General features: G+C 43.6%; 2 protein-coding genes and 1 long non-coding RNA gene across 7 annotated transcripts; 2 read left to right on the top strand and 1 right to left on the bottom strand.

The window, feature by feature from the left end:
* Window positions 1–1,937: 1,937 nt before the first annotated feature.
* Window positions 1,938–30,137, top strand: LOC111851398 (ras-related protein Rab-31-like). Of its 4 annotated transcripts, XM_023826297.2 has the most exons (11): window positions 1,973–2,378; window positions 2,953–3,032; window positions 7,817–7,898; window positions 9,164–9,235; window positions 9,741–9,847; window positions 10,308–10,417; window positions 22,983–23,135; window positions 23,301–23,404; window positions 23,892–23,972; window positions 27,258–27,434; window positions 27,527–30,137. In XM_023826297.2, the coding sequence occupies exons 1-11, from the start codon at window positions 2,343–2,345 to the stop codon at window positions 27,692–27,694; spliced, it is 1,170 nt and encodes a 389-aa protein (XP_023682065.1). In that variant the 5' UTR covers window positions 1,973–2,342; the 3' UTR covers window positions 27,695–30,137. The 4 variants fall into 4 exon arrangements, with proteins under 4 accessions (XP_023682068.1, XP_023682065.1, XP_023682066.1 ...); XM_023826298.2 differs by lacking the exon at window positions 9,164–9,235; XM_023826300.2 differs by lacking the exons at window positions 22,983–23,135; window positions 23,301–23,404; window positions 23,892–23,972; window positions 27,258–27,434; window positions 27,527–30,137 and adding an exon at window positions 10,534–13,557 and having other exon boundaries at window positions 1,938–2,378.
* Window positions 30,138–31,039: 902 nt separating this feature from the next.
* LOC111851397 (protein APCDD1) lies at window positions 31,040–41,260 on the bottom strand. 2 transcript variants are annotated; one of them, XM_023826294.2, is made up of 5 exons: window positions 40,718–41,260; window positions 35,481–35,664; window positions 34,306–34,840; window positions 32,105–32,501; window positions 31,040–31,924 (listed from the first exon to the last, which is right to left on the bottom strand). In XM_023826294.2, the coding sequence occupies exons 1-5, from the start codon at window positions 40,842–40,844 to the stop codon at window positions 31,479–31,481; spliced, it is 1,689 nt and encodes a 562-aa protein (XP_023682062.1). In that variant the 5' UTR covers window positions 40,845–41,260; the 3' UTR covers window positions 31,040–31,478. The 2 variants fall into 2 exon arrangements, with proteins under 2 accessions (XP_023682062.1, XP_023682063.1); XM_023826295.2 differs by having other exon boundaries at window positions 32,105–32,426; window positions 40,718–41,257.
* On the top strand, window positions 37,402–41,604 carry LOC111851399 (uncharacterized). Its single transcript, XR_002840008.2, has 2 exons — window positions 37,402–38,267; window positions 41,190–41,604. It is a non-coding gene; the product is annotated as an uncharacterized lncRNA (long non-coding RNA).
* Window positions 41,605–51,727: the final 10,123 nt, after the last annotated feature.

The raw sequence follows: 51,727 nt of genomic DNA, 5'->3' as shown, positions 1-51,727 counted from the left end.
ATTTGTGGAAGGGAGCTGGAGTATCCAGGGAAATCCAGCATAACTCATGAGGACAAGTAGTAGTAGTAGTAGTAGTAGAGCTTTATTGTCACCTCAACCATATACATTAAAGCACACAGTGAGACGAAATAACGTTCTCCAGGATCAAAGGTTTAACACAACAGGATAACAGCAGACTCAGACAGAGACAACGACCTTTAGGAGGGGGGGCACATCAGGGAGGCTGTGACAATACAATATACATTATACAACTATATGCTATGAGAAACAGTGCTAATGTTCTTCTAATATAGTTAGTGTAGATGTGTACTGCTGTGCAATTTTCTTGTGCAAATATGAGCAATTCTGCAAGTATGCAATGAGAATAAAACATGTGTTCGGTATAAGAGAAGTTAAGGAGACAGTCCAGTGTGGAAGGGGGCAGCATGGTGTTCAGGAGCCGGACTGCTTGGGGGAAGAAGCTGTCGCACATTCTAGCAGACCTGCTCCAGATGCTGCAGAATCTTCTTTCAGATCGAAGGGGGGTGAACAGTCCATGGGAGGGATAGTGAGGGTCGGCCGCGATGCTGGTGGCCTTACGGATGCAGTGGGAGGTGTAAATGTCCTGCAGGCTGGGTAGAGAGCTACCAATGATGCACTCAGCTGTCTGCACAATCCTCTGAAGGGCTCTGTGGTCTGAAGTGTGGCAGTTTCCATACCAGACTGTAGTACAGCTGGTCAGAAAACTCTTGATGGTGCCTCTGTAGAAGGTGGTGAGGACGGGTTTAGGGATGTGCACTTTCATTGGGGAAAAAAGATGTGCGTGATGCTTCGATTCCTCTGTAAGCAGGACATGGGTCACTAGACCACTGATGGTATGTCACCTGCTCACAAATTTGTCTAACAAAAGCCTCCTTATCTGCCCTCAGAGCCCTCACAACCGTCCTTCTCAGTTCCCGGTACAATCACAACATAAATATGGTGACCGACAGCGACTTCACCCGTTTCCTCCAAAGTACCCATAACGTGACCAGCAGGCACAGTGGGTTGATTCAGCTGCGAAATACCAAGCCCGCCATCTTCTTGTAGTTGCAACCACAACTGTTTCAACTAGCTGTGGAAAAAATCTGGAGGGACGGGATCCTGGGAGTTTGAGTTGAAAACAGTGAGCATACCATTTTTCACGGCACTGACAAGGACACTGGCACACTGGATCAAAGTGTATATGGCTTCATATTCATAAGTCAGTTATGATCACAACCAAACTGTAATGGACATAGCTGCATATAATTACCAAACATAATATGTCTGACAGATTAAACAAAATAGCTCACTACTCTAAAAATCTAATTTATTATATTTCGACCATGTTAACCAGACTAAGATGTAATCGATTCCATTTTTTAGTTATTTGAAAGAAAATAGCTGTTCCTACTGACAGATATAAATTCATTTTCTAACAGCACGCATTTCGATTTGTTTTATAACTGTATGTTTGTTCTTGTTGAGTTATTTGCCTTTCAATGCAAAAAGATTCTGTATTATTTCGCTTTCGCTACACACTATACACGTAGTATTACCGATGTCTCCACTATTAAAACTTGTGCATTTTTACAACAAAAAAAAAACAGGAGAATTATTTAAAAAGTAATATATTGTATGGTGTTGTATATTATGCAGATCCTGTGCTGTCTCGGACTACTTTTTTTGCACAGCCAGACGCCGAAGTGAAAAAAGCGCATGATCTGCTGATTTGTGTCCTTTTCTAGATTTGTCCATACTTTCAACAAGCAAGAGCTTAATTAGATATACAAATAAGCGTGATCAGTTGAGTGTGGTTTCTTTAGTATTAGTTAGTTTGGGGGCGAAGCAACACTGATTAAGCTGAATCAGATGAAGTTATACCCGAAAATCTCGTACGTCAAGCTTCCAGCCCTTCACGGGGTCCAAAGTCGGCTCTTATGACGAGAATTACGTCACCATCGTCGCGAGCGCTGACGAGCTGCCGCGTCCTCTGAAGTGAAAACCAGCCCTTAAAAGTTTTTAATGAAAGAAAAATTACCCCAAAGCTTGGCTCGTCATGTAATCCGTATGGCCGCATTGTCTGAACCCCTTAGCGTTAAATAATGCAGAGGTCCGAGCGGGACCGAGGGGGTGCGGCGTGCGCGTCACGTGAGCGCCGACTGCCCTCCGGAGCGCTGCGGCCGCTTCCCGTTATCCTGGGGGGGGGACAATGAGGCGGCGGTATGGTTAGGGCTCATTTTCTGCACAGAAAACGTTTATGTAAGCAAAAGAGCATGGCCAAGAATTAACGACGGGGAGACACCGTGGCAGATGATGCTTAAATTATCTTAAGACAAACCATGGCCATAAGGGAACTGAAAGTGTGTCTTCTTGGGGTAAGTGAAAAGTTGAAACAGAGGATTCTTTATCAGCTTTTCTGTCGGCGCTTCGGCATCGCCCCTGGAGACAGAATATGAGAAAAACGGCGACTCTTTTATATTCCCACTTCGATGTTGTGTGATTCATTACTTTTAAAAAATATTCGTCTCCAGAAACCATCCGTTCAATCCAGGTTCTGCGGTATGTTGTTTTAGAAACCTGCGTTCTTACAGCTGGGTTTCTGTGCATTCCGGCAGCCGTGTTTATTTCATTCGAATCTTGGATTGTTAAATGTCACTGATGGCATATATTTTAATTTATTTGCTACTTTTCGCCTCTACTTTCGGGGTTGTTGTGCCGTTTGAATACTTTCTGGCATCATCGGCGATGACGTCACCGCCGGGCCCGAACGGTATTTTGTTCTTTTCAGTGTATCTGAATTAAACTAAAGAAGTCTTATTTTGCAAAGTATGAAACATGCTAATCGAATATAGATGCGATATGATTTGGGGTTACATTTCGGATTTAAGTTTGTAAGTTATTACTAAAGATGGGATCTGTTGTAGAATAATATATTGTTATCTTTTTCAGGATACAGGAGTTGGTAAATCGAGTATTGTGTGTCGTTTCGTACAAGATCATTTTGACCACAATATAAGTCCAACAATAGGGTAAGGAAAATGTTTTCTTCTGTTTTTTTTTTCTTTAACGGGAGCAAAGCAGGAGTCTTGTGATTTTTTTTTTTTTACTCTTGATGTTTAATTTATGACTCAGTATTTAGCTGCTTTGTGTTTTGGCCTTCTCAGAGTTATCGTGTTGTGTAAATAAATTGACTGCGCATTTCTGAAATACCGTCGCAAAACACCAAAGGAATCCGTTATATACTTATTATAATGGCCTGTATAGGCGGCAGACAGCATTCTTTCTGCTCATCAGCTGTACATTTTATTTAAGCCACACCTTAGTTAATATCTACCTAATTATGTTACAAAAGAGAGTGCTTATGTTGTTATGGGCAATCTAGAGGGTAGCACTACAAAACAGACGATGGACAAAGATCTCCTTATGATAAATATAGAGTAGGGTGTCACTTAGGTACTATGAGAAAAAAAAATCATAAATTCTTTACTTTAAATTTGTTCCATGTGGTCAAAAGTTAATGTGTGCCAAATTATTTCATAATTGTGTAATGTTTACAGGTCGCCCATCAACATTTTAATTTATATCACAAAATGGATGATGTTATATGCAATATATTTACCAATTATACAATTTGTTTATGCTCAAGAACATAGATAGAACATGTAATATAATGGTTTATGTGCAATAAATTGTACAGTGTACTGCACTAACACTTATAGTTAAATGTGATTCTTTTAGTCAACCTATAAACTCGGTTTTAATACACAGTTCTGTGGTGTCACAGTCGCTAAAGTCCATCTGCTCTGCAATCAGGCAAATAGTTATAATATTAATTAGCAAACATAGCAATGGCATGGCACAGTGGGAAAATGCAAGAAAAGCTGTAAACGTAAACAATAAACAGACTGTCAATGCATGCAGATTACAGGTCAGTAGGTCATGAAAATGAAAATTAATGTAGCATGTAAAAATCTGAAATATTGAAAATCTAATATTTTAAATTTAGAAATTACAGTTAAGACTGATGAAAACTAGGACACATTAAGTTCCTCTCTCCATTCTCCAGCTTATTTAACTTGATTTTTGTGTCTTAGCCCATAGCCCTGTAGTGAAACAGGCTACTTCCTTGTTGCAATAATGCAATATAAACACATGAAAACAATGCATTTAATTTATTGCAATGCATATAATTTATTGCAGTGTATATATTACATTCTTTTGATTGAAGTTGAATGAACAGCAGATTGATTATCTCTGACATTACTGTGCTCAACACTACACTGCAAACTGAATAACTGGTGAAAAATAGCAATTAAACACCAGCATAAAACAAGTTGGCTGACTGTTTGATTTGTTTCTGCTTTCATAGAATAGCTAAAATATCACTGTCAGAAATATAAATAAGTAAGAGATTGGTGTGGTTACTGAGATTAGCGAGATAGGTACCTGTGAAAGCATGGTCATCATGAGGCGTAATTAAGCTTACAATGCTAACATTCAGAGGCCTTGGCCTACCTGTAAATGTTAATATTTTTAAGTGAATTTTTTTCTGGGTCCATTTTATCACCAACGGAATAGATGTAGGTGGTGAGAGATGTGTATTTCAGACGTTTATTTTTAAACGACACCCTGATGTAGGGCTGGGGTTTGATAAAAAAATTAACTAATTAATTGCACAGTTTTGTGTCATTAATCACACCTAATATTAAAACTTAAAATTTTTATACGTCGATATTTTCTAGTTTTTTTTTTTTTTAAATAATGTGAAGACAGACTCGAATTATACGACACTCGATTTTGCTTCTGGGGTAGTTGTCACGCCTGAGGGGCCAGCAGGGGGCGCCTCTGCAGGCACTTCAGGCGTGACAGTAGTGATCAGTTTTATATTTTTATCTGCAATAAAAAAGTTCCTCATCAGTTCCAGGGCAAAAGTTACTGAGATGAGGAAAAAAAATGACAAAACTGACAAAGATATACATCTTATCACACACATTTCTTGTTTATTGTGGGTTACATGCAATGAAGTTGAAAGATTTAAAACATTTTTTGTTACTGATTTTTGGTTGCCAATTTGCGGAAAATGCTAAATATATATCAAATCAAAGCACCAAATGACATAATTTTAGTGCAGTAAAACCTTGGATTGCGAGTAACTTGGTTTGCGAGTGTTTTGCAAGACGAGCAAATTTTTTTAAAACAAATTTTCACTTGATAAACGAGCGAGGTTTTTCAATACGAGTATTACGTATACGCTTTGTCTGCCTAGTGTCATGTAATCACAACTGAGCCGATGGTTCTTCTCTCTCTCGCTGTGGGATTGTGGGTAATCATTTCCCATGCTCAGTCTCAGTCGGCGTGCGTCACTCGAATAGTCAAAATTTAGTAGAAAAGCACCACTAGAATAAGAGCGTAGCAGTGCGAGTGATGAATCTGTTTAACGACAATGCAACGTCCACATTTCCGCAAAATCGAAAAGGAGGCAAAAGCAGCTGTCATAGGATGGGTTCCTTGTTAAAGTCGCACAAACAGAAAAAGATTCCAGTGAGCCAACAGATAGCAGTGATTCCGTTAGTTATAGTGAAAGTCATCCTAAAAATAACCCTCCTCTTCTCTCTCTCGTTTTCCTCACACCATCCACGATTCTTTTCAAAGGTAAAGTGCAGGTTAATTTGTTTTATGTATTTTTACTTTATATTTTGTATTAATCATTTTATATGAATATTTCTAATGGGAAAATTCGCTTTGATATACGAGTGCTTTGGATTACGAGCACGTTCCTGAATGAATTATGCTCGCAATCCGAGGTTTTATTGTATACCTAAAAGGTTAAGGGAATTTCAGTTGCCCTATACAAAACAAAACAAAAAAAAAACCACTGTAATTCACCACAACTTTTAAAAAAAAATTCAAATTTGTCAGAATGACCCATATCTTATCTGTTTTAGGGCTGCAACTAACGACTATTTTGATAGTCGACTAGTCATCGACTATTAAAACGATTAGTCGACTAATCGGATTATAAATTGCATAATTATAAAATGGCTCCTATTTAGCCACCAGCTTTTACATTTAGCATGAGGTTATTGTTTGACATCAATGCCGCAAAACAACACATGTAAAATGGGAAAGAGCTGTCGTGCGATTGATTGTGCAAATAGATTTAACACGAAATGGGAGGTTTCTTTTTAGAGATTGCCAAAAACTAAATAAGTAAGTATAGGATGTGGTTTGTCACACATGGCTGATACCCGATCCGTCAAATAGGTCTGGATCGGCACCGATCCGAATTTCTGATACAATATTTGTTATAATCAGGGCTGCATATAACTGGTACGCAAGTACGCATTCACCTTTTATAAGCGATACGTGCGGCAATCTTTTGCTGTGACAGTGCAAATACGTATTTTATGTGCATTTGTGCTGATATGACAAGAAATTATCATGCATTTTCACTTGTATATGCTAATTCGTACTTCATTTGCGGTATAGGGGTTAAAATGCACGGTAATTTCTTGTCATATCAGCTATTTATATAGCCTATGTTTACAAATAAAAACTCATTTTAAAGCAGGCTGAAAAATCCAAAGATCCTGACACAAAATACGGGAAATTTAGAGCAGCTTCCCATTGCCATTCCTCTGTTAACAGCAAGAAAACGGACTTAACTGCTGTTATTTATTTTTAAGGGAGCATAAGCTCTCGCAGCACTTGCGACATCGGAGCCACTGTCCTGAATCTTGAGCTTCAGAGTTTTCTTTATTTAAGCAATGGGTTTTCTACACTGTTTTCTGACCTTTATTAGCTAAATTTTTAGCGAATGAGACACTTCATGACACACCACCGACTTCCAAACAAAAATACGTTCTATTCTGATCTTTTTTCAAAAATGTAAAATATACTACTATATAATAAAGTAAAATGTAATGTTGTTATTATAATTATTTATTATTATTAATTATTATTATTTATTATTAGATACGCCAGACAACAAGAAGTCCGTGCTATTCACCCTTTTGTAGATCTCGTCTTTGTTTTCGGACATTAAAAGCCTTTGAGACTTTAGAGCGTTTAATATGCGACGATGCCTGATTTGTGGCCACCATTCTTCTACCTGTTGCTGAATGCTATTGCGCAAGAGCGAATCTCACCTGTGTGGTGTATTGGTGCAGTCTATTGGAAAGCGGTAATATTGTACAAGTATAAAGGAAGGAAAACGTCTCACTCCGTTTAAAAATACGTCTGGCGACAATTATCGACAATCAAATTCGTCGGCGACTATTTTTATTGTCGATTTTTGTCGACAATGTCGAATAATCGTTGCACCCCTAATCTGTTTAACTTATAAATCAATAATCTGTACATTTGTACTTCCTTCAACCAAATATTGCAAATTATGATATTTTTATCCTATGTATGTCCACAAGTTTTTTAAAAGAAATAAACCAGGTAAAATGAACTTCCCTGCAAGATGATTAACTGAATGTTTTGATTTTACCTCTGAATTCCGGGATTCAGACCAGGAAGGAATATTGTAGGCCTCTCTTAAAATCTATGCTTGTACTGCCCTTCCATTGGAATAACAAAATACTGCATGTGTTAATGCAGTCAAAGAAATAACATGTTATAACTGTAATGCAATATGTTAACATGATTAATTCCCCGGCCCTAAATATAATGTGGTGTAATATAAGGACATATTTTGTATGTAGCACAAAGAAGTCTGACATTAGCATTTCAAGCTAATGGTATGATGGATGTCATTTGGCAGTCTTTAGCTGCATTGGTGGTAAACACTTATCTGAATGGTTTTCAGCGCATCTTTTTTGACCAAGACTGTTCCTTGTGGAAATGAGCTTCACAAGTTTTTGATTTGGGACACTGCAGGGCAGGAGAGGGTAAGTGTCAGATGTCAGGGGTATAATCACATAGTTCCAGTGCATGAGGTTGGTGTCGTTCACGGATCCTTACTGGCCTGAACTACTTTCATCACTGGCTATCCTTGTTGTCCTTTGTGAATGCAGCTTATACTGCCTAACTGCCAATAACTGTGCTGCTTATCTTTCCTGTGTCACTCAGCTGGAGAGTCACATCATGGGCTGGCCTTACAGTAAGGAAGGGCTGCTTCGGCATCCCGCCAAAATGTCCAGCAGGTCACAGATCACTTTGTTTTTATTTAACATTGGAAAAAGCCTTTAGCCCAGGATACGATTTGTCCTCACCAAACACACGGCTCAGCTTGGCGTTAAAACCAAGAGACCTGGTCCACTACGGGCCAGATATGCGAGACCAAGTTTGCAACTCTCCTGTGACAGTGGCGTTGTAAAAGCCACTCCTGACTTCCTCGCTGGAAGGCTCTTACCTGCTGAACCCTAACCCTACAGTGAGTTCTATGCGATATGCCAGTCTTGCTCATCTTAAGGAAATGCCTGTTATTACGTCATGTTCAGCTTTTGCTCTTCTGTGCCCGTTGTTGCATGGCTGTTCTTCTGTTTTCCATTTGCAACATTTTCTGTCTGTATTTCTGAGTCTGCACAGTGACTCATTTGCCATGCACTAATAGTGAATATAGGCTTCATAGCAGAAAAGCATCAATATATACATTAAACATGTAGGTGTCTTAGCCTTTAAAATACCGTGACTTCCAACAATATAGATTTTGTCATTCTTTATAATGAGTCATATGCTTTTATATTTTGATAAATTTGTGTGGGTATAACACATAGTTAGTGCATGTATTTATATCAGTGAGTGATTTGTGATTTTTTTTTAGCAAAAATCTTGCCTTCTCTAGTTACATAACAGCTGCAATAAAAAGGGCATGACAAAATTGGTGAATCCTGAAATATATTTTGACGGATGAACATTGACATTTAGGTATCACTGCACTGTACTGTCAGTTTGCTTTAAACAGCATTCAGATTGAATGGATGAAAAAGCCTGAAACTAATCTGAAGCTGCAGAGTGTTTTACAGAATATGAAGCTTGGAGAGTGACAGAAGATGAAAAGCTGCACTCTATTGTAAAGTGAAGGTCAATTATCAGACTAAGGCTTTGCAGGTTTGGGGCTGCGTAGTTCTGTTTGATATGGGGACCATCACTCACTGTTGGCTGGTAGAGATAATGGGGAGGAAATGCTTCTCATTTTTGTGTCTCTTTTTAGTTCCACTCCCTGGCCCCTATGTACTACCGAGGGTCAGCGGCCGCTGTCATTGTCTATGACATCACGAAACTGGTAAACTCTACAGACCGACCTCAAACAATGACACCAGATGATTGGCACACAAATCAGTAGCAGAAGGATCTTTTCCGTTGTTGAAATTACTGAAGGTCTTTGTGTGTGTTAACCACCTGATACACCAGCACTCATGCACACATCTGGGGGCAGAACAGTCAGTCTGCAGCAGGTCTTGCATGGAGGAAAGAAGCCCTCTGGATGCCGGGTTAGCACAGGATAGAGATTCCACAAATTAATACTCGCATGTGCCGTGTTGTGAGGTGATCTATGAATCTGATGCAGGTGTTCATTTGAGCAGGAAGAAGAAAAAATATCCCAAGAGATGTGATGTGAGCATCTCAGTAACATGCAGCTGATAACTGTCTGATTGATCAGCAGAGACAAACGCATTTCAATACAAAGTCAGGCAGAAAAAAAAGGAAGCTGAATACTAAAGAAGTAACTGCAGGTGTAGTGGTCTGACACTGACTTAAAGTTACTGTCCCACACGTCCATTTGACAGGACTCCTTTCAGACATTGAAAAAGTGGGTGAAGGAGTTGAAGGAGCATGGTCCTGAGGACATCATTGTGGCTATAGCGGGGAACAAGAATGACCTGAGCGATATCAGGTACGGTGCCCATATCTCTGAAGGGCTTGCTCCATCCTCTGCATCAGTGTTATGTCTACTGTAGTACTTAGACGGCAGGAGCTGCAACCTCTGATCATTGCTGCAGGTTTGCTACTAATTTGTTGTAAGATGTCGGTCATTTCTGTGGTTCCAGGAGACTGTAATAGAGCTGTGTTTGTATGAAATCCAATAAATGGCTTTTTTTTTTTTTTTTTTTTTTGGGGGGTGGGGGGGGACCTAGCCATTCAGTAATCACACCTACCATCTGAAAACTGCTTAATGTTTATGATCTATCAGTGATCAGATTGTTTTGGACCTTATAATCAGACATTTGTCAATAATGGAGACGTTACTTCTTTAGTTGTTTACCTGAAGGGAAAAAAACTGGTTGTCATAGTCATTACATCGGTATAAATTTGCCAAGTATAAATTCAGTCCTAATATATGATTCTTTTCACAGAGAGGTTCCCATGAAAGAAGCCAAGGAATTTGCAGAGTCTATTGCTGCCATTTTCATTGAAACCAGCGCTAGAAATGCCGTCAATGTCGAGGAACTCTTTCAGAAAATCAGTGAGTATTTGTCAGCTACTTCTGGCCTGTCCGGCATTAAAATATTTACAGAATGTGAACAAACACAGTTCACATGTAAATCTTAAGTTGTAATAAACTGTAACTAAAAATTTCAGGCCGGCAGATCCCACCTCTGGACCCTCAAGATGTAGAAAGCAATGAATCCTTTAAGCTGACGCGGCAGCCGGCGACAGTGCACAGACGCTGCTGCTAGTGAGACCCCCCCAGGAGAAGTGAGACCCCCCAGCTCTTTTAAAGCCTCTTAGGCACAGCTCCCTGTTGTGAGATTCCTAAAGGGGGGGGGACCCAGCATTAGATCAGACTCAATATCAGCAAACATTCCATGAAACATCCGTCCTATTTATAACACATTTACCTTAAATTAACAGAAACTTCATTAGGATTCCTAATTAGACTCGATCTCCCTGTAGCCTGTATGAACAATGATGTGTGTTTCACGTTTTGAATGAATCTATAAGAAACCTCTTATTCTAGGGCTATGACTTTTTCAATTTCAATGTAAAAATAACCTTGATAACATGCATTTATAAGTTGGCAGTGGAATTATAAGTTGTAGTTTATGAAGCCAGTTGTGTCCAGGACCAGACCTGTATTTTATGTTATTTTTAAAATGATTAGGCACCCGAGTCATATCGTAAAGGAATGTTTTCATCTTTGTGCAGTCACAGAATATGGTTTTTTTTTTTTAACCTTTAATTCATTTAAAGATACTTCACAGTATCACGATACACGAAGATACACGAGAGCTGATGATGTGCTTTGCAGTGATAATGAAAGCTTACATATTTTCCAGTGTATCTTGTTGGCTAGTTCACTCCAGGGTTGCATTGACCTTAGTGGTTAGCAATACTAATATTAAAGGCTTTACTTTCAGTCTGTCTTTATATATGCATTCTGATAAATTAAAATGACAGTCCTTCTCATTCTGTGACTGTACACTCAAATGCACTAATATACCTTTGGGTCATTCTCACAAACTTAACGTTAATGTCAGGAAAAAAAAATCAAATTAAATACAGTGTTTTTTGAGTAGAACAATTGACATCACATTAACTTTTTAGGTATATTAAAACAGTCATTATTGCTCTAGTTTAATGATTATTTTAACATTTTGCTTAAATAAGTAGCCAAAATATTACTGTAACAGTTTTACGATCAAATGAAAAAACTGTTCCAAATCTTTACCCACAATAAACAGTTTGTATGATAAAATGTACATTATTTCCTCTATTAGTTTTGTCATTTCTCAGCTCGTAAATCTTGCCATGGTTTTGATGAAATACTTTTATTACAGAAATAAGTGCTATTATAATAAGACTGATTAACTGTCCCAGAGTTTACATAAGTCTTGTATAATTTGAATCTGTCTTCAACATAATTTGAAAAATTATGTAAGTTACAATAATTCGTTTGTGAGAATAGCCCCCTTCCTTCCAGTCTTGGTCAGATTTGATATCACGCTAATTTTCTGTTTTGTCCACTTAAATACAGCTCATAAAAACAGTTAATTCTTCTCTGTGGCTGTCGGTGTTAGTGCCTCTGCTGGTAGTATTTACAGGAACAGTGTTTACAGCAAAGTCACGCATTTTAATGGGCACACTTTAAACTATATGTTAAACTTTTTAACCCAGGTGAGGTAAATCCTTATAATGACTTAGTCATTATAAGGTGAGTTAAATAATATCAAGCAAGGTCAGTAAGGACTAGAAGAGATACAGATTTTAATCTCAGTGCCATCCATTTTCTATTTCCACTTGACCTAGACAGAGTTGCGGTACATTTCTAAAATACTTCTGAGGCTACATTAGTCAGATTGTAAAAGGACTGGCATCCAGTTAAACTCATTCATAACAGTTTGATTAACACAATTTGAAGAAAACAGCTGATAGATGAGTACTATCATTCAATCCGATTTTCTTAACAACAGAAAAGAAAATCTTTTGTACATGTAAAAGAATTGATCATTTATTAGGTAAAATGGAGTTTAAGGTGCATCAGTGGATATAATTGAAACAGAAAGCCTATGCTTTTTACCCTAAATGTGACTGACCATGGCAGGGCTGTGCGGGCTTGAAAGACACAGCACACTTCAGCCCAAGAGGGGCCTTTTCCAAGAAATCAGGGCCACTTTTCCAGTTTTGTTTGCCTGATGACCTGAAGTCTAAAATGTGGAGATTCCTCCTGCTATGATGTAATGTTTTTTTTATGGCATTGTCAATAATGAGATTGTAAAAATGCATAGCGTAACTTGCATTGGAGTTCCCTTCTTGAGTATTTGAAGAGGGTAATCTTCAGTTTGTATGTTATTGTTGTTTCTATATATATATATATCTTCATTATTATTGGCCTATACTTTGTATTTACACTGTTGTCTGTGTCCCTATGCTGGAGTTATTGCCTAAAGCATCACACATTTCTGATGCATTGTGCTTCTAAGGGGCCTTTCATTTTGAACACACCAGAATGTATACCAGGTAACTCCACTACTGGGCTCCCCTGACAATGCAGAGGGACAGGGAGGATCCTGTGGGCTGGCTGGCAGTATCTCGCAAGGCCTCATGATGACCTCAGCAGTCCCTCCCTCCTCCCTTTGAGGTTTTTTTTTTCTTTTATGTTTTATGCTGCATTATTTGGACAGGCGCTGTAATTACATGTTCAGCATTTTTGAAGTGCTTGTAAAAATAATATTAGAAAGACATTCATATTGACTTATGAAATACTAAATGCAAAGTAACATTGCTGCAGTGCTACATAGATATTAGGGTAACATTTGGTGATGGACTGGCTGCATCTAACCACTCTTTCTGAATTTTCCTGTAGTTACATGTTACCACTGTAAGCACTGCACATGTAACATGTAATATGTCCCTGGGCAGTGTAGATATTTGTAACCCTAGTAGTAATGTTGTGTGATGTCACTTCCACACAGCCCTGTTCAAATGCAGTCTGGAAAAATGATTGGACGCCAACGTAAAGTTGCATAGATTAATCGCGTGGCTATAAATATATTGTATCTTCATGAGACACAGTCATTTTAATTGTAACCCTTTTTTATAATCCAGGCTGACCAGATTAGCATATTTTAACCTTCATGTCAATAAACAATTAATATTATTAAAGCTTGTCATATGTGTGATTTTAGTATCTTGTTCAGTTAGTCTTCAAATGGAGTTTTATTAATTCACTAAGCATTACCACTCTGTTTCTGTATTTTAAAGAGTTATATTGTAGTTATATTGATGGTTGTAATTACCCTTTGTGTTTGGCCTGTGATTGACTGGCATCTTCTCAAGGTGTGCCCGGTGCTTTCTGGGATAGGGCTCAGGTGCTGTGACCCTGCCTTGGGTAAGTGGCAGTGAAAACGGGACACGTGTGTAGATAAGCAAACTGCTATAGGCCTACAGCGGTATAACGCGTCACCCCCCGGCTGGTTGAAAGTGGTAATGGTCACTGTCATTGGTAACACGCTTCTTTCCTGTCACAATATGCTACTTCAGTTACATGTGATTTCTAATGATTTCGTAAGTACATTTACCATGAAATTTTATGTATTTTCCAGGGAATCGAATAATACAAAATTATGCAATATATTTTGTTACAATGAGCAAAGACATAAAATAGTGGACAGGTAAGAAGGCCTAATACTACTTAGTGCTATTTCTGATTTTTAGCTTTAGCATATTCTCCGTTTACTATATGGTCTATCCATATAACTAGCATGGAGCGCCATGTAAATTCTAATTACTAAGAGATCTTTCTTTATTTGCTTGGACTCATCTTTGAAAACAGCCTTTTGCTCAAAATAGCACAGAAGACATGAATAGAAAGATATTCTGCGGGGCTCGGCTAACATTGGGCGGGAGTCTCCATTTCTCACAAACAAGGCACTTAGGCTGAACACCACATGAGGTTTTTGCATGACTGGCACTGGTATTCGTGACAGTGAGACCAGAACCAGAGCCTATTCTTACATTTTGCTTATTTTTACAAACTTAATTTAGACATTTAAACATTATGCCAACTATTTCCAGTAAACATTTAGCCATTTGTCCTCCCTGTCTACAGCGCTTAAAACAAATATGCTTTTGGATTCATAAACCAAAGTAAATTTTATAGTCATCAGTCCTCACAGTAGTAATTATGAATAATAAACTGTGGGCAGTGGTGGCCTGATGGTTAGGGAATCGCGCTTGTAATTGAAAGATTGCTGGTTCAAATCCCCAACCAACAAAGCACCAAGGAGGTACCCTGAGCAAAGTACCACCCCCAAGCACTGCTACCTGGGTGCTGAATTAGCTGCCCCCTGCTATGTCACATATGGGTTAAATGCAGGGGACACATTTCGTTGTGCATTGTGGGGTGTCAAAACTAATTACCTAATTCTAAATTAAACAATGTTGTTCTAAAATGCGGCATTAGGTGCAAATGTTGCCATGCGTCATATAAAAGCTGACAGGTTACATGCCCACAGACAATTATATTAGTTATCTAACGTGGAATTTCCAGTTCGTGGATGTCAATCAGATATGCTAGCGACTAACAGGGAAATTTGGGGGTTGGTGACGGAATTTGTCATTCCAGTCACCGCAAAAAATCACACTGATCCATTCGGACTACTGTGGTGCTGAGGTATCACCAACCACATGGCTGCACTCAAGTTCTCGTCCGTGAGGTGGTTTGTTGTGTGGTGGATGCGGCAACGCGCTGTAATCAGCGCGCGCCCCCTTCACCTCTGGCAGGGGCGCGCTCCCGCTCGCGCGCTCCTCTCTGACGTTTCTCAGTGACTCAGTGCTGCTCCCCGTTCTCCGTGTCTGCAGCAGCTCCCTGGCACCGTCGTCAGCGACACTTTTGGGTGAAAATGTCTAAACTGGAGCAGATTCTCGTCCTCGACCCCCCCAACGACCTCCGATTCAAAGGTAAGGGGACGGCGCTGGCTGTCAGGGATGTCGGCGCGCACACTCCGAGGCCGGGGGACAGTTTCCACTCTGCCTCCGGTTACTTGGGCTGCGCCGCCGCCGCCATTTTGAGAAAGGCGGCGAGGATCGGCGGGCCGCTGCGGGTCCTTCTGGTAGGGAGAACCGCCGCCGGCCTCTTCGGTGTTTAGCCGGTGGTCTTTCTATTAGCCGTCGTCTCGGCCTCGGCTTTCACTGGCCTTCGCTCAGTATCGTACCTCCGTGCCGAACTGGTGTCGGGCTGCTGGTTAGCTATCGGGAGGACTAACCAGGCGATCACTCAGACCAAAAGGAGAACCGACTCTCCCTTAATGCCGCTGTGACGGTGTGAGATGCGACATTAGTCGAACGGACCGTAACCCTAACACGGGCGCCCCAGCCCTCACTCTCCGCCAGCCGCAGTTCCGCGATCATGGATCTTAACCCGCCTGCCCGGCTCGGCTGATCGCGCCGTAGGTGATAGCAGGCCGTCGGCTCGGCGTGGCCGCTCTTCCCGGTGTAATTACTGACCGCCGTGGTCCTGGGTGTTACATTGACCCGAGGAGGCGCCCGCTCTGCTGTGCCTATGTTTCTTATGCGCCTGTGACAGCATCGTAAGTCAGGTAACCATTCGTGGTGAGCTTTTTTTACAGCATCTTTAGCCAGGTAAAAGTTCGCGGTGAGATTTTTTTTTTTTTTTACAGCATCGTAAGCCAGGTAGCCATTCGTGGTGAGCTTTTTTTTGCAGCATCTTTAGCCAGGTAAAAGTTCGTGGTGAGCTCTTTTTTACAGCATCGTAAGCCAGGTAGCCGTTCGTGGTGAGTTTTTTTTGTGTATTGTTCACAGTTCTGCAGGAGTCATTTTTACTTCTGTCTGTTGGAGGAAAGTGACGCGAGGAGCCATAATCCACGGGGCAATACCGATGTTGGGGGCTTGCCTGGTGAAACACGCTCCAGTTACAGTGGCAGTGTCCCGATACTGGGGACTTCTCGGCCTGGCCCGCTCACAGGTCGGTTTGAGTTGTAGTGATCGGCTCACTTTGAGAAGATGCTCAGTGCTGACCTAAGCTCCTAGTGCCGGCATGGCCTGTGCGTACAAGGCCTTCACACCTATTTACCCGGAACAAGTACTTAATTTTATTTTTTACTGGCATGTCTTAAGTTTTTTCTGACTTTGGTCTGTAAAGACTGGTTGCCAGATTTTTGTGATGAGCAATTAAACCTTCTAATTTTCAGCTTTTATTGTAAATATTTTGCTCATGATGTATGCATTGTGTGTCCAGCAGGAGTGCTGTACTTTCCTTTTGCTGCTCAAGAGAGTGCGCTTTAAATTTCCAGGGAAGTCGAGTTGAGCATCTCCTTTCACACCAACCTCACCGAGAGGTGAAGTTGAGTGCACTGAGTGAAGTGATCGGGATGTACTTAGTAAATTGAAAAGGCTGCGATTTAGAATATGTATTATCCAGCATTTCTGACCCAGGGAAAACTCATGACAATTATTTTACAAATTCATGCCAACTTCCTTGTGTGACAATCATGATCACGAATCAGAAGTGGCCCAAGGTGACTGCATATATGCCCACAAACACATGAAACCCAAGGAAGATGATACATTCGTGGTGTGAAAAAAAATATTGATTCCGCTGCTGAGCTGTAAGTAATTCTGCCTTAGTAAGGGTACAAGTAGTATTAGTTTTCTTACTGGAATTGTTTTATTATTATTATTATTATTATTATTAGTTTATTTAACTTACCAATCACTGCTTTTGTGATAATTGTTTTATGCTTGTACTCTGTTCTCATCCTAGCATTAGAATATTGACCAGTTAATACAGATGCTCCTTGCTTTATATGGTTCGACTTATGATATTTTGACTTTACGATTGTGCAGCACTATCGCACAATCAGTAATCACCTTTTAATTCCGATCTGTTCTTGGGCTAGTGATATGCTGTCCGATACTTTCTACTGATAGCAGGCAATGGCAATATCCTGCAACCATGCTTCCAATTTCATGTTATAATGCTGCGTTTTAAATCTATTACACACTGTATATTGAAGTAAAGCTTGACTTTTTAAAATGATTGGAAAGCAAGTTGCAATATTGGTCAGAAAAATCATCATGATTAGATAATTTCCCCAAACCATTCAACCCTACTTTCAGCTATTGTTTGAACTTTTGACTCATTCATGTGTTTTCATCATTATTTTTTCCAAAAGATGACACAGCTCACCCTTACTTTGAACTTCTCACTGCAGAGTCTATAGGTGCTATTTTGAATTTCTTGTTTTTCACGCTTCATTTTACTGTAAGGAATCCATATATGTGTCCTTATGCCTGTGGTATAAAGTTGCTCTGTTCTGGACTGGACCTGATTATGCAAAGTTACTTCTGGCAGCCCTGGATCTGTTGCCTGTGGGAGCCGCACTCACAGAGGATGGAGCTTGCATGAACATTTAGGCTGTGGTAAGATCTTCGTGCAAGAGTGGACGGCCTTCAGCTTCCCTGATACTCAGAGCTTGACAGCTTAAGTTATAGTAGAAACAGTGTTGGTTTTACACACTGTCAGCTTGGAACACATTGCTCATCCAGCTCAACATGCATTTTTAACAAGCTTTTCTGGATTCTGATGGTGGATGGATGAACGTGAACGGCTGAGTTCCAGGTGGATCCTGGGGGCTTTCGAACAGGAGCTTGTCACAGTAGGGGGCTCTCTGTAAGTGAGCCCTCTGTCAAGCTGGGTTTATATACTAGTAAAACTAAATCCTAGGTGTTCAAAGGGGATTCTTAGTCCCCTTTCTTTCTCTTGCAGGCTGTGCAGCCTGGACCTAGTGATCAGTTGAACAGCAGTTTCTGAGAACCAACTTGAGTTAATGACTGTAAATGGGGGAATGTGGTTCCTGAGGATGGTAATTACCCTACGTATTTCTGAGGAAGAAAGACCCACTCTTCAGTCCCCCTTTTTCCATTTTGGTTAGATGCTGAAAATACCTAACTTCTACCCTGGTAATTAATTGATTACATGTAAGATTAAACTCATTTTAAGCTGCTTGATAAAAGTGATGTTCTTGGTTACACTAAGTGGTGTAATGACTTGTTTGGCACCCTGCTAGGTGACAGCCTGCTGCTATCTAAATGATACCATTTTCTGTATTTTTCAATGAGTTATGGTTTTATGTATCAGTACCCTCTGTTTGCTCTCCTTCTAACTATATTGTGTGGTAGGGCTACACACTTCCCCCTTTCCTCCCCTGTCCAACAATAGCACAGGCTATCTTGCTTTCCCATGGAGAACAGGTTGCCTGTCTTCACCTGGAAAACAAGGGAGTTTCTCTGCTCTGCTCTCAGCTTATTCATTGATCTTGGGCGGGGGGAGGAATGTAACAGGCTATGCTTGCTTACATTTTATAGAGTCACATGCATGGAAACACCTTTCTCTCTCTCTCTCTCTCTCTGTCTGTCTGTGTTGTCATATAATAACAGCACTAACAGCCATGTACTGTTTAGTTCTCCTGAGATATGCACACAGGTGCATGTTAAGCATAAGCTGGCACAAACTCGTTTGAGCCAAGATAATGGCTTTGTTGGAAGCAGAGGAACAATGATTTAACTTTCTGAGTACAGTTTAATGGTCTAGTCTTTGAAATAGTTCCTGTTTAAATGAAAGACCTTGAAATAGTAAGCACTAGCTTTCATGGTCAAAAAGAGTCTCATTGTAATTTTGAAAAACTTTTTTGAAGTACCAAATCCTTAGTCTGAGACTGTTTCTTATGAAAGCCAGTTGGAAGTGTGCCCGTCATTGTATGAACTAAAGTCAAGTCGGATAGGTTAAGTTGGATTCTACTTCGTTGCTCTATTAACTTTAACAGCTGACAGGTTCAAAGAACACAGACAATCTGCTGTGGCCTCAGAGAGGGGAGATTTATAGCAGAAATAAGGGTAAGTAGGTGAGTGGACGTGGGCTGGTGATGCTCCCTGTTCCAGTGGAGAGAGATGCTCATGGGAAGGAGATAAGATACTGGACTTCCAGCTTCAGAGGCAGCTGTGTTTAGACCTGGGAGGGTAAATAAGGGCACCATTAAGGAGTGCTGGCAAAGCGCTTGAGTGTTTTTTTTTTTATATACAGGTCTCATATTCAAGTCTTTGTTGAATCTGACATACTGATGTTGTAAAATATAAACTATATCTTGTGACGCATGACATTGGGACTGGAATTTCTCGTGTTGGGATGTTTAGTAAGAACTTGTAAACATTTTTCTTGTTTACAAGAAAGTCATTGCCCAAACTGATCCTCACAATACTGAGGCTAGTGCAGAATCACACTGGATTTTTTCAATGTGGACTTAAGTGAATTCTGAACATTTGGTACTCAGACTGCCATGCTTGTTTCTAAACAGATTTTTATTATCTGTCAAATAGAAAATATCTAACTGGACCAACCAGTCTTGCCTGTTAATACTGTTAAGGCTAGAACTGCACAATTAATTCTAAAAAATGCAATTCACACTTCTATGCGATCTCATTTCTAAATTACAACGGTTCTTTTACACTGTGTTACATGAGCCGAATGAAAACAAGTGCTCCTAGTCTCAAGCATCCCATAATTCTGCATTCTCTTTACAGGCTGCTTTTTCACTGCACCAGGTACCTTACTTTGGGTACTTCAAGGTTGTTTTCTACTGGCGTTAAAAACTGGTACTGGCCCTGAATGACATCACAACCAGTGGTTGGGATTATTTTGTACTAAATTTGAAAAATGGCTTTAGTATATTATAAAGTGGTACGATGTGCGATATTAATACCAACATTGCATGTTGTGCATATGCAATTCTTACTTTACTAGTCAGCTAGATTATGGTCAGACTTTTTTCTTACCTTCAATTCTGTATGGACATTATAGTGCAAGGGGTTTAGCTTATGTGGAAACATTTTTACTCTGTCATGGGGGGAAAAAATAACTTAGTTTTGGAGTTGTCATTATTCCTTTTATAGATTATCTAATATGTTTAAAAATAAGTTTAAAGTTTACCTCTGCTGCTTTTTCATGAGTGCTGCATGCATTCTCTGAAACAATCATAATCATTTTCATACTTGCTGTTTAAATCACTCCTAGACGGGTTTGTGAGAAATTTATGTTGAACTCCTTTTTTTGTTGAATAAATACCACAATATTTATTACAACAAAATCACATTGCAATACTTGGAAATTTTCCAATACTGTACGTGCTGTCCTTTGATCTGATCTTGAGTACTAAAGATTGAGTTACTACTGGTAATTGATGGGTCAGTTTTCAAAGTACACATGACGTATTAAGAACGAGGAGAATGTAGAGTGATGATGTGCAGGCAGTAGGGTGTGAAGATCCATAAAACCATTGCAATAAATCCATTAGTAAGGTGGCAATTCAGCTGCATAGATCTATAAGGTCAGGATTGATTTTTGGGGGCTTAGCGGGCTAAGCTGCTTTGGCTGTGATTGGAAGTTTGGCAGTTCATGCCTGGCTTCCCCAGAATAGTCACATCCGTGAGGAAACCCCTTAACCCCCAGCTCCATGGCACTGTTACAAGTGGCTGGCCAACTTGTTCTCACCTACATGTGTGTCTGTGTGTCATGGAGAGCGAGATGGGTTTGGCGAGAAGAGGATTTCTCCAAAGGGATCAATAAAGCGTCTTTCATTATTATTATTCTTCTTCTTCTTATTATTATTATTATTATTTTACATTACATATTGTGTTTATGGAGATGGACCTAACAATATGTAGAGATGCACTGTGACAGAAGTAGAAACCATTTCGGGTTCGTTAAGTGTGTCGATGTGTGAATGCACAGTAGGGGTGGGAGACCTGACAATTTTATATTGTCATTCCACTAATAAGCGCCATCAAGCTCACCAAGTTTCAACACAGACAACCCTTGCTATCAAGTTCAGCGACACTTGCTATCAGGGATTTTAGACAAAAAATATCAGTATCAGTCAAAATTTCCACATCGGTGTACAGGCAGTTCCCGGGATAAGAATGTTCCACTTAAGGACAACTTAAGAAATCACTTAAGGCTTTATTGCAGTCCAATTAACATATTGGTAAAGTGCAGTACAGTAGTCACTTTTATTGCTGTATAATAATTATTGTTTTGTATTATTATTTTTCCAACTTGCCTACAAATTCAACCTACGTACAGATTTAGGGAGCGGATCTCATTTGTAACCTGGGCACTACGTGAAAGCCGGGAGTTCTGTGATTCTCCTTTCTTTATATTTTATTAATTGTTTGTAATTAACAGAGGTGGTCAAATCAAGTCTGACTAAAGTTTCAGTTTTTATGACTTGATTTGCAGATTTATGAAACAGACTTGACTTGAGTTCGACTTCTTGAGCAAAGGCCGTAAACCCCAGTTCCCTCGATAAAGCGGGCAGCTTGCTCTCACTTACTATAATATGCCAGATACAGAAAAGAAAGCAAACTATGAATAATATAACACAGAATATGACTTATAAGCAGTGTGCTTTGATGGAGATACTTATTTTGGGGTGTTTAATGCACATTTAATTACTCACAAGCACTTGGTTACACAATATCACTATTAATGATGTCAGGTTTGGCGCCTTGTGATTTCTGTATGTCAAAAGTTTTGTGAGTTATTGTTTTTAAACACAATCAAGGCATTGTGTGACAATCACGTCCCAAAGGTTACATTGTCAATGAAATGGTGTTTGCTAGGTTGCATTTAGCATATCTGATTTAGAGCCTAGCTAGCCACTGTATAAACACATATTTATTTAGTATTTGCTAGTTTAACTTTAATACCATAGATCAAATATATTTAACCCAGTAATATCATCAAAATTTACTTGACCGGATATAGTCATGGGCTCAAATGCAGTACCGTGGCAAATCCTATTTACTAGGCTAAGGGCAAATACAGGTTATGGCAGAACAGGGTAGCGCCCTGAGGAATGGATTGTGACTGTTTGCAAAGTGTATTCTTGGCTGTTTTCTAGTTCTGCCATAGCTGCCAGACAGGCTCCCATTTCATTACTAACAGTGGCTTCGCTCTGCAGCGCCTGGCCCTGTCTGGAGGCGGGTGCCTCTACTGGGCGATGGACCAGCAGGGCTAAAACGGACCGGAGGGGTGCTAAAATGGTAATGGCTGTGGTGAACGCAAGCTGGTGATCTCATATCCCATGGCCATTCTGTCTGCATGCTGTGGGCGTGTGGGCAGCCAGAGCTGTAGCAAGGTGCAGGCTTCTGGACGCCGTTAAACCCCTTCTGGGGTTTCTCTGGCTGTGCTTTTCACCAGATTTGAATGCACAGTTCCAGTGCTATGAGGTTTCCTGGGTACCATTAAAGGGATATTGTCTTCTTGGTGTTGATTTTATAAGTCAGCCTGGTTTCTTGTGAGGTGTCTTTGTGTGTGAGCTTCATAATGGGTTTTGGTTTGGAAAGTTGCTTGATAAAGTTGCTTGATAAAGTTGCTTGATGAGTCCTTGTGTTGATGCAGCGTTGACAGTGAGCTGATGACATGTCTGTTTCATTGTGGGCTTGTCGGTGACAGTGCTCCAGCAGAACCTGCCCTAACGTGTAACTGCCTGCCTGCCTGCGCTGTGCTGCAGGTCCCTTCACAGACGTTGTCACCACGAACCTCAAGCTGCGCAACCCTTCAGACAGACGAGTATGCTTCAAAGTGAAGACGACGGCACCACGCAGGTACTGCGTACGGCCCAACAGCGGCCTCATCGAGCCTGGTGCCACCATCACTATTTCCGGTAAGAGGTCAATCCTGTCTGTGTCTTTAGACTGCAGCTCTGCTTGTCAGACCTGATATTTAGCTGGACGGGTGGAATTGGCCGTGTGCTGAATGCATCTGACATGGTGTTGCTCATAGAAACTTTGGCTGCGTCACTTGATGTATTCTCACTTTTCTTCCACAGTAATGCTTCAGCCATTTGACTATGACCCCAACGAGAAAAGTAAACACAAATTTATGGTACAGACCATTTTTGCACCACCTAATGTTTCAGACATGGAAGCCATGGTAAGCAAAGTCTCTCGTTCTGGTTGTCATCTTGCATATTTACAAGATTAGTTTCACTGTATCACAGTACTCCATGCCCTCATATAAAGGCTTCTTGTGTTAATCTGTTTCTGAAAATTTGTTGGTTGGTGTGATCTACTTTTCGCTGTGTAACATTTGTATTTTAATGGTCTAATCCTTTTGTATCACACTGAGCTCCTGGAATGAGTATTTATGTACACTAGAGGGCAGCATAGGTCCTGCTGAGTTTCCTCTTGGTTGTTTTATTTGTATACGATATAGATGCATCCTGTTGCCACCATGACTTTTGATGATGTCAGTAGAAACTTAATAGTTAACACTCATTTTTCTAGTTGTACTGTATTCTTAACATTTTTGATTAAAAATGAAAAAAATCTACATTTAAAAATCCCAGAGTCAAAGTTGTATTGTGAAAGAGTGAAACCCATGAGCTGGTGACTGACGCGGCTGTGTCCCGCCCTGGCAGTGGAAGGATGCGAAACCCGACGACCTCATGGATTCCAAGCTGAGATGCGTCTTCGAGCTGCCTACAGAAAATGACAAAGCGGTGAGATGGCAGGGACTACGCCCACCAGTCAGCGCCATGCCCGTTTCGTAAGAAGGCTCCCATGAGAGTCCTCAGAGCTTCTGTGCTGAAATGGCCTGCTTGGGTGTCCGGCTGTGCTGCCGTCATGGAGGAACCCCCTCTGTGCTCAGAAAGACCATGGGGGTTGGGGGAGGAGGATGAAGCGAGACCAGTCAGACTGGGCAAATGAGGAGACGAACTGGACATTCAGGATGTTTCAGGCAGGCAGAATGTTAGTAGTGCTGATGCGCTTCCACATGTCAGAACATGACCGATAGTCGCCATCAGGGTTTGCTGAGGAAATTCCTTAATGAACACTTCCAAAATGAGCACTTCCAATGTAATCTTCAAATATCGGCTGAAGGGCTACCCCAGTCTCCGTTACAAGACAAACCCAGCATAAAATACCATAAGCCTGCAAAAGCTACAGAGTAGCATTACCAAACCGAATTGTCCGGCCTGCGCAGTGTTGGGGGTGGCGTGTCTCGGGCCTGGGCTAGTCTGCCACATTTTTGTTGTCGAGTGAGAAGTGAGTCGGTGTTTGAGTGCGGACTGCCCTTCGGTGTGGGGGGCGGCTTTTGGCGCTGGCGGTGCTCCGGGGTGTTGTCGCCGGGGGCCCCGGGTCCACTCCTTCCTGCACAGCGGTGGGGGGCTGGGGTGCCTACTGAGCCAGCTGGTTAGCTGGTTTTCCAGGGGGTGAGTAATCCGCCCCCTGGTCTTATGAATCCCAGCCCCTCTCCCCCCTCATGCAACAACATGCCACACACACATGTAGTATCTCGGGGTGGGTGTATGCCGTGCAGGCTACAGTGGGGAGGGCCATTTACATGGCCTTATTCACTGTGCTGCGCGGCCTTCTGCCTCCCCCTGTTCTAATTGCACTTTAGTCATCACATACCAGTATACACACAGGGCCTTGGGGGGTGGGGGCACTACTCAGAGGCTGGTGGTCTCACTCGCCTCTGCGCTGCTGCCGCCCCTCAATTTTACTCACACCCTATACATTGAGGGTCTTAGTGGGGGGTGATGTGGAGGAGGGCTGTTCACAAACAGTACTCCTCCACGCTTCCCCCGTCAATTTTAAAACGGTTATACTCACCCCCTACACTACATACAGTAACATACATCACCACACGCACACAAGCCCGCACATCTCGCTTACACAATTGAGCACGCATGTACATATACTTGAACGCACTCCTCCACGCACACACAACAATTTTGTATGTTTGTATAGCTGTTACTTTCTTTTTTCTTTATTTTTGCTTGTGTTCATGATTTTATCCATTTCTGCACTTCTTTCAGATGCTGTTGATCTTTTGCCTTTTCTTTTTCTTCCCTCTCCTTTAAAGGTGCTTCAATTGGAGACTGTGTATTGTGTTTTCTGCTTTACTCATATAGTTTTTTAATTTTTTTTTCCTTTTCCTTTTAATCTGTCCCTCCTCTTTGGCCAGCTCAGCCACTGCAATATTTTACATGTGCTAAAAGTGAAATAAATAAAATAAAAAGAAATCGACCAACATGAGAGCACTATACAGAGTTTATAGAGCCCCTCATGGTAAAGCAGTGCATTCAGACCATGATTCTGCTAAAGGTGCCGGACAAGACAAGTTTTTTTTTTTTAATTTTTTTTTAAAAAGGGTTAACAAATGGGCGTGAAGGGAGGCATCCTTGTGACGTGGACTTCTAGCTTAAGTTAACCCAGCTAACTGAGAAATCTGGCTTAGTCAAACACCACCTAGAGCACCCGTACTGTTATTGAGGTTTTAAAGGGTGGGTGATTCCTGGTCAAGCCACCTATGATGCCACACCCAGCTCTGGTTCCCATTCGCTCCCTGTCTCTCCTCCCCTGTTCTGGCTCTTGTGGGCGACTCGCCCCGCGGTGACCTTCGGTCCCGGCACAGGGACTGTCTGCCACCCCGGCCTGCTCCCCCGACGGCCCTCGGCCGCTGGCTCCTGCTCTACCTGGCCAGTGTCTGTAACTGCGATAATACTCAGTGATTCCCAAGTACCGCTGACTCAGAGATGAAGGGCATAAAAATGCAGGTTTGTGCAGGGAGGCAGCCTCAAAGTAGAGTGCTGGGGTAGGGGCTGCCTTTTAAACATCATCTGCTGCTGTATTAGCATTCAGCCTGGGAGGTGGGACCTGTGCAGCTGTGTTCACAGCCAGTGGTCATCACCGTCATCACTCTGCTACCGTATTAGCATTTAGCATGGGAGATGGGACCTGTGCCAATGAGTTCTCAGCCAGTGGCCATCACTGCCATCACTCTGCTACCGTATTAGCATTTAGCATGGGAGATGGGACCTGTGCCGCTGTGTTCTCAGCCAGTGACCATCACTGCCATCACTCTGATAGTGTATTAGCATTTAGCATGGGAGATGGGACCTGTGCCGCTGTGTTCTCAGCCAGTGACCATCACTGCCATCACTCTGATAGTGTATTAGCGATTTAGCCTGGGAGATGGGACCTGTGCCGCTGTGTTCTCAGCCAGTGGCCATCACTGCCATCACTCTGCTACCGTATTAGCATTTAGCATGGGAGATGGGACCTGTGCCGCTGTGTTCTCAGCCAGTGGCCATCACTGCCATCACTCTGCTACCGTATTAGCATTTAGCATGGGAGATGGGACCTGTGCCGCTGTGTTCTCAGCCAGTGGCCATCACTGCCATCACTCTGCTACCGTATTAGCATTTAGCATGGGAGATGGGACCTGTGCCGCTGTGTTCTCAGCCAGTGGCCATCACTGCCATCACTCTGCTGCTGGCTGCTTGTATTTCCCAAACCAGGAAAAAATATAGACCTTGCCATGGAGATCCAGGAACTATTCACTGTTCCTTTTGTGAATATAACCAATCAAACAAGCATGTGAGTGTTCAAGTGGTAGTTAGTATCATTGTGGCTTGCCGTTGTTATTGAAATTTGATTTGGCTTTTCTTGGGAGCATTACTATTAGGTTAAGAGTGTGATTGTGTTCCAAGGGTATATTCAGTCTGTAGGTGTAGTGCCCCCTTGTGTCTGGCAGCTCCTAAGGCAGCTTCTCAGGCTGCAATGCCTGTACATTGCTCTGGCAGTGGCTGTTAACCGGTTGGGTACCTTGGTGACCCCTTGACCGTGTCTGAGTGAATGTGAAAAATGGTGCACTTTGTTGTGCCCCTACGAACCCCCCCCCCCATCACACACACACACACACTGTCAGGGATAGGAGTTCTTCATAACCCCGCTTTATTTTATTGTCTTAAGTGCTTCTCCTCCTATGTCTTCAGAATGACCTTGATGTGAGCAAGGCCGTACCCATCCTTAACGCATCCAAAGATGGCCCAGCTTCTGCAAAAGCCGGCAGCCTCTCGCTGGACGACTCTGAGCTGAAGAAGCTGATGGAGGAATGCAAGCGGCTGCAGTGCGAGGTCGGCAAGCTTGCTGACGAGAACCGGCAGCTGAAGGTGTGTGGTACGGGCTCCTCGGGATGAAGGGTGCCGAGTCCAAGTAGCGCCCCTCGATCAAGCGGTGTGCTAATGGTCTCTCGCCCTTGCAGGACGACGGCTTGCGAATGAGAAAGAGTCCTCGCTCAGAGCTCATGGCGTCCAGCGCGGGGACCCTGATGGGCCGGGAGCACGGCATGGCCTCCAGCTCCCTACCCTCGCTGCTCGTCGTCATCGCTGCCATCTTCATCGGATTCTTCCTAGGGAAGTTCATCTTGTAGACGGGGACGCATGCCCTCCGCCTCCTGTTTTAAGGCCTGGGGAAAAATAATAAAAAGAAAAAGAAAAAAAAAAGTCTTTGTTGACCTGCCATGTCATTGGTAGTGCGGCCCACAGTGACCACGTTTGTGTACAGCATCATAAAGCAGGTCTGGCCTTTAACACGGTTAGTGCCGAGCAGAGGGAGAGGGGGCAGTTTGGGAATGAGAGTGTCTGCCAGGGGTTTTGTAAAATCGTACGTGAGCACGAGGAGGTTCGAGGAGCTGAGTAGAGCCTTGTGAATTAAAGTGCTGTTCTCCTCTGTCGGTTTTAATAGGAGCTGAGCGGAATGCTAAGTGTCTTATACATGTTATTTTAATCCTTTTAAGAAAAGGAAAACCTATCAGCAACAAAGTCATTTTGTTACCTGTTTCTGGAATGTCCTTTTTGTCCGATTCGTAACTCTCCACCTTCTTGGGAATGTTGTTCAGACCCGCGGAGTCTCTCCCTCCCTTGTACGTTAATATTTCTCTTTCCTGCTGACCCCGATGCAGGCTCTGTTTGATATTATTATTATTATTATTATTATTATTATAGTATTTTCTTGGCACAAATTATATATATATATATACTTTGTTGACTGAATTAAGGTCTTCATTCTTACAATTCTATCCCATGGTATTTAACACTGATGGAAAAAATAAAGATAAAATCTTTATCATTGTTTTGAAAACCTTTAAATCCATCTGGTGTTTCTCCCCATGGGAAAATGTTCTGGAAAGTCTGTTGTTTCCATGGGAGTTTGTTTTCTGTTCGTTTCTCATTCCTGAAGTGGTTGAAGGTGTTCAGCATGTTTTTACGGGCCCTCTGGGGGGCAGTGTTTACCATGCACCTGCACCTGTTTCATTAGGTCTCGAGTACAGTGTGGTTACGTGTGTGCAAAAGGGAAAGTTGTCATTTTTCAGCAAGACTTCGGTCCTCTTCAGTTGTTCCTGGTTGAAGGTTGGTTTCCCATCTCTGGAGTGCTTCACTGAAAAGGCTGATTTTGACCCCTTTCATTGCTTTTAAGGCCAGTAGAGGACGCTGACCTGAGGTACTGTCGATTGTAACGTACAATTATAGGTGGTTGGCTTTCATTCAAGGATCTTGAAATGGAAAAGTTTCTCTGGTGTTGCGGGGATGTTTAATGAATGAGCTGACGAGCTGCTGGATGGTGATGCCTTCGCCACGTGATGTCATGCCCCTCCTATGTCATCCATAACATAGAGTGGCACTTGTGCTGCCCCCAGTGCACGGGTACCTGTCCTCAGCACCTTCCAGCCACCTTCCCACCTGGCTTTCCTTGAATGAGTCCCCGGAAGGTTCTAGCCGCATCCATTGCTGCGCTGAGTTGGCACTGGAGGCGGAGCCTTGCTGAAAGCTGTCGATTTAAGCCGATGACCTCAGGTGAGATGTTCGTACACGTTGGGACAGTGCTGTGCTTGTGACATTCACAGACCTGCTCTGTGCATTCAGTGATTCATGCAAGTGTGGATTTCAGTGAACGCCAGTGTGTTTTTGTTATGAAAGGTTTAAGAGGACGCGTTTGTGGACTTCATGTGGTTAATGTATGCATTTTTCCACGTGTTATGCTTCCTTGGGATTCAGTTACAGGATCCTGTGCTTATCAGAACTTCCTCTGGGGCTAAAGTTCAAGCCCAATGGCTGACTCATGCCACACAGTGATGATGTGGGGGAACCGGTGACAAAAAGAATGTGTAAAATATCTATGAAATGTCGGTGTCGCTCCCTTGCTGGAATGAGGACCTTCATCCAGTTTTTTGCAGCCATCAATTAAAAGTGCAGTGGAGTGAATGATATGTTTGCTTGGCCGTGTAGATCCTGCAGATCCCTTTCAGTGAGCTGGGATCTGCTCACATCCTGCTCCCGATACCTTTCCACTACCCCAATTACAATTCAGTTACCCAAAGTCCACTAATCCACACTTTGTCCAGACACCAAAACATGACATGGCTTGTATGCAGTGTTTGCATTCATCTCCTGGTGCGTGTTTCCCAGTGGGGGCAGCCTGATGCTGAATGTGCTGTAAATCTCCCCTTAGCTGCTTCAGTACCATGTGCGTCTCCAACATGCGTGCAGCTGTGGCCTGCAGGGTTTGTTTTTAATAGTAACTCAAACACAGACCACTGTAACACTGGGATGTTGCCTGTAATTCTTGGACAAAGTGTAACGCCACTGTCATACGATAAGCTGTGTTTATGGTTCCAAAATGGTTATCAGAAAGAGCTTGAAAGCGGGTGTCAGATTTTTATGGACATGATACCTATCTTTTTAGTCCGTTTTGACTGTTCCTCTTGTACAAAATCCTTAATTTCACATCGGACTAAAGGAGATCACATACAGCTTCTTGCTTTAACTGTTTTGCGTTGAATGTCTGTAAGGCAAAATAAAGACTTTTTGGCAAGAGTTCCATAAATCTCTGTAATCATTACAGCTGGAACGTGTTTTTATTACGAGTGAAAACCAAATCTCCAGAAATCTGCAGAACTGATTGTTTCTAGTATAAACCATGACTTGTATTTTTATACAGTCAAAGATTATATACATTGTAATTGGGATTATAACTGAAAAAAGATGCTGACTGATTAAATAACCAGTGTAGTTTGTAATAACCAGAAAGGCTATTTGTAAAGGCAGAGAGAACACTCCATACGTCAGGATGATTGTACCACGAGCCCAGCCAGGTGGGAGCCGGCCCGTCCAGGGTGCTTCCTCGGGTTAATGATTATTCTCTCGGTACATATCCAGCATTGGTGAAGTTCTGCTTGTGGCTGGACAAGCATATGTGATGGGGGCCCTTAGTGAACAGGTTACAACTCACAGCAAGCGGTATCTGCCAGAAACTGGACGGGCTTTGGCTATTCTGCAACAGTGGGGTTTCCTTTGTATACGGAGAACCCACCAAGCTCTTCCTGGGGTTCCAGGCATCCTCAGGTGTGGCTGAAGGTGACAGCAGGCCATTTCACTCGCTGATGGACAGGCAGGAGGGGCACTGGTGTGTGTTATCAACAGCGCCCCCTTCAGGGGAACCATTTTTCATGTTTACTCGGACATGGGCAAGAGACTTTGCTAACTTGGCTATCAAATATATCAGATTTACACTTTAAAATCAGTTCTGAAAACACATTTTGCGTTGTGAAAGTGGTTCACAGAAGAGGTGGTTTGATACAGAAGAGCAAGGTGGATGCACTCTGTGTGCGGTCTGACAGGAACCACACCCAGGGCTGTCCCTGGACTCCTTTTGACTCCCGTCACACGGGCGGCAGAGTGTCTCGTGTACATCACCAAGAGAGAAGCGCAGCAACGGGTGTAATTAAATCACTTTAATTTTCTAATTACAGAGTCAAGCTTAGAAACAGATGCTAGCTGAGGGCTGGGAGCGTTCGTATCTGGTTCTACAGCGAGATTCGCTGGCTTTGGATCGGTATCGAGGGACTGTTTCTTTCATATGGACACGTCCCATTAGTCTCAGCGGCCAGTAGCAGGTTCCTGCCAGATAGCATGACATGCTTTTCCCTCTAGAGTCTGGACTATGTACAAACCCTTAGCAGGTCTGCTAAAGTGCATTTACTGTGATGCATAAGCGCTGGCCATCATAAGACACATCCCCTTCAGCCCCCTGAAGAGCGAACTGTCCAATACGTCCAAGTGTGTCAAGTGAAGCACATCCCTCTGAGAATGCAGTGACTCAGTATGGTCTTCCTCTCCTTTTCAGCCCAACGAGGGGCACAGGAATGGGGGTGTGGCTTAGCCCAGGAGCAGGAGAGGGAAAAGGAGAGCGAGTGCAATTTCCACTGTGGCCACCGTGAAGCACTGTGGGCACCTGCTGCTGAGACGCAGGGGCAGGTCAATGTCCTCCGCAGCAGTGCTGGGCCTGTGGCCGCTGGTGGCACACTGCACCAGAGGCAGCTGGTAGGAGGTGGCCCTCCTGTCGGGCCGGTCCGGGCTGGAGCCGTCACTGGGCCGCTGGCCGTTGTAAAGCAGGTAGCGGCCGCGTGGGTCCTGCTCCATACGGAAGAGCTCGTACTCAGTGTGGGGCAGCCGGATGCCCAGGGCCACGCAGCCACTGGTCGCTGTGACGTCCTGCTCCACACCCAGCTGCCAGGAGCCCTCTGCCCCACACTCGTGCCCATTGAAGACGTTGAGCAGCGAGGTGGTCGCCTGGTCCATGGGCCTCACCTTCATGTGGTTCACTGTAATGGGGGGGGGGGGGGCACATTGTAGCAGAAATTAACTGAATATTAGTAATGTTCAGGCAGCACCAGATTTGAAGATAATCAGGGCTTCTATTGCAATTTGGCAGCCATTGCCCTCCCCCCCACCTGCTAATGCTGGGCTCTGGCTGGGGGACCTTGGTCCTCCTGCACTGTTACCTTTGAAGACGAACTCGGTGCCACCCATGACCCTGGTGGAGTGCACGCCGCGGCTGTAGCGCCCCCTGGCGTAGATGCTGAAGGTGGGGTGCTTGCATACAGGGTCGGAGTAGTGATGGTAGTGGCCCTCCCAGGTGTTGTTATTGTCATGGAAGGTGAAGTGGCGTGTGAGGAAGAGCACCTCGGGCCGGACCTCACAGTGCCGGCTCACCCACTGCCCGTGCAGTGCCACTGCCAGGTCGGCTCGCGGTGGCAGGATGGGCGGCCGCTGCTCATCTGAGCGAGCGATGATGCGGCAGGCGATGCACGTCTGGTCATGGTTCTGGAATGGGGGAGGGAGGTGGCCAGTGGAAATTGTTGACCTGCCATGAGGCTGCCAGCACAGTGCCCCCCCTGGCTAGTGGGGTATGGAAGCCTTAAGAAACAGCACGCAACACCCTGCAAAACACTCTCAGATAACTGCATTATGAAGAAGAGTCATAGCAGTAACAAACAGGAACGTCTTCAACGGCGTAAATATCCCTGGGCAGGTTTGGCTTCCTGGGCTCTCACTGTTTATCTGGGTGAGCTCCCCATGTTCAGCAGCACAGTGAGATATAGCTGTGATTTCAGAAATTCACCCAATTAATCCATACGCGCTTCAATGTCTTCCATGTGCAAATTGTGCTTCCGCGTATTTTCTCAGGACAGGAACATCTTTTATAGCTAAACAGATGCAGGAATTCCAAAAGCTGCCCAAGGCAGGTCATTCTCGTGTCTCTAGCCAGAACAGAGGTATTCCCAGCATGCACTGCCACCATTATGTCCTACCGATGAATGGCTCCTGTTACACTTAACACACTCTGTCTCTTGCTTGTCAGATGCCCTCTGACACCACTCTGCTGAACACGGGATCTGACCCAGCAACCTTCTGATAACAGGCACAGTGTTCTAACCCACTGACTCACACCACCCACACCTTCCAGTATTTCTGCAAAAGGAAACACAGGCGCCTTACTGGGCGACAATTATGGGCTGTATTTATGCGTTCTGCGTTCCTTCTCTGGAGCATATGTCTGGGATGTAGGGCCAGCTGAGGTCTCTGGCCGGCGAGGGGAAACGGGAAGCCACGTGTGTTCAGCAGGGCTTCCTGCCCTTGTGAATCCGGGAACAGTCACGCGGCATGCCAACCTCTACTGATGCCATGTGAGTAAGTACATCTGCTTGGCTGCTTGGACCCGGTATAGTGCTGGGGGATCCTCAGGAGCACTAACTGATGAGATTCTCCCGCTCTCTACTTGGAACAGGGCAGATACTACAGGAAAAGCTCAGCGTTACTAATCAGACAGCATCTGTGATTAGCGGAGCAAATCTTTGTCATGCAAGCCCAGCAGAGTGTAGCTCAAAACAGGAGTAATACTGCCATCACCTGGGCTGCTCTGAAACTACATGTGATGAAATTGTAACGGATTATGTTATTCACATCGATGGCCTTCTGGCCCTGTCCAGAGCAGCAGGGAGCGGGAGCGAGGGCCTTCAAAATCGGGCCAGCTTCTGATCCAACCCCTACTCCACAAACTGTCTGGCTGTCTACCAGGACAAAATACAGTAGTCTTCTTGTCTTTCCTTTGAGGTATAAGTTTTATCAAATGCTTATGACTGCCAGTGGAGCCCCTGTTTTGGGGAGGGGGATGTTTAATTTTCTGTGGCTGAGCCACAGATGGAGAGGCTTCAGAAATTCATGCACTTTTATGGGTGGTTCTTGTGGATTTGGCCCAGCTTCAGTCGATCGGCCTCTACCATTGTAATTAGAGATCAGAGATTCTGCATACCTCAGCTTTAGTTCAGGGGCAGCCCACTTCAAGGAAAGCCTGCAACCCATATCTCTGCTCAGGACCACTAGGACCACTAGACCTTGTATTCCTGCCCCAGCTTCCAAAGGCTAAGCACCGTATCTCTGTCCTGGCTTCAATCACCTGGGCTATGTATCTCTGGCCCAACTTCAAACAGTCGGGCCCAATATCTCTGCCCTGGCTTTAGATGCCTGGGCCCTGTATCCCTGCCCCAGCTTCAGACAGCCAAGCCTTGTATCTATGTAACTTATTTCCCATTCAGTATCTTTCCTACATTTTATTGCATTTTTATTCTAAAGCACTGCAAGGCAAAGAGTTTCACCTGCATGAGACATGCCATATAAATCAGGGGTTATAATCACAACTCACCTTGGCGTTCTGCAGGGCCGTCTGGTAGCTGGAGGGCCTGTAGTACATCCTCTGGCCCGGCTCAGTGTGCACGTCGCCCAGGAACAGCTCCTCCACCAGGTGGTCCAGATTGTGGTGCATGTAGTGCTTCTCCACGCGCAGCAGCTGCAGCTCATGCATGGCGAAGTTGAGGCCCCGTGAGCAGTCGCAACCTGACGCCTCATTCCACAGGTCGTAGCTGATGTTGGGCTCCCAAGGCCCCGGACCTGCCCCTCCCGCACTCCGGCAGCTGTGGCCCAGCCTCTGGCTGAGCTCCTTGGCCACAGCCTCACTGTGACACACCAGCTGGGTGCGGTGGACCTGGTAGTCGGCCTCAGTGCCCCCACGGATGATCCAGGAGGCCTGGCGCAGACGCAGCTTCCCCCGAATCACCAGCGTGTAGGTGGGCATGCTGCAGTGGTTGTCCTGGTAGTAGAACTGGTAAGCCTTGAATGTGCTGTTGTGGTAAAACCGATAAGACCTAGTGATGAACTCTGGACCGGGCCTCACCTCACAGCTGCAGGACAGAAAGAGAGTGTTAAAGGATGTCTGGGTCAATAGCAGAAGACTGATGTGCTCACTACATTGGAGGAGGCAGAAGCTCTGCTTGCTGCTGAGTAAACAGAAAGCCCTTCCAGACATTCATGGCTGTTCATTTACCCATGCTCAATAACGCATAGGCCAGCCGCTCCCCGATCACATCCTGGCTCAGTGCGAGACACACATGGTGCTTGCGCACATGTCGCTCCTCCCAGCCCTGATGCGTCACATCGGGCAGCAAAGGATCCATGTGCTCTAAGAAAATAGTGCAAGCTGGACTGCTACTTCAGAATACGGCTGCTAAGCAACAAGAAAGAGCATAGCCACAGCACTTCTGGAATAAATTTGGTGTTTCTTACCACATTTGCATTGTGGTGAGGAACTGTTTGAACAAAGACACTCAGACACACACTCTCACACCACACTGTTTTATCTTCCTGCACACACAAGCCATTTCTCTTTGGCTTGTGAGAATGAGCAGCCCGTCTTCAACAGTTAGACAGTCAGCATCTCTCGTCTACTATGATTTATCACGTCAATCCCCAAACCCTGCTAAAGAACGTGTTAAACATGCGGAGAAAACCTGCTCCAGTTTATCAGCGGGTTCAGAGAGGCACCTTGTAGACACCCAGTGGCCTTCGATGTTGGGGGGCATCTGCACAGTGACACGGGCCCCGTTGTGGAGGTGCTTCAGCATTTGGTGGCACTGGGAGTCCTTCGCATGCCAGCCTGTGTTCTTCTCCAGGGACAGGGGACTGGCCCTGCCATCGGGGACCTGCAGAGACGATCCTGCACCACCACCTGCAAGTATGAGGAGTCTAAGCGAGGAAAAGTCACTCTAACCCTAACTTCCAAACACTTCATTGACTGTGGAAATATAAAACTGGACCACAGCAGATATGATTTGCTGAGTCTGCTTTGCTGACTGCTTCAGTGACCCTTGGAACACCAATGAATGTCCCGTATGAAGTCTCCTGCAACAACTGATGGCACATTAATGTGAAATCTAGCCTTTCCTGAGTTAAAAGGCAAAATGCATCAATGCCTAGAGAGTCTATGAACTTTTTAAATTCCTCATGAAATTCAAATCCCTCAGTCTCCTGGCTTCTCATATCTTGCCTCTAGGAGCTGCTAATATGGTTGATTCTGTGCTGAGGAGGTAGGATACTTGGCTGCATATCAAACATAAGAAGAACCTGCCAGCTGGTCTGGGAGTGTATTTCCTCAGGAGCTTGGGGTATTATGTAATGTGTACTGAAATACTATACTAATCATGTACTTTTGTGAATCAATACAGCATTCCACAGCCTGGTGCACAACTGGTGTCTGCATGCAGCTCGCCCATATCCAGCAGCGACGGTTTCCCCGGCCACGTGCTGCAGTGCACTGAGGCAGAAACACCTGCATCATAGCGATGGTCTCGCCCAGGTGATGTGATTGATACATCAGCTCCTGTGCAAAGCTTTCAGATCTTGCCCTGGGGACTGAATGAGCAGGCGGAGATGCAGTTTAGAGCATTTGGTGCTATGTCTCCCGGGTCCTCCAACCCGCATTCAGCAACGTCACAGCACCTTTTGATATGTTTACAGAATAGCCCTGTGCAGGGCCATTTTTAGGCAGAGGTGCACTAGACAGTCGCCTAGGGTACTACCAGCCCCAGGGGGCGCCAGAGAGAAGTGATTTTGAAATGTATTTATTTATTGGTGCACCAGGCGAGTTGTGTTTGTCTCTCTCAGGTGATTTTGATCAAAGTTATTTTCAATGGCAACGTTCTGTTTTCAGTTAGGAAACACAGGAAAAATGAAAAAAGTACGCCATAGAAAAGTTTGAAAAGATGAAAACTTTGAACATTGTCTCCTTGGTTTTTGCTATGATTTTAGCTAGGGTGACCAGATAATCCATGTCAGGGAGGACACTCTGAGCTAGGACAGGAATTGTAAATTACCATTTCAATTAAGCGGACCTGGATTTCACTTGAGCACTCAGCTCTTGCTGTGTGCTGATTGGTCAGTCTCCTATAATCATGCATGTGTCACTAATGCTAATGTGAAACAGCTGGATGAGTCTTTCAGTCAAGGAAACAAACCAGTCAAAGCACAAGAAGAGCTAAACTATTTAGCCGAGCACAGGAGCCTTTCAATTAGAAAGTAGTTTGTAAAATCCGAAGTAGCTCAAAGTGTCCTCCCCGACATGGATTGTCTGGTCACCCTATTTTAGCAAGCTATTTTAGTAACAATAATTAGCTGTCCTGCTAAATGTTTGACATAAAAAACTAAAAACAAAAATGAGATAACATTATAACTTTATAGTCAGTGCCAAAATAATGCAAGATTATTTTTCCTGGACTCCACAAGACCTTTGAAGGTTTCCGGTGGTATCTGGCACCAAGACCACAGCAGCAGATCTGTAAGTTGTCAGGTGGCACCTCCATGGATTGGACTTGTTTGTCCTATACATTGCATAGATTGACATTGAGATAATTTGGGGGCCAAGTCCACACCTTCAACTGTTTTTCACATTCCTCAAACCATTCCTGAGCAATTTTTGCAGTATGGCATGGCATATTATCCTATTGAAAGAGGCCACTGCCGCTGAGGTATATGCTGGCCTTCGCTCCCCATGTACATCAGTGATCCTTGGGTGCCCATGACCTTATTGCCGGTTCACCGGTTGGCCTTCCTTGGACCACTTTTGATAGGTACTGACCTGCCATTTTGAAGGTGCTCTGACCCAGTCATCTAGCCATCACAATTTGCCACATGGCTCTATGGGTTGATTGTGCACCTGTGAACCCCTCAGTTGTGTGTTTGAATCCAGCCACCTCTGTTTTTGTCTTTAGTAGATATTGTTTCCTAGTGTTTCTTTTGTATTAGTTTTCTTGTCCTCGGGTTTCCCTGCTTCTATTCTGTTTTGTTCCTTTCTGGTTCTGTTTAATTATCCATGTGTTCTGTTCCTAGTGTTTTATTCCCAGTTAATGTTTTCTAGTTCTTGCTATTTGTTAAGCTCTCTAGTTTCTGTGTTTAATTATTATTAGTTGCACCTGTTTTCTTGTGCCAGCCCTTATTGACTGTTTCTCACCTGTCCTGCGTTATCTTGTTAGTCCTCTGTATTTAAGTACCTGATCCTGCTCTGTTCCCTGTGGAGTCATTAACTGTGTTTTTTTGATACTGGTTCTTCTGTTTGCTGTGCGTGCGTGCCGTTTTCTGTGTTACTGGTTTCCCTTCGTAGATAATTTTTTGTCCTGTTAGTTGTATTATTCCCCTGTTTAGTTCTGACCCCTTGTGGTCTTTTTGTTTGTAGTGTTCCCAGGGTTCTCATTATCTGTAAATAAGCCCCTGTGGTTTTGCAGAGCTGTAAGTGGATCGTCACCTTCCCGCCTGCACCGTGCCCCACTACCATGACAGGTATCCTTCACAGATGCAACTGTAATGAGATAATCAGTGTTATTAATTTCACCTCTCATTGGTTTTAATGTTATGGCTGAACAGGGTATATAATTCACAACGCTAAACAACTCAAAGTATTAAGTGCTTACTCACTGCCTCAAGAAGCACAACATATCAACATCTAGTTGGATTTTGTTTCAGCAGTAAATATCTATGATGAATTTTACAGATGCACTAGAATCATTTTTAGGGAGTACAAGTGCTACTGTGGAAGGGTTAGAAACCTGAGTTAAATACTAGGGTTTGAATTTTCCTCTGCATCTTTGTCATCTTGTTTGCTCCATATAGTATTATTTCCATGCCACTATTATCAATGCTATGTTTATAAGAAAATACGTGATATTTAAGTAATTAATAAAAACTGATTTGATTTTGGGCCTATTGAGCACATGAGGCTTCAGGTCACAAAATTTCTTAGAAATGGAAGACATTCATCATTTGAGGAGTCAGGATTATTCAATGAGCTCACACAGGTCAGACAGCTGGGGTAACAATCTCTCACTGGCAAAGCCTCCCGTTCTCCAAAAAAGCCGGCTGCCATGTTTCCACACCATAATTTCGTAGTTCTCTCTTGTTTATACATCAGAGCCAAAGGTGATCATAATTGTTTAGGTATTTAATTAAGCACCAAATCCTGTGTGTGTCAGGTGTGAACAGAGTCTGCACATTCTCTCCCACCCAGACGGCCGCGATGCATCACTTGCTGTTTGTCTGTGTTTCATTGGCACCCACTGATTGGCTCAGCTGGGTTCTGCACTGATCCACTGCACACAGTATATTCAGAGTTTTAAGGCTGTTTTCTGTTAATTCTGTTTCTTCAGAGTCCGAGTATGAACTGTACAGTCAGGCTCACAAATCTTGCTGCTCTTGTTTACTCTGTAATAAATTACTTAAATTGCAGCAGAAAATGCTGTCTGTCCCCCTGCTCAAAGTCTATAACGGAGGCCCTAGTCCCAGCACCCGAACCACCAAAAGCATTTCCAGCTGGCAGCTTCCCATTGGTGAGGTAACAGCTCTGGGACGTCTGACAAATGGGAGCCAGGCAGATCATTACAAACGGGCTCAGCCACAGCTTGTCTGGCCCTGCTGTTCCCTGGTCCAGCTTGTCCTTTGAACTGCACTTCCAGGAAGAGTGTCAGCCCCACTCTCACTGGCAGTAGGTTGCACTCCTGGAGGAATTTGGCTTAGTACAAAGAGTTCAAAGTGTGATATAGGCAATGAGATTGTTTTAAAGATACAGTCAACTTTGTTTTGCACGAGGAAACTATGAGGTTGTTTTTTTCTGGTTTATGTTAACTGTCCATAAATTTAGTTGCCATTTATCTGGAGTACTACTTATTTTATTGCAAATCAAAAATCGACAATATTTATATAACTTATTTCAGTGAGAATAATAGACACATTATTTTCTAGAAATGATTAATAAGGCATGCTAAATATTCATTTTATACGCTATGACCTTCGTTAAAAAGGATGTCCCAGGTCAGGAGAAAAATAGATACAAATATATATTATTGTTGTTGATGTTTTAATTTCATTTACATGGTTTCTTATAAAAGCAGTAATTTTCGCAAACTTAAACCACCGCGCTTGGTTTAGCATTTAGCTGAGTTTGAAACGGGACACCCCTAATGGCGCAATGTAAGGCCATTTTTAAACTGCTTTGGTTTGCTTTCAAAGACCACCGAGGTTTATTCCCATCTAAATTTACGACGCACAGTAAACTGGCATGACATTCATTTTTTACCGCCCATAGGACAGGCTGCAATAATAGGCGAGTTAACTGAATGTTACGTTTCTTACACACACTTTGCAATAAGTGGATTTTGAAATATCTTTTTCTATCTTGCAGTTTATTTGAAGTTGCAGCGAGCAGCGGTTATTCTGATCAGTATTTGTTTTTATCGCTTTACATGAAAAAACGTCGCTGGCATCGCTCCATCACGTGTATACTGTACTATTCCTTACTGTTATAACCATTATCTCGGCAAAAAGACAGCATATGTTCCTTTCTGTGTATTGTTAATATTATTATTTGTACTAGTAGGTGTAGTTACATTACTATTACCGGAGATGTTATTAAAATAGACCTAAATGAACTGTCGTGAGTTTTAAAACCCAATAAAATTTTGGCTACGGCACTTTGAGCCACTGAAAGTATATATTCATAAAAAGATCCCGCTGATACAGCCAACAGAGTGCGAGGAGGCAAGATATCACTACCGGACATTTTCTTCTGTCCACAACTACTATGGTCTCAGGAAAAATCCAGATCTAATTTCTCTACCTTACAAGAAACTTGTAAAGAGCTATACAAAATGAAATGTAATGTATCTTATGTAACTCCAGGGGTATGCAATACAGTACACAAAACACTTGGTACAGGAGTTGAAATAAGGTTAACTCACCAGCAATCACAAGTAGCAAAACCACGAAAGCGTGCGTCGCCCTCAGGATGGAGAATAACATCCCGTTTTTCCTTACTTTTGTATTTTCCGCGTTTTTGTTGCTGAAAACGGTGTAACTGCGCACCATTCTTATCTGCAAAACTCCGTCAGCACGGGAAAAGAGCGAGACGGGACGGCTGGCGGAGGCAAGCAGTATTATAAATGGACTCTTATTGGGTACGACTTTATTTTCTGTTCTTCTCTGTTTACAATTAGATTATTCCACACTTTTTATATTAGTCATGCCGATTAGCAAAGAAACCACACTTGCAGAGTATCTGAAGTCCAAGTGCGACTCGCATTCCATAGAAAAGGTTGATGAGTCTAGTCTTCGCGTCCCAGATGCAGAAACTGCGCAGTTCTCTTTATTAAGGAGGATCTTAGCTTCCTTTGGCTGCAAAACTTTCGCGTTGACGTGACATTACTTTTGCAGTGCAGTCCCGTAGACGTGATGCCCCCACCGCGCCTCTGCGCTTCATTGACCGCTCCGGGCGCTCCGAACTGCAGCGCTGGAGGCTGAGGAGGGGCGTCGGGGGTGTTGACTCAAAGCCCTCCATCAAACTCATGGAAGAGAGTTCCTGTTATTGAAACCTGAATCTAAACCTTCAACGAGGGATTAGCTTCACATCAAAAGGGGAAGGAAATCGTAGTGCTTGAGCCTCAAATAACATGTTGGTACATCTGGAATCCTCTTCGCAAAGTTTCAAGGCTCCATTGAAAATGTGATGGAAATTATTTCTTGTGATATAATATGATCGCATGTGCATATAACTGTCTTGTTAGATGTATACGTCTACAAATCAGTGGAATTTGATAGTTAATTGAACAAATAAACTTTACCCAAACTACTGAGTATTGTTGAGAATAAAAAACAGAATAATAACTTAACGTTGTGCGTGCAGGGTGTCCTTTGACGGACTGACACGTAAATCTAAGAAATCAACGTAAATTGGACCGCAGAGATTTACTGCCAGCTAGTATGAACTCGCACATGTAATTATACACAACATAAGACTAGATAAATGCTTGAGATTAAAACGTTAAGAGATTACAGTGAACAAAGCATCAAAACTCAGGCTTCTCCGGCAGGCTAAAATCAGCATAGGGCATCTGTTAAAAGTTTGTATTATCGGACCCGATTTATTAATGACTCCGCTGTAGCAGGTGACATAGCAGGTCTGTTTTTAAGGCCAGGTGGCTTTTCATAACGCGCTGGTACATACACCTTCATATCAGATTTTAACTTTTTTTTTTTTTTTACATAAGAGGAAGATGTCTTTGCTCAGAGATCAAACGGCTATTTCATTACGGGTTGACCTCATAGTAACTGCAGCCAGCCGCGTCAGCCAGGGTATTTCCCTGCTCGAGGACACGAGGTTAGCAACGTAGCCTGTGTGCCGTTTAGAGTGGGGCGTGTGGGAGGAGACTCGACTGATCTAGTGGACCAGGATCAAAAGATGACGTAATTGGTGTTGGTGCTTTTTTCAGATTTCCTTAAATTATTCTTGTGCTACATAAACACAATGTCCTTATTTATCTTATTTTAAATCATTTTAAAATGTGGCATAAAGCGTTCAGAAGAAATTCATTACTGATCTCCCCAGATCTCCCCAGCTTACCGCTACAGTGAAAAGTCTGTCTTTGAAGTGTGAAAGCACTCTCCCCTTCTGCTGTGTTTAAAGTCCTTTTCATTTTCCATTTTCTATTCCTGCAGTTTTCCACTTCACTGTTTTCCTCCTATAGAAAGTGCCATATCAATCAGACGTGGTGCTTGTGCCGGTCTGGTGAGACATGTGACCGCGTGCCTACACTGGATGAGATGGTGCTTGTGCCGGTCTGGTGAGACATGTGACCGCGTGCCTACACTGGATGAGGTGGTGCTTGTGCCGGTCTGGTGAGACATGTGACCGCGTGCCTACACTGGATGAGGTGGTGCTTGTGCCGGTCTGGTGAGACATGTGACTGCGTGCCTACACTGGATGAGGTGGTGCTTGTGCCGGTCTGGTGAGACATGTGACCGCGTGCCTATATGGGATGAGATGGTGCTTGTGCCGGTCTGGTAAGACATGTGACCGCGTGCCTACAGTGGATGAGGTGGTGCTTGTGCCGGTCTGGTGAGACATGTGACCGCCTGCCTACAGTGGATGAGGTGGTGCTTGTGCCGGTCTGGTGAGACATGTGACCGCGTGCCTACACTGGATGAGGTGGTGCTTGTGCCGGTCTGGTGAGACATGTGACCGCGTGCCTACACTGGATGAGGTGGTGCTTGTGCCGGTCTGGTGAGACATGTGACCGCGTGCCTACACTGGATGAGGTGGTGCTTGTGCCGGTCTGGTGAGACATGTGACCGCGTGCCTACAGTGGATGAGGTGGTGCTTGTGCCGGTCTGGTGAGACATGTGACCGCCTGCCTACAGTGGATGAGGTGGTGCTTGTGCCGGTCTGGTGAGACATGTGACCGCGTGCCTACACTGGATGAGGTGGTGCTTGTGCCGGTCTGGTGAGACATGTGACCGCGTGCCTACACTGGATGAGGTGGTGCTTGTGCCGGTCTGGTGAGACATGTGACCGCGTGCCTACACTGGATGAGGTGGTGCTTGTGCCGGTCTGGTGAGACATGTGACCGCGTGCCTACAGTGGATGAGGTGGTGCTTGTGCCGGTCTGGTGAGACATGTGACCGCGTGCCTACACTGGATGAGGTGGTGCTTGTGCCGGTCTGGTGAGACATGTGACCGCGTGCCTACACTGGATGAGGTGGTGCTTGTGCCGGTCTGGTGAGACATGTGACCGCGTGCCTACACTGGATGAGATGGTGCTTGCTGGAAGCAGTGATGAATTCAGTCATGAATGAATCATCCTGAGTTTGACAGAAGCAGAAAAACTCTGTTCTCTCTTGCTGGGGTTCCAGTTTCCTCAAATGACTTTGCTTTGTATGTCAATATGGATTCTCTATCTAAAAAAAGTAATTTCTCAGATATGACAGTAATCCTTATTTAACTCATGTGAACGCTGAGATTCTCATGCTTTGCTGCCTTGATTCTGAAATTGTTTTTGAATGTGTTGTCATACCTGTGTGGGACCAGATGGTGGCATGTTACTACCTTTATCACTGGTGCAGGATAATGACAATCAAGCTCATGTGGAGTCTTTACCAAGCGAAGCATCTCAGCTCTAGGAAATAAGAACCAATAAACCAAACATATCCTTTCCTCATTAAATCTTTCCAAGATGGGCTGGAAAAGCTGAGGCTGGGAATTGCACCCCGCTTCCTCAGAAGGGTGGGGAATTGTGGTGGGACACTGCAAGTTTTCCAGCGGCTTCGATGGTGAGGTAACCTTCCTCTTCTGCGAAGTGACAGAAATTGAATGAAAGGGATGATGAGACTTTCATGATTTCCAGTGAGCTATTTCCCATGGGAAATTGGGATATACTGAACATGTAAGGTCACCGTAATCCCCACTATATACAAACTGGGATATACTGAACATGTAAGGTCACCGTAATCCCCGCTATATACAAACTGGGATATACTGAACATGTAAGGTCACCGTAATCCCCGCTATATACAAACTGGGATATACTGAACATGTAAGGTCACCGTAATCCCCGCTATATACAAACTGGGATATACTGAACATGTAAGGTCACCGTAATCCCCGCTATATACAAACTGGGATATACTGAACATGTAAGGTCACCGTAATCCCCGCTATATACAAACTGGGATATACTGAACATGTAAGGTCACCGTAATCCCCGCTATATACAAACTGGGATATACTGAACATGTAAGGTCACCGTAATCCCCGCTATATACAAACTGGGATATACTGAACATGTAAGGTCACCGTAATCCCCACTATATACAAACTGGGATATACTGAACATGTAAGGTCACCGTAATCCCCACTATATACAAACTGGGATATACTGAACATGTAAGGTCACCGTAATCCCCGCTATATACAAACTGGGATATACTGAACATGTAAGGTCACCGTAATCCCCGCTATATACAAACTGGGATATACTGAACATGTAAGGTCACCGTAATCCCCGCTATATACAAACTGGGATATACTGAACATGTAAGGTCACCGTAATCCCCGCTATATACAAACTGGGATATACTGAACATGTAAGGTCACCGTAATCCCCGCTATATACAAACTGGGATATACTGAACATGTAAGGTCACCGTAATCCCCGCTATATACAAACTGGGATATACTGAACATGTAAGGTCACCGTAATCCCCGCTATATACAAACTGGGATATACTGAACATGTAAGGTCACCGTAATCCCCGCTATATACAAACTGGGATATACTGAACATGTAAGGTCACCGTAATCCCCGCTATATACAAACTGGGATATACTGAACATGTAAGGTCACCGTAATCCCCGCTATATACAAAAGGGTTGCTTGGAGGAGACCTTTCACTTGGGAAAGCTGAGAGAAGCACCAGGACAGAACTACCTGCCCTGCAGAGGGCAATATGGAGCACTGAGAGAAGCACCAGGAGAGAACTACCTGCCCTGCAGAGGGCAATATGGAGCACTGAGAGAAGCACCAGGACAGAACTACCTGCCCTGCAGAGGGCAATATGGAGCACTGAGAGAAGCACCAGGACAGAACTACCTGCCCTGCAGAGGGCAATATGGAGCACTGAGAGAAGCACCAGGACAGAACTACCTGCCCTGCAGAGGGCGATATAGAGCACTGAGAGAAGCACCAGGACACAACTGCCTGCCCTGCAGAGGGCGATATGGAGCATTGAGAGAAGCACCAGGACACAACTGCCCGCCCTGCAAGACATCTATACATCCAGCATTATCAGGGACACTCAGCACCTATGTTCTAGTGGCTAGGCTCAGTTAGGCACCTCTGGAGCCTTATGGCTCAGACTGAAGGGCTGAGGAGAAACTTCTATCCCCAGACTGTTAGCATCAGTGACACAAATGATTAAAAACTTGAATAAGCTATAAGTGCATCTTGCACTTCAAATATTTTCTATTTTTATTTTTTACTTTGTATGTTTCTATATTTTTAGTACTTTTCTTGTTTGTTTTTATTCTTTTATCCTCCTGCCTTGTTTGTCGCACAGTCTGCAGCTTGCGATAATTTAATTTCCCTGCTGCTATTCTAGTACATTCATGCATGTGAGACATAAAAATCTTGAATCTTAAATCCAATCCGATCTTTTGTATTTGCTTTCCCAGCATCCTCTGTTGCAGTGGAAACCTTGAATCTGTGACCAGTCTCTTTCAGAGAGTTATCTACTAGGCAAACAAACCCTACAAAGGGCAAAATTTGTGGGTGAAGGAAATGCAAAGTGCTGGGGGGAGGAGGCGAGAGGAGTGCTGGGTGATTTGTTATGCTGTGTCACATCTGTCCGGCCCTTATCTGCAGAGCAGTGAAATCCGCCCTGATTCACATCTTTTCTACCCTTTAGTACTAGACTCCTTCTGACTGCCTGCTCTGCAGATAAGGGTCAGCATTACTGCATTTGTACTCATTTGATTAGGCTTCTCTGATGTACATCTAAAACCATTATCATTTACACGTTTAAAGATTACTAAATTATAATCAGACACAGTTTATACCTAAGAGAACTTCTGTCTGCACCAATACGAGAAACTACCGAAAAGCACCAGAAACAATGGTTTGCATTTAAATTAATGCCACCAAGAAAATAGTTTTTAAATACGACATGGACACGATGAGATGGCTCCTATGAGTTTCCTTTGATTTTCCCTTGAGTTACTTATATGTGAAGTGTTAAATGGCTGGAACAGATATAAACAACTCGCTGTGTTCTTGGCCAAACTTGCTCACAATGAAAGTCTCCACCGCCTCAGGTGACACGGGCAGTGTGGATGGTGGCGTCTGCTCCTGTGCAGATCCGGATCTTAGCTCGGTGGTTCTGCTTTTGGTTAACCTTTAGCCTGCCTCCTATGCAGATCCGGATCTTAGCTCGGTGGTTCTGCTTTTGGTTAACCTTTAGCCTGCCTCCTATGCAGATCCGGATCTTAGCTCGGTGGTTCTGCTTTTGGTTAACCTTTAGCCTGCCTCCTATGCAGATCCGGATCTTAGCTCGGTGGTTCTGCTTTTGGTTAACCTTTAGCCTGCCTCCTGTGCAGATCTGGATCTTGGGTCGGTGGTTCTGCTTTTGGTTAACCTTTAGCCTGCCTCCTGTGCAGATCTGGATCTTGGGTCGGTGGTTCTGCTTTTGGTTAACCTTTAGCCTGCCTCCTGTGCACTTGCTTACGTGTAAACATGAACCTGTGTGTCCACTGGTGGCTTTTACGTTAAGCTCTACACAGGTGGAATGGTGTTATTAAAACAGAGGACAAGGAAACTGAATAAAACTAAATACTGAAACATGTATTACAATTTTTTACCATCGCTTTGGCACTAGTTTCAGAACCTTGATGTTATTTTTCATACTAGACGCAAAATGCACATTTTTCTAAATTCTTTTTCCAGTTGCTTGGGTTAAACACACAAAAACCAAAGATCATTTGTTCATTGACCTGAAATCACCAGTTGAAAATGACACAACTTAACATCAACGTATTAACCTTTTCCAAATGGAGTTCAGACATTGCATTTAGATGACTGTCTGTCCATTTATTTACAGTGAACTAGCTATCAATTAATACAATTGCTCAAAATTGTGTGCTGCATTCCTCTTAAAGCATAGTTTTATGAAAACTGAGGAACAATATCCCATGTTCACATCATGAAACCTTCAGAATAGCAAGATCCACTGACACACATTTATTACTGATGACTGATTTCACCTGGTGAAATTGTATGAGTATGAATAAATGGTGCCCACAGCAATTTAGCAATCCTAGAATGAGCTAGAAGCTAGAATGATTCAACCAAACCTCAGATGATCAATTGTGGACTCAGTCATCAGAACCTTCCACAATGAGAAACAATGTCTTCAGCATGTACTACAGTGAGCATTACAGTACTGAAGGCCACTCTTAGTTGTCAGAAGACTGTATACTGCATTGCAATGTGCCACACAGAGTAGGTAAATGTGTTTTAGGTGTAGATTTTTTTTTCATTTATTTCAAGTTGATTATGCACTGAATATATTAGTGTGGAATTTTTGTTCACTAGAGTTGATGAATTGTATTGCCCTGAGGCACACTGTAATGGGGTGGGCTTTTTTGTTTTGGCCAATTGCATCTGTGCGAGAAAGTTCCCGGAGAAGAGGTAGTTTTGGGGCATGTGCATGGCGGGAAAAAGAGCAGGGAAGAAGGAGAGAGCGCAGGGTGGGTGTCAGCTGCCAGGGGGGGATCGATGCGGAGAGCCCATGCGGGGTTCTTCTCTGAAGACGAAGCAGAGGAAAGCTGGATAGCACCACAAACTGGTCCGATTTGGGGTTTGGACTGTAGCCTTAGGTCGGACAGTCATGGGGAGCAGAGTTAAGTTCAGTGAAATTAAACTGTGCCAGCTGCGGAAGCTAGCGGGACCTTGGCTGGCTTTGGACCCAAACCCTGCCCGGAGCAGTGGGCCATTGAACTTGCTTGACTTGGGTTTTCTCATCATCCTGGATGTGTGAGTACTCCTGACCACTAAGAGCTCCAACATGCAGCAACTAACCGGCATAAAGGGTATGACTCTCTCAGCACAAAACCTGGTTTCTTTTCATTTGGAAATCAGTTGCCTGTGTTTTTTTTGTGGGGTCACTCCATGAGGGAGAACATTGTGGGTAAATGTACATATCGCTTAAATGTGCCTTGTTATAGTATTGCTTAGAAGTGGAAGTGAAGGCCTGGGTAAAGGGGATGGGAATTACACAAGTAAAACGATTCCATGTTCTCTACCTGATACCATGTTTCTCTTTTTTTGGGAGGAGGAGTTTGCACTAGTTTTGCAATGGTAATTGGTAATAATGGTAATGGGTGTGTGTGTGTGTGTGTGTGTGTGTGAGATAAGGGGGGAATTGATGATGATGCAAAGTCGTATGTGCTAGTTTTGATATAAATTTTTAGTTACTCAGCAGTTTGATCAAGCACAACTGAAATCATTCAGCAGCGATGGCGTACGGTGAGCAGCCCATACTATTGCCAACAGTAATGCGTGTACGGTGAGCAGCCCATACTATTGCCAACAGTAATGCGTGTACGGTGAGCAGCCCATACTATTGCCAACAGTAATGCGTGTACGGTGAGCAGCCCATACTATTGCCAACAGTAATGCGTGTACGGTGAGCAGCCCACTCCTGGCCCATACTATTGCCAACAGTAATGCGTGTACGGTGAACAGCCCACTCCTGGCCCATACTATTGCCAACAGTAATGCGTGTACGGTGAGCAGCCCACTCCTGGCCCATACTATTGCCAACAGTAATGCGTGTACGGTGAGCAGCCCATACTATTGCCAACAGTAATGCGTGTACGGTGAGCAGCCCATACTATTGCCAACAGTAATGCGTGTACGGTGAGCAGCCCATACTATTGCCAACAGTAATGCATGTACGGTGAGCAGCCCATACTATTGCCAACAGTAATGCGTGTACGGTGAGCAGCCCACTCCTGGCCCATACTATTGCCAACAGTAATGCGTGTACGGTGAACAGCCCACTCCTGGCCCATACTATTGCCAACAGTAATGCGTGTACGGTGAGCAGCCCACTCCTGGCCCATACTATTGCCAACAGTAATGCGTGTACGGTGAGCAGCCCATACTATTGCCAACAGTAATGTGTGTACGGTGAGCAGCCCACTCCTGGCCCATACTATTGCCAACAGTGATGTGCGTACGGTGAGCAGCCCACTCCTGGCCCATACTGTTGCCAACAGTGATGTGCATACGGTGAGCAGCCCATACTATTGCCAACAGTAATGCGTGTACGGCGAGCAGCCCATACTACTGCCAATACTACTTTTCAATGATTCCATTGCGTCTAGTTTTCTCTTTGCTGGTCCTTTTACAGTGACATTGCGTAGCACCTTGAAGAAACACTTATCACATATTCTGTATTACTATAACTAATGATTGTATGATCAACTACACAGTGAAACTATTGGTATGTTGTTTGTGGGTGATCTCAGTGATTCTGTAAGTGCAAGCTTTTTTTAAAATAAGAATGCAAAATGCAATGTTTTGAACGTTGGACAACCTGTGTTACAAATGGTCACCATTTTGAATTTTGTGTTTAAAGTTTTGAAAAATGACATCAAGGTTCGGAAACTAGTGCCAAAGCGATTGTAAAAAACTAAAACATAGCAAATTTTAAAGTTTGGTCTACTGATGAAGTCTTAAATGCCAGGTTCTTACTGGTTTGCCACCCCTGCAAAAGGTCGACCAGTAAGCCAGGCTCAGAAACCACCAGAAATGTATTGAGAGCTGGGCGACTGATGTCACTGCCAGAGGGGCATTCCAATACGGCATTGGTGGCGGGAGTGTTTTTGGCTGTTGTCTTTGTGCCTCTTTAGAAACCCCCCTGAATGCAAGACAGCCCCTAAAGATTTTCCAGACTCCTTCTGGAAGGGAGAGATGCAGGAAATTTTTGCTGTATGAGTAAAAACAATGGTGGGGAAATTTAGGGTTGGAATCATCAGCCGCCCCGAACCCCCCCCCCCCCCCCAGTACCTTCCAGAGCTTCACCTCAGACTTGCCCACAATTCCAGCATGATAGGTAAGAGTGGCTTTGGGGTTACAGTGGGCTTCCAGGCTGTGATGGGACTATGCAGGATTTTCCATCACCGACTTTTCTTAGCTGACTCTCCACTGATGTTCCCTTCTGCTGGACTTCTCAGAATTTCTGATGTCAAGCAGGTTAACTTGATTTTGACCTGTAATAACACTTTTGGTTGAATGTGGCCTTAAACTATTTCATAATCATGCAAATATACCTGTCATTAACTATACAAGCATTAACACTATTTAATTAATATACTTATATGGTATCTATGTGGTTATAGATTGACTTGATTTCATAGATAGTATTCACAGATCGAAAAGCCTTTGTTTATGACAGCTTTTACACCAGAGCCATATGTGAACTGAACACTGTCAAATACTGACGCTGACCTGTGAGTCAACTTTAGCAACTCCAGTACAATAGCTCAACTATATTGTATTATATTTAGGGACGGGCTGATCCACATTTTTTCAGTTCTGATCCAATTCTACTTAGTGATCTACTTAGATTTCCAGAAGGCCTTTGATGTTGTCCCCCACAAACAGCTCCTACTTAAGCTCAAAGCTGCAGGGATTTTAGGAACTGTAGCAGTTTGGATCGAAAACTGGTTAACAGATAATAATAATTAATAATTAATTAATAATAAGAAGCAGTGGGTAGTTATTAGAGGCAGAGTGTCACAGTGGGCCTGCGTTCATAGTGGGGTACCGCAGGGTTCAATTGTAGGACCACAATTGTGATTAATGATAATTGACACCAATACATACAGTAAACTGGTTAAATTTGCAGAGGACACCAAGGTGGGTGGTGTAGCAGATAATGAACTAGCAGCACAGAGGCTACAATGGGATCTTGATTTAATTAGCAACTGAGCTGATACCTGGCAGATGAAATTTAACACAGATAAACAAAAGGTAATCCATGCAGGGAGCAGAAATATAAAGTACAGATATTTTATGGGTTCCACTGAAGTAAAGGTAGCTGATTATGAGAAAGACCTCGGTGTATATGTTGATGCTTCCATGTCCCATTCCCGCCAGTGTGGGGAAGCAATTAAAAAGGCCAATAGGATGTTGGGTTACATCTCTAGGTGTGTGGAGTTTAAGTCAAGGGAGGTGATGCTAAGATTAAGGGGTGGCACGGTGGTGCAGTGGTTGGCACTGCTCCCTCGCAGCAAGAAGGTCCTGGATTCGATCCCCAGGTCAGGTGTAGGACCTTTCTGTGTGTAGTTTACATGCTCTCTCCACGTTTGTGTGTTTCCTGCAGTATCCCTAATCCACTTTTTTGTGGGCAGTGGT

The sequence above is a fragment of the Paramormyrops kingsleyae genome, chromosome 4 (genome assembly GCF_048594095.1).
Source record: "Paramormyrops kingsleyae isolate MSU_618 chromosome 4, PKINGS_0.4, whole genome shotgun sequence".
In the NCBI taxonomy this organism is placed as follows: Eukaryota; Metazoa; Chordata; class Actinopteri; order Osteoglossiformes; family Mormyridae; genus Paramormyrops; species Paramormyrops kingsleyae.
The sequence above is the reverse complement of the archived record's forward strand: the minus strand, read 5'-3'. Positions and strand labels throughout refer to the sequence as shown.

What these genes read in the sequence shown, in the direction of transcription:
- LOC111851397 (XM_023826294.2), bottom strand. Translation starts at nt 40,844, where the DNA reads ATGGTGCGCAGTTACACCGTTTTCAGCAACAAAAACGCGGAAAATACA. An exon ending in TTTGCTACTTGTGATTGCTG is followed by an intron (nt 35,665 to 40,717) that starts GTGAGTTAACCT and finishes TCATACTTGCAG; the next exon opens with GTGGTGGTGCAGGATCGTCT. An exon ending in CACCGAGTTCGTCTTCAAAG is followed by an intron (nt 31,925 to 32,104) that starts GTAACAGTGCAG and finishes CCCCCATTACAG; the next exon opens with TGAACCACATGAAGGTGAGG.
- LOC111851398 (XM_023826297.2), top strand. Translation starts at nt 2,343, where the DNA reads ATGGCCATAAGGGAACTGAAAGTGTGTCTTCTTGGG. An exon ending in TCTATGACATCACGAAACTG is followed by an intron (nt 9,236 to 9,740) that starts GTAAACTCTACA and finishes TCCATTTGACAG; the next exon opens with GACTCCTTTCAGACATTGAA. An exon ending in CTACAGAAAATGACAAAGCG is followed by an intron (nt 23,973 to 27,257) that starts GTGAGATGGCAG and finishes CTATGTCTTCAG; the next exon opens with AATGACCTTGATGTGAGCAA.